The 72089-nt window shown below is 37.2% G+C and overlaps 1 pseudogene; it reads left to right on the top strand.

The window, feature by feature from the left end:
- The first annotated feature begins 38037 nt into the window (after positions 1–38037).
- On the top strand, positions 38038–38438 carry LOC142452391 (selenoprotein W pseudogene; annotated as a pseudogene).
- Positions 38439–72089: the final 33651 nt, after the last annotated feature.

Genomic DNA, 72089 nt, shown 5'->3' with positions numbered 1-72089 from the left:
TCCTGGCTATCAAAAGATATACCATCTGGGGTCTTAAAGGCTTGCAGGTAAACAAGTGGCCATCTAGCTCAGAAGCAACAAAGACCACATGGAAGAAGCACACCAGCCTGTGTGATCATGAGGTACATAAGAGATCAGCTATCAGGCATCAAAGAACAAAAAATCATATCATCGTGTGCTCATCTCCATGATATGATCTCTGAAGACAAATGGGTTCATAAGCAAATGTGGTAAAGAAAGCTGGTGGTGCCCGGCTATCAAAAGATATAGTATCTGGGGTCTTAGAGGCTTGAAGATAAACAAGCAGCCATCTAGCTCAGAAGCAATAAAGCACACATGGAAAAAGCATTCCAGCATGTGCGATCATGAGGTGTCAAAGGGATCAGATATCAGGCATCATCAGAAATAAAAATCTTACCATAGTGAATGAGGATGGGAGTGTGGAGTGGAGACCCATAGTTCATTTGTAGGCCACTCGATATCCGCTTACAGAAGGGTCTCAGAGAGGAGATCAGCCAGTTAGGGTACAATGTAGCAGCATTGACAAATACAACTTTCCTATTGTTCCTAAATGCTTCTTCCCCCCACCCCCTCCAGCATCATGATCCCAAGTCTACCTTACAAATCTGGCTAGTCCAGAGGATGTATACTGGTACAGATAGGAACTGGAAACAGGGAATCCAGGGCAGATGATCCCTTCAGGACTAGTGGTGTGAGTGGCGATACTGGGAGAGTAGAGGGAGGATGGGTTGGAAAGGGGGAACCGATTACAAGGAGTTTCATGCGACCTCCTCCCTGAGGATGGACAACAGAAAAGGTGGTTAAGGGAGATGTCAGACAGGTCAAGATATGACAAAATAATAATTTATAAATTATCAAGGGTTCATGAGGGAGGGGGAAGTGGGTAGGGAGGGGAAAAAATGAAGACCTGATGCCAGGGGCTTAAGTGGAGACAAATATTTTGAGAATGATGAGGGCAATGAATGTACAAATGTGCTTTACACAATTGATGTCTGTATGGATTGTGATAAGAGTTGTATGAGCCCCTAATAAAATGACTTAAAAAAACAAGACTTTCTCTTGCTTCTAATAGAACACATTGCTATCTTTAGTTCAACCAAAATAGAGAATTTCTAGTAATTTAAAATTCATAAGTCTTTTTTATTACTTATATTTAAGGGATAACTAAATATTTAAAATTCTATTTAACTCCCCTTGTCATCTCTTCTCAAGAACTGATGTCTGGCTAGGTGCCAACTATCATTCATGGTGATAATTGTTCCCTTACTTTGCAAGACATTGATATTTATATAAATCTCTTCAGTTCAATTTTTATGAATGTATCTATATGTATCTGTTTATATGTGTATAAGTGTTGTCTTTACTAAGATCACATCTATTGTCCTTAATCTTCTGTGTTTGGTAACTATAATAAGCAATAGATAGATTATATATATGATTGCCAACTTGTATTTCAGAGTTTTTCTCATGCTAACCAGTCTACATTATTTTAAATTATACATACAGGTCCATTGTATATATGTATATGCTATTGTATATATATACATATATATATAACAATTATACAATATATATAACAAAAATACCTTATAAATAAAAAAGACTTTTAAAAAGCTATCTTTTTTTTACATTTTATTAATTTTATTGTTGATGAGAACGTGTATAGCAAAAATATACCAATTCAAAAGTTTCTACATGTACAGTTTAGTCACACTGGTTACATTCATTAAGGTATGAAATCATCTGTATCTTCCCACTGTTATTAATTTTCTTATTTAATTTTTCCAGTTGTTGTGATCAATTTGATCCCATATAGATGAGTCTTAAAAAGCAGACCTTTTAAACGAATTAAGCTAAACTATTATTAGATTTTAAGCAGACTTCAGAGGATACTTTTTGCTTTACAGTTTAAATATTATCTCAGGGCAATAGTTTCAGAGGTCTCATCCAGCCTCCCTGGGTGCATAAAGTACAAAGTCCATTAGAATTTGAAATTTTGTTCGACATTTTCTTCCTTTTGTTCAGGATTCCCCTGTGGAATCTTTGATCAAAATATCCAGCAATAGCCTAGCACTACCCAGTTTGGCTACTTCCATTGCAAAGAGGACAGTAGTTCAGGAAGGCAATTTTAATATATTCTGTATCATATCTCCTCCTATTTCTGATTCCCTTTCTCCCTATCTTGCACTAGGTGAATAGAGACTAACTGTTTTGCCTTGGATGGCTTCTTTCAAGACCCCAAGGACCACTCAATGAACTAAGAGCAAGTATCATATGCATAATTAGTCTAATTAACCGGATATCCTATGAAAACATGGCCCTAAAGTTCCAAGAAACCAAATATCATTAGGTATTTGGTTGTTTGACAGTTGCCTTAGCAACTGTTTTTTCTTCTTGTTGTCATTGTTGTAAATACATATATATATATATCTCATAGCTTTATAACTTTTATCAATTCAATTTCTCAAGACATATAATTTATTGATGTCCTTAAAATAATCTGTGATGAAGCATTACCATCAATCAAAGAGATCTTCCTATCACTGGTAACTCTATTTTTTTCTCCTTTTCTTCCTGCTAATCACTGATAAACTTTGGTCAGTAAATATTTACTGTTTCTTATCTTAAAAAGCTATCTTAAATGTTTACTTGTTAGCTTCTATATATTATAACTGTTGATTAGTAAAATAAGATTAAAGTCAATTTTTGAAAGTAAACCATAGTTTTATCTCCTCCTCAGCCTTCTCCTTTTTTCCTTCTTTCTCTCCATTTCCCATCTCACTTTCTTCAAAGAGAAAGAAGTAATCATTTAAAAATCCGTGTGAATTTTGAAGCTAGAATATTTTTTTTTCTTTATGAGCTGATATTTGCATGTCTTTTGTATATGCATGTTTACAGAATAACTCTAGTTATCTTTTTCTATAATTTAGATTTGGTTTAAAAAGTTTGTTTCAAAATAATATAAGGGCTACAAAAGTTAGTGGGAATGCTCTGTTAGTAAGTGTCTCATTTACAAAGAGATTATTCCATCCCAGTAACAAAACATTCCATTGCACTTTAAATTTTGCCTTTCAATTTAACTTTACCCCATTGAAATATATGCCACTTCATGCTTTCCGATTGAAAGAGACAAATTCTCTTAATAATTCAGTTTCTTTTTGAGTTACTGCGAGTGGATAATTTTAATAATTAAGGATATATAATATATTTATATACATGACTGATTGGATATTGTGTGGAATGTTATTTCTGTATTTACAGGCCAGTACTGATTTACAGAAGAGTTATTTATATAGAAATTATATTAACATTGAATGACCCATACAAAGAATTGCTGTACTGAAATTTAACAAGATTTAGAAAATCTCATCTTAAAATATTGACGCACGTTCCCATATGCATTAGCAAGGGATTTTGCTTTTAAATTTCCACTTGCAAATTTTCTCACTTATTTATTTGCAAACTTATGTCACTTACTGAATCAATGAGTTTGAAGGTAAATCAATGCCAGTCCATTATATCAACATGATATACATTCATTAGAACACTAACTGCCAGAGCTGCCTATGAAATGTCCAAGTTTTATTTTTCAAATTTCTGATTATTTGTATTATCTACTAAACCATCAATAACTTTTTCATCACTAGTTTTAGAATATTTTGCACTATCAAGCAACTTAAATTTGACCTACACAGTATAAATACAAGTAAGCTATGATTCCCACTGAAATATCTTTATTAAATAATAAATTCAACACACTATGCTTCTAAGAAAATTAAAACGTGCCTATTTTTGGGATTGTTGAATTGAGAAAAACAAAGTTCTAAACTGTTCTTCTGAGAGAAAAGATTGTTAAGCATTAACAGTTTAAATTAAGATTTAGCTTTTTCAGTAGAATAAAAACTCAGAAGTTGAATGTAATCAGCCTCACAAACTTGAACTCCCTGCCACTCTCTGCAGCTTATGCTGCATCCTCACTAAGCCAATTATCATTTGTGAAATGTCCCTCATGACTCCTTATGCTACTTTTTCTTCCTAACCTTGTCTTTGCATCTACCCTTCGTCACCTGTCATCCTCATAATTCTCTTCCAAATTCTGCGAAAACTGTGACTTCCTCTCTGCACCCCATCCACCCTGACAGGAAACGCGTGTCATCTGTTTCCATAGCACTCTTTATAGGTGTCTTTTTAGCCTTTTCACAAATTTAAACTTAGTTGCTCATAAAACTGCGATTTCCCACTATGCTGTAAACCTCTTGAGGTTAGAAATTAAATTAGGCATCTTTACACCATCATTCTTTAACAATGTGTTAAGTAGATAGTTGTCTTTGCTCTGCCACCAGCATCACTTACTCCTGCTGCATCCAAATTGCAAAGTATAAGGCCTCTTCTGCCCACACCTCATTACTGACACCCCGAAAGTAGAAGTTATTTCAGGTGGCATTATTTATTTATCTGTTTGTTGTTTGTTTGTTTTATCCCCACCCTGCCCCAAGTGGCACGCTTCAGAATCTCTGTACTCTGGTGCATGGTAGTTTTATCTAGGAAGTATTGAAAATGTACTGATGCTCAGTCCTCACCCAGATCAATTAAATACCAAGAATAGTGTTGTCACTGGGTGCCATCAAGTCATTTCCAACCTATCGTGATCCATATGCGCAGTAGAACAAACACTGCCCAGCCCTGCACCATCCTCACAATTGTTTCTGTGCTCCAGCCCATTGCTGCCACCAGTGTCGGTCCATCTGGCTCAGGCCCTTTCTCTTTTGGCTGCTACTCTACCAGGCATGATGTCCTTCTCCAGGAACTGGTCTCTCTTCACAAGTCCAACGTATTTCAGATGAAGTCTCCTTATCCTTGCTTCTAAGGATCACTCTGGCTGTACTTTTCCTCAGACATATCTGTTTGTCCTTCTACACCAAATATGAAGTCTCAGCTCTAGGAAAAAATACACACCTGAGGCAGAGCCATACTGTTCTGTACTATCACCTAGCTTACAACTCACAGTAATCCCGTTGATGCAATAGAACAGCCCTGTAGCATTCCCTGGGCTGCAAGTCTTACAGGAGCAAAATGCCAACTCTTCTTGTCTATGGAAACCCTGGGTGGTTGTGAACACTCAGCTTTCAGTGTTGCAGCCTAGGGCTTAATCCTTGCGACACCAGCTTTCCTTGGGCAGGGTCATACAAAGGTATACTTGCCTCTGGAAGCCAATCCAGTGGTTAGACTTTAAAGGGATGGCATTTCAAAATGAAATGAGACGAATCTGAAATAAGGTTAGATGAGGTTGCGCTCACACTTATATTCAGTCTCCCAATGCCTAACTAAAAATGCCTTCACAAGACACGAGAATCAAGACCTGTCTGAAAATCACTGGACCTTGTAACCATGTACCTAAAAGATTACAGAGTCTAAATTCAGCATGTGTCTCAATACTGTTTGCTTTAGTATATTTAAAAATGTTCAATTTCTCCATATCTTTATTCACAGAAACTTCATTCCCTCATAATTGTCTCCATGTCTTGTACCATAACCCAGTTGCTCTCATTTTATAAATCCTTATAGGACATTAATTCTATCGAATAGTTGATTCATGTCAGATTGACGGTTAGTATAAGAAAACAGACTTTGTCAGTTTTAACATTTATTTGAACTGGATCGTGTAAAACATTACTTGGTCTTCATAAGCACGTTTTAAATGAGTGAGGCCTTGCTAAATAACAAAGTCATTTTGTAGATGTATAAATATTTAAAATATGAAATAGTAATTGTGTTAATTACAGCAAACATAGCAGAATATAAAATCCAAATAAACTCTGCTCCCTTCCAGTGTTGTCTCTCTGTATTTGTAAGACCTTAGCAAATAATTTGGGCTCTCTGGGTGTTTATTCCCTTATCTATAAAGTAAAGAATAAAATATTACCTACCACATAAGGTTGTTGTAGGATTAACTATGTTAATCAATGTAAAGCAAATTAATTAGTGTCAGCATGCGCACTCAATAAATATTTGCTATTAATATTGAGGGATCTGACTGGCTGCTTAGGCATCTATGTCACAGTTTCATTAACAATCGTCTGCCCTTTATCGTGAAACTGCACACTGCACTCAATACGCAGTCCACTGAGGACACTCTAATTTGCTATACTACAATATTTCCTATACTTAAAATGAGGCACTGTCTCTAAATTATTTTGAACTGCATGAAAACTTGTGACTTAAGATATTAGGATCGGTAGAAAGAACCCTGCACCTGTGTCTGCCTGTCTGTTAGCCTAGTTTACCATTCTAGCTACATCGGCTCTGAAATCAGTTAAAAACCCTCGAGTATAGTTTAATAGCTTAGACCCTGTATAATCCAGTATTTCAATTTATTCTCACAATGTGAACAAAAGAAAAGTGTGAATACAAAGGAACAAGTTCAGAAAGAGATGTGTATATTGAGTAGTAAGGTATGGTCCTACACTATATGTTTTAGAGAAGAATTTGGAATAAAAATATCAATTTATTTATTTTCCCATAAAATATAATAGGCTTTATGATTTGAAACTAATAAGTACTATATAAATAATGCCTTCACATATTCTAGTAGCTAATAAACTATAAAAACACCTTTAGAGAATAAAACATATTCTCTAGCCAGAAAATCCAATGAACGACATGTCAAGTATCAAAATCCCATCTACATTATCATCTTCGTCCTTACTCCTGAAATGACGATTACAGGCCAGCAAACCACAGAAATAGTTCTCTTTCTTCTGTAGGACTCTCTAGCTCCTCTATTTGGATATACTGCAGGTGGTATTTTAAAATAAAATAGAGTGATCTATTATTAAGAGCCATTAAGCCAAATTATAAGTGCACATCCAAGTTTATACTGCAATAAGAAATCCAAGAACAGCTTTGCATTCAATTTACACAACTCTTAACTAAAAAAAGGAGAGATTGAATCCCTTCCTAGAGTCAAACTATATAGCCCGGACGACTGCAGAGCGGAGACTGTCACTGCATTCTGCTTTCCTCGGCAACTCAACAGAAAGGTTCCCAAAGCACCCACAACACCGGGTGCTGCTCAACCTATCATTTAGCATGAGATTTAAAGCTGTCCCTGATGTCATCATACTAGGAGATGAGGCTTGATGCCGTGTGGACACTACACGCCATTTAAAAGCTTCAAGCACTATGTGCGGGAGCGTGTTCCGACTTGTACAACCTTCAGCACAATCATTCCCGAGTGGTCTTTTAAGTGAAAGTCAGTGAGTCTAGTTAGTTCTGAAATCCTGAAGAATTGAGGTCAAAAGTCTTTGTATCTTGATTTGTACTACCAAATGTAAAAGCTGAAAGCAATAGATGAGGTAGGCATACACCCACACTATGGCAAAGAAGTGTCGAGAGGCTCGGCTGACACTGTGTACACCGGGAAAAGTTATTGGAACGGGAGAAGTTGGGATTGGGAGGGATAAGGCAACTCTGCAACCTCTGGATCTCATTTGTTTTCATTTTAATAGTTTTACTAGCAAATGATTCATGTGCTATACGTTTCAATGGTTTAAATATATTTAGAAGTGTGTGCAGTCATCACCAAAATCAATCTTAGCACCATTTTTTCATTTTTGTATTCATTACCACTAGCTCCCCATTTTCCTCAGCCTTACCTGTCATGCTCTAAAGAAACTGCTAATCTACTTACTTTCTGTGTAGATTTACCGATCCCGGACAATATATAAGATAAAAATAACACCAAGACAAACCACAACGAAAACAAACAATTGAAGCACAGTAAAACATCAATCCATAAAAAAGTAATAAATGAAAATTAGAACAATTAAAATGGGTGAAAAAGGAAAACAAATGATAATGTATTAATTTTTAACCTAACTATATCTACATTAATTAGGTACTAATTTACTATCATGAAAGTGGGCTATTCCTGGTCAATGGTCTGGGGGAATTCAGTGGAGATTTCATTTACTTATGAACTCTGGAAATATAATTTGGGCTTTCCCAATCATCCATAGCCTTCCACAAACTGAGTGTTCAGAATTTAGGCTCTAAAACAATTCACATTTGATGTTGGATTTTATTATTTGAAATCTTTAGAATGAACAGAGTAGTTCTGTTAGTCTGGCTTGACTAGAGAAACAAATCTAGAGACACTCACATATGTGTAAGGGAATGTTATATGAAGAAGTAATTATACATCAGTAAAAAATCCCAGAACAGTCCAAATCAAGTCTATAGATTCAATATTAGCCCATCAGTCTGATATTAGCCCATGAATTCCTCTTCAGACTCACACAGTCACATACAATGGTGCTGAATGCAGGAAGATCACAGGAAAGTCTGTGGAAAGCCCTGTGGGTCCAGTGGTGGTGGAAGCATCCCTCCCCAGAACTCTGGCTGCCATCAGCGTGACTCTATCTGGTTTGTCCACAGGAAGGTGAAACAGAGAGTGTGTCCTCCCTTCAGCAAGCTATTTATCTCCATCATGCCTCTAAATGAGGTCATCAAGCTGCAACCTGATTGGCAGGCTAAACACCACCCCCTCACTCTATTCATCAAGTTGACATGAACTTATGTAACTGCCACACTAGTAGACTTCTATGTAGACTTAGCTTACATCTCACTTAATGGTTGCTTATTTTAAGACAAGCTTTTAACACCCCCGATGCCATTCTTTTGGATAGCTGGAAACCCTCTGATTTCTTCACCACATTTTGCTATAGCACTTATATTTTTAAGTGATTTTTTTCCTGAGGGCAAGTATCATGTAGAGCCACAACATAAGAACTGATTTTGCTTAGATTAAAGCTTATAATTAAATGCAAGCTCAAAATCCATTAATCTATGTAAAGTTTATATATATCCCCCATTCCAATTTAGTATCAGCATTATGTTTTTTGAATATTAATATATGTAAACTTCATGAGTCTTTGATAAGTGGTAATTCTAATAAACTAGCCAGTGGTATAAATTTTAAATATAAAACTTAAAATAATACCGAGATAAGAGTAAGGTTTCCACGAGAAAGTTTTTTAGACTAAACCACATGGGATGTTTTCCTATACATTTGAATAAACCTAATGACTGAATCCTGCTTAAGAAAACAATGTGGCACAGACATAGCACACAGCATTCTATAATACTCCTCCACTATGGCAGAATTTATGTGTATAGACCTAAGACATGTGATAAACTAAGAAATATGAAAGTTTCTTATTATTTGGCAACCTCAAAGAAAGAGGTAAGAACTGAGGTCCAGTGACTTTCAAATCCATGAACCTTGGTCCACCGTTTCGCTCCCTTGGGCGTTATTGCTTTAAGTCCAAAGAAGAGTAGCTGTTCTTTGATCTGCCACAGATGTATTGAAGGAAAAATCAAGTTCACTCCGTGAGCTTTCGAACTTGTATCCTTCTAATGTGGCCTATGTAGTATACTCAAGAAGACAAAATCTATAATCCAGGTAGCCTCTAGTATGGGGTCTGGGTAAACATAAGGCCTCTTTATTTTAAACCGAGTAGCTCACCATATAATTAATAACATATACTGATGGACTAGAGTTTTAAGATTACTGGCCTACCACATTTATGGGTGGCAAACAAGGTTAAAATACTAGACTAAAAATTAAAAATGTAGCAGAAACCAACCCTAGAAGTACTTAAATAAATCTGGCAACCTGCTCTCTGAAAGTCACAGCTGTAAGGCCCTATGGAGCATAGGACTCTGTGAAACACACGGGGTTTCCATGAGTTGCAATCATTTTGAAGGCAACTTACCCATCTTATTATGTTAAAAGACAAGCATTGCACCACCAATCCCAGGTCTGTAATGCTTTTCCTGAGCAAGCACCACCCTAACCATTAAGAGTCAATGCGATTGATTCATCCACACACCTTCTCTTTTGCCTCTGTTCTCTGGCACTGATGCATATAATTGAAATTGATCTTTTCTCTAATCAGAATAGCGAAAACACAAGCTTTGTTCACACATTTGGTTCAAAGTTCTTTTTTCTAGGGAAAACTGAATCCAACCTTTTTATTTGTGGACTTCATTGCATTTTTATAATAGCAAAACAGTACAAAGGAATCAACAAAAACAGCAATATCATCATTTGAGGGTCAGTGGATGGGCTGGGAATGACAAGGATAGTTTCCAAACTCTTTATGTTGAAGGACTGGTTATTGACTTCTAAAATTATCAAATGCAATGTGTACTGATGCAGAAAGTAGATAGAGAAAAGGGAAAGCACACTACACAGATGAAAAGGAAGAAAAGCGTAGCCATTAATTTTACTGTTATTATTATTATTACTATATTTTAACCAGCTGCCATCAATTCAGGCTCAGTGTGACTTCATATGCTCTTGGGTAGAGCATAGGACCCCTGGTGATGCAGTGGTTCCATGTTGAGCTGTGATCGGCATGGTTCACAATTTGAAACCACAGGCATCCATCGAAGAGAAAGACTGGACTTTCTACTCCAGTAACAGGTGTAGTCTTGGAAACTCACAGTAGGTCACTATGAGTCATGACGCGATGGCAGTGAGTTTGGATTGTTTTTTTTTTTTCTTTAGGGTAGATATGTTCCCTAGAGTAACGACTGGCTGTGTTTAGATTGCCAGGTCTTTCTTCTGAGGTGCCTGTAGGTAGGCTCGAACCACCAATCATTTAGATAACAATTAAGTATGATAGCTATTTATATCATCCAATATCTCCATTATTAAATTTAAAGTATTAAATTCTTATGTCATGGTTACATAACATTTTTATAATGCTTCTTGATTACTGTACTTAAGGTACACCAGTTGCAAGCAGTTCATATACCTGCTCCAGTGCCATCAAATTTTAGGACCTGAATCATTTTGGATAGCATCATATTTCAGGACCCGAAACAAAAGAAAGATTAAGAACAGCAATTCTGATAAGAGAAAAATATATTCGGAAAAAAAATTAAAATATTAAATACCATTGAATCACTTTACCCAAAACATAACCTAGGAGGGAAAAGCAGGTGTAGAAATTTCTCTGAAGCTTTTGATATCTAGAGTAGGTGGAACCAAAAATATGATGGAGGAAGATGGTAAGAATGGTTAAAAAATAGCTAGATTTCTGAACCGAAGACCTTGCATTTCAAGTCATATTTAGATCTCCATTCTAGTCAAGTTTTAAAGTGATACAAGTTGAAGTTCCCTGAAATAGGAGCTTTAGTTTATATATAAATTGTTACTTGCTCCTTTTTTTAGCCTGCTTTCTTGTTCTTTCCTGTTGCTGCTAGAAAGTTGTGTAAGAGCAAGTATCTTCTTGCTCTTCAGTTCAGAGTAGACCCTTCCTTAGATGCAGACATTCACAACAGTAACCAAGCAGCGTGGCAGAAAATTTCTATTTTCAGATGATACTATATGGAAGGAAAAATGACCTGCACAAAACATTTTGACTGCCACTCATTACTCATTATTACTCTTGTATTAAATATGTTGGAGCTGATGCCTTTTTTTGTTTGTTTGTTTTTTAATATTTTAGTAAAATTTTCCCCATTTTAGGCAAAAAAATGACTTTATTATTTTTTTAATGACAACTGAAATTGAACATTGAATTTTAAGGAATTTCAATCTTGACAGATATAATGATTTTGACAGCACATAATTCAAATGGAGTTTCAAGCACCTCTAGAGAATACAGAACAAAGAAATTAAAATTATCCCAGTGATGGAACAAGGTCTGAAAATAGAATAAGTGACATTTGTCTGACTTGCCAACCTTTGAAGCCCATCAGCGATTATTGAGGGGCCTTTCAGAGAGGTTCTTCTCAAACCATCATGACACATCCAGAGCCTGCGTGAGAAAGCCTCATGTGTCGCGGGTGACAGCCCAAGGGGCAGCATGTCTAATGGGGTTATTTTAGAATGATGATTTCCATGTTATCAGGAAAAAGAATCAACTCAGCACAGTGTTAAAACTTGTTAGTAGGTTTGACTCTAAGAATGGTGTGGAATATCTTTTGGATCTATTATACATAATTATATAAAAATATTAAAAATACATGTATATACAGAAAAGGACAGGAATATATATATATATATATATATATATATATATACTGTATATATATATATATATACTGTTTTCCTTGAAGAGTTTATTTATTCCTTCACATTAACTGAATCAAACAAAAATAGTTACATAACATTCAAAGTCATAGTAATAATAAATACTCTGGGTATACTTAGTATGTGAAGGACACTAAGCTAAAAGTTTTACATGGATTGTCCTGTCTTCTTCCCTCCATGAAAATTAGTTGTCCTGACTCATGGCGAAATGTATGTGTCAGAGGAAGAATGCACTTTATAGGGTTTCAACATCCTGGTGTGTTCAAAGTGACTCTGGGTAGAACTGAATCTTTAGCTTTTCTGTTAGCAGTCAAATATGCTAATTATCTTCAACACTTATGGGCTCACCTGCATTATTGGGTAGACATGATTGTTAACCTCCTTTTTTAACCACCGTCACTATTTTACAGGTAAAACAATGAGGAAAAGATGGGTTTACAGACACAGCCAGTGTCACATTGACCATAACCAACATATCAAAGATTGGACTGTAGATCCATGTGGTGCCAAAGCCAGTGTTTATTGCTTTAATACAATTTGATTTCTATAATTTAATCCTTAAATTATTAAAGAGATAAACAAACAACATTTTCAAATGACTTGTGTTACATAGCCCTGGGAGTCAGTGACTGGGGAAACTGGTTCTCGCTCTTCAGCTGGTGGCCTATATCATCTTAAATATATCACTAACTCTTTAAGACTTCCACTTTCCCTATGCACTAAAAGAGATGAGAGAAAAATAAAATAGAAGACAAAATGTTTTAGTGAAAAACAAACAAACAAAAATACCCTCTGGCATCAAGTTAATTCTTATAGCCTTACCTTACAGGGCAGAGTAGAATTGCTTCATGGGTTTTTCTGCACTGTAAAAATTTATAAGAGAATCTCACATTTCTTTCTAGAAGCAGCTAGTGAGTTTGAACTACTGACCTTGCAGTTAGCTGCCCAACTCATAACCCACTACACTACTGGATTAAAATTGATTCAAAAAATAATCATCTTATCTGTGCAATATATCCATATAGGGGGCCCTGGTGATTAAATCAAGATCCCTAGTGGGAGAGTGGGTTACAAGTCGTTCTCAACTACAAGTTCAGTAGTTCTAAACCACCATCGGCTCCAGGAAGGGCGGGGGGGTCGGTGGGGTTTGGGGGGAGGTGGGATTAACACTTTCTATTCCTGTAAAGATTTCCAGCCTCAGAAACCCAAAGGGGCAGTTCTACTCCGCCATGGATGGTTGCTGTACGTTGGAATCTACTTGACAGCAGAAATTTTTGTTTGTTTTGTTTCTCTGGTTAAAAGCTTAGCTTCTAACTGAAAGTTGAACGGTCCAATGTTCAGACTCACCAGTCCCTCCACAGGAGGGAACAATTGACAAGCTGCTCAGATGAACGTTAAAGCCTTTCTTCCTTTACTTTTCTTTCCCTTCTCTTTTTTTCACATTCATTTCCTTCTTGCTTTTCTTGGGTTTCTTTACTTTTTTCCTATTCCCCTCTTCTTTAGCTTGTAGCTTTCTCTTTATAATTTTCTTTATCCACCTCCCTTGGTTTGCTCCTTATACTTCCTTTTGTTCCCTTTTATGTCTTCATTTTTACATTTTTTTCAGCAGTTTCTAAATTATTTTTCCATGCTATATTTTGCCAATTTTATTTTGCCCCTGATCTCCTGCCACCACCACCCCCACTTTTTTTTTCTTTTTGGTGGTGGTTATGTTTTGTTTGTTTTTCCTTTTTTTCTTGTCCTCCCATAACGGGATGCCCCATGACCCACTCATACTCTAACTTTTTGGCGCACAACCTTTCTGGAAAGGGGCTCAGCCTATTCCTGATCGTCATAAGATAGCAGCAAACACAAGCACACATACCTTCAACTGGGCTAAAAAGGCATCAAACAAAGAACAATACACAAGTTCACATTCTGTATCACACTCACCAGAGGACAGGTCTTGATTGGAAAAGTCCATACCAACACGACTTATCAATTAGACACTAACACAAAAAAGCACTGCAATTTCTGGAAGCAAAAGGCAATGTCAGTTCACACACACACACAAATTAACTAAACACAGTCACTAAAACAATGACAAAGTCAGAGACTAAGGTCTCGCTGAGGAAAAATTGCAATGGAACTACCTAATAATGAATTTAAAAGAATGGTCTTATACTGTTTCAATTGATTGAGCGAAAAATGAAAAAGCTTGAGACAAAAGCAGTGGAATATAGAAAAGGTAGAAGATTTTTAAAAAATTCTTCAAGAACAAATGGGAAAAAAAAGAAAAGAGAAAGAAAACAGAAGTCACATGAAAAGAGCAACCAAAAATCCAGGAGAGTAACACACTAGATTTTAGGAATAGATCACGCATCTAAAGGCTGGAACTGAGACCATGGAAGGCAGCATTTTTGAGCTTGAATACATTTTCTCAATAGTAATTTGCTAGAGGAAAAAATCAGTAAAAACATGAAAAAGAAAGTCCACGGATTATGTAGAACACTATCCACAGGAGTAAACTATAATTTATATGACTAAACCAGGAAGAAACATCAAAAATCATACGGAATAGTTTTGAAGAGTTTTTAGAAGACTTCTGTAGCTTTATGAAAGTCAAGAAGACAATTTACAATGGTGAACCAAAGACAGCTCAAAAAGAAAACTACTAAGATATATTGTTATTAAATTTTCCAAGCCCAAAATAAGGAAAGAACACCGATAAAAGCTTAGAAAAAAATGAAAAGTTATGGTGTTCTGTCTCAAATAAAACTACTTGCTTTTCTTCATCTACCACACATAGTCCTCTCCACTTTCATTGCTAGGTCCTATAATTCATTAGTGAAAGGTACAAAGGATGAGAATTAGAAACCAAAATGGAAAAACACTCTCAGCAAACCTTAACTGAAAGAAGTCTAGACAAATTGAAGCATTGAGCTCTAATACTGAAAGACTCCATGGGCAAAATATTTAACAATGCAGGATACATAAGAATAATATATAAAGAATACCCAGAGTCACTAAGAGAAACTAGTACCAAGAAGAAAAAGTGGACACTCAATCATTTCCAGAAGCATCACCTGAGTAAGGACCAGTGATACTGGAGGAAGACGTTCAAACTTCACTGAGGGCATGGGTCAAATAGCTGATGCACTCACTCCTCCACTCCAGGAAATTTGGAAGACAGCTACTTGGCAAACTGAATGGAAAAGATCCACATCTGTATACATTCCAAAGAAAGGCCACACAACTCAACTTATAGAACAATATCATTGCTATCACATGCAAATAGATTTTGCTGAAGACCATCCAATACCAGCTACAGAGGACATGGACAGGAACTTCCAGAGTTTCAGGCCAGATTCAGAAGAGAACTTGGAACAAAGGACATCATTGCTGATGTCAGATGGACCCTGGCTGAAATCAGAGAATACCAGAAAGATGGTTGCTTGTGTCGTCTTGGCCATGGAAAGGTATTTGATTGTGTCGACCACAGTAAGCTGTGATAGTCTTGAGAAGAAGGAATTCTGGAATATCTCATTGTGCTCATGCAGAACCGCTAGCAAGAGGCAGTTGTGTGGAGAGGACAAGCCTCTTCTCCATGGTTTAAAATCACACAAGGTGCACATCAGGGTGGCATCCTCTCACCAGAATAATTCAAGGTGTATGCTGAGCAAATCATCTGAGAAGTTGGACCACATGAAGAAGAGTGTGGCATTAGGATTGGAGAAGGTTTTTAAACCAATTTTGGTTTGTACATGACAACGTTCTTGCTGAAAGTGAGGAACACATGAAGTATTTGCTGATGAAGATCAAAGATTGTAGCCTCCAGCATGGATTACAAGCTAATGTAAAGAAAACCCAAATCCTCACAGCTAGATTCATAGGTAACATCATGAAAAATGGAGAAAAACTTGAGTTGTCAAGGATTTTTGCCTTGCTCGGATCCACAATCAATGTAACATATAAAAGATGAAATATTTAAGAATAAATATAACCACCACAACAAAAGACAAAGAGAATTACAAAACAATACTATATAAAAAATACCTACCTAAATGGAAATATATACCATCCTCCTGAGTAGGAATGCTTAGCATTTTGAAAAGGCCAATAGTAATCAAGCAATCAGCAAAAATAATGCAAGTGGTGGCAGATAATCAAGAACCGATGTTTGGAAGGAAGAGGTCCCAGCTGCACTGAAGGCATTAGCAAAGGCGCGGGCTGCAGGAATTGATGGAACAGCACAGAAAATGTGTCCACAAGTTGATGCAGCATTAGAATAACTCACTAATTTAGGCCAACAAATTTGAGACTGTTTCCTAGCCAACCAACTGGAAAAAAATCATAGTTGGTGCTATTCCAAAGAAAGCCTATTCAACAGAATGTGTAAATTATCAAGCAATATCATTTATATAATAGGCAAATGACTTCTGACTGAAGATAATTCAAAAAGGACTTCTGTAGCGAATGAGAAAGAAGGTGCCAGACATTGAAGTTGGATTCAGAAGCAGACATGGCATCCTTTTCTCTCTATTAATTTTGAACTTCAATCAGAGAATATTAGACAGTTTGCTTGTGTCTTATAAATTATGCAAATAATTAAACTTTTTGAAGCATTATAAACAACGACTAACATTTCTAGGAAAGAGAATTTCAGGACACTTAGGTGCACCTCAAGTGGAATCCATAGATAAAAATAAAAGGCAGTCAGTCAGACATTAAAAAAAGGAATCATGCATGATTTAAAAGAAGGAAAATCATGTATACTTTCATCATGTTTATTTAATATATATGCTGAGAAAGAATTTTAGAAGATAGACTGAAGAAGAGTATGGCAGGAATTGGAGGTAGGCTTATTTATAATCTGCATTACACAAATGATACAATCTTGCTTATTGGCGGTGAGAGGGCTTCAAACATTTGCTGATTAAAATCAATGATTTCAGCCTTCAGTATAGATTGAAACCCAATATAAAGGAGACAAAAATCTTCAAAGCTGTACTCTCAGGTAATATGACACTGGAGAAAACATTGAGTCTGTAAAATATTTCATTTTACTTAGATCCACAATCAACACTCATGGAAGCAAGAGTTGAAAAATAAAATAATGTGTTATGTAGAAACACTCTGGTGTGCAAGAGATTTTAAAGATCAAATATATCACTTTCAGGATTAAGGATGCTTGATCCAAGTAGTATTATTTTCAATCACCTTATATGTACATGAATGTTGAATAATTAATAAAAAAGATGAAAGTTTCCAGTTGAATTATGATGTAAGAAAAGAATATTGAAAGTGATATGAATTTCCAGAAAAACAATATTTCTTTGAAGACGTATAGTCAGAATACCCTTAGAAACAAAGATTGAGAGTCTTCATCTCGCATAGAGTGGACACGTTACCAGGAGAGAACAATCCATAGAAAAGGGCTTCATACTTGGTAAAATAGGGGTAAGTAAAAAGGATGAAAATGCTCAATGAGATGAATTGACACAATGACTGCAATATTGGGCTCAGATGGGTATCAAAGCCTACTACAAGGTCATTTCAGTAAAAACAACCTGGTAAATAGGTCAGTGGAACAGAATTGAAACCTGAGGCATAAACTCAACTGCTTAAGGAAATCTTTGATGATGGCTCAAACACATTAATTGGGTATAATTTGTTTTTAGAAAATTATACTAGCAAAACTGCAGTTTCAGAAGAATAAAGCAAGAACCATATTTCATACTATATCCAAAAACTAACTCAAAGTGGATTAAAAACCTTTAACTTTCAAATAAAACCTAAATGAAGGCAGAACATGATGGTGGGACAAGAGGAAAGTACAAAGAAACAGAAGAAAGAACTAGGAGGCAAAAGGTAGTCATAGAGAATTAAATACAGACATATAAAGATGTAAATATATTTATATACGATGAGGGGTGAATAGATCTATATACATATCTTGATAGACTTAGTATTAAGGAAACAGATGAACAGTGGGCCCCTGCTCAAGTACTCCCTCAACACAAGAACACTTTGATCTAAGAATTCAGCAGTCTGAGATACTCATCTGCCTGCCATGATCGCTGATGATAACAGGTGCACAGGCAAATGTAGAGACGAAAGCTGATGGTGCCCAGCTACCAATGAGTGCACAAGCAAATGTGGTGAAGAAAGATGATAATGCCCAGCTACTAAAAGATAGAGCAACTGAAGTCTTAAAGACTGAAGATAAACAAGCACCCATCTAGCATGGAGACAACAAAACTCACATGGAAGGAGCACACTGGCCTGTCCTGATTTGATTGCTGAGGACAAAGTGGGTGCTTAAGCAAAAGTTGCAAACAAAGCTGATGATGCTTGGCTATCAAATGATATAGCATCAGGCATCTTAAAGACTTGAAGAAAATCAGGCAGCCATCTAGCTAAGAAACAACTAGGCCCACAAGGAAGAAGCACACCAGCCTACCCCAACATGAACGCTCAAGACAAAGTAGGTGCATGGGCAAGTGCGGTGAAGAGGGCTGATTGTGCCCAGTTGTCAAAATATATAGAACCTGGGGTCCCATAGGCTGGAAGATAAACAAGGGGCCATCTAACTGCAAAACAACAAAGCACACATGGAAAATGCACACCAGCCTGTGAGATGACATGGCATCGAAGGGATCAGGTGTCAGGCATCGATGACAAAAACAAAAAACAGAAAACCATAGCATTGTGAATGAGCGGGGAGTGCAGAGTGGGGACCCAGGGCTCATCTGGGGGGAATTGGATATCCCCTTGCAGAAGGGCTGTGGGGAGATGATGAACCAGTCAGAGTGCAATGTAGCAATGATGAAACATACAATTTTTCTCTATTTCTTGAATGCTTCCTCCCGCCCACTATCATGATCCCAATTTTACCTTACATAACCAGCTGGACCGGGAGATGTACACTGGCACGGATAGGAACTGAAAATACGGGGAATCTGAGACAGATGAGCCCCTCAGGGACAGTGGTGAGAGTGAGTGGCGATATCAGGAAGGTGGAGGGAGGGTAAGGGAGAAACGGGAAACAGATGACAAGGTCTACATGTAAGCTCCTCCCTGGAGGACAGATAGTGGAGAACTGGGTGAGGAAGACGTTGGATGGTGCAAGATATGATCAAATAATAATTAGTTATAAATTATCAAGGATTCAGGGGGAAGGATGGTGGGGAGGGAGGGGAAAATGACGAGCTGATACCAAGGGCTCAAGTAGAAAGCAAGTGTTTTGAGAATGATAATGGCAATATATGTACAAATGTGCTGGACACAGATGATGTATGTTTGGATTGTGAAAAGAGTTGTATGAGCCCCTAATAAAATGATTAAAACGGTGATAATAAAGATTATAACTACTGACAAAATAAATAAATAAAAATAAAACAAAAGAAATCATCAATGAAAAAATAAAGTATCTTATACATGGCATACATACATTACAAAATACAAATTAAAACACAAGCAGCAGAAGACAAATTAGATGCCAGGGATCTTCTAAAATTAAATATGCATATTCATGAAAAATATTTCACCAAAAATAGTAAACAGGTTGGTTTGCAATGTCATATAGAACAAGACCCTAATTTCTGACATGTATAGGACATGCCATATTTGTACAAGAAAAGCACAATCAAATTGAATAATTGGCAAGAACATTAGCAGACACTTAATCAAAGGGGACAGTCAGTGTGCCCACAAGCTTAGGAAGAAATACTCTTGAACATTAACCGTTGTTGTTAGGTGCCGTCACGTCAGTTCTGACCTCTAGCCCCACTTTGTACAACAGACCAAAGCACCGCCCACTCCTGCACTGGTCTCTCCATCGTTCTCACGGTTGAGCCAGTGCTTTCAGGCACTGGGCCAGCCGTCTTGTTGGGGGTTTCCTCTTCTTGACTGCCCCACGCAGGATGTCCTTCTCCAGGGACTACTCTCTCCTGGCAGCATGTCCAAAGTACATGAAGCACAGTCTGTCCATCCTTGTGTCCAAGGAACATTCTGACTGTATTTCTTCCAAGACAGATCTGTTTGTTCTTTTCACAGTCAGTGGCACTTTCAATATTCTTTGTCAGCACCGTAATTCAAAATGCACCAATTATTCTTTTGTCCTCTTTCCTCAGTGTCCAACTTTCACACGCCTATGAAGCAATTGAAATACCGTGGCTTGGGTCAGGCACATTTTAGATCTCAAAGTAATAACCTTGCTTTTCAACACTTTGAAGAGATGGTGCACAGCAGATTTGGCCAATGCAATGCATCATTTGATCTCTTGATTGAAGCTCCCATGAGCACAGCTTATGGATCTAGATAAAAGGAAATCCTGGACAATTTCAATTTTTCCATTTGCCAGGAAGTCTCCTATTGAGCTAGTTGTGAGGACTTTGGCCTTCTTTACGTTGACTTGCAATCCATCCTGAAGGCTGCGGACCGTGATCTTCATCAGCAAGTGCTTCAAGTCCTCCTCTCTTTCAGCAAGAAAGGTTGTGTCATCTGTATATGAAAGATGGTTAAACAAACACCTTCCTCCAATTCTGATGCGACATTCTTATAATATGATCCAGCTTCTCGTAAGACATTAGCAAGATGGGAATCAACATCTCATCTCAACATTAATTGCAAAGTTAAAAAAAATAAAACAAAACAAGCAAAAACTTGCTCTCCAGGGTGCTGAGAGACTGACACCCTTGTACACGGATGATGTGAAATGAGTGTGAAATGGTGCAAGCGCTGTGGATAGCAGGGTGAGTCCTCAAAATTTGAGAATGTAAATACCATAAGACCGGAAGTTCCTCAAGTTGGTCCACGTCCTGAAGAAATACAAGTGATATGACTAGATATATAAACACCCATGCTAATTGCAGCGTAATTCACAACAATAAAAAGATAGAAGCAATCGAAATGCCCTACAATGGAAGAAAAGAAAAATAAGCTATGGCACACATAAACAATTGAATACTAAGTAACATTCAATGATAATCATGATACTGTGTAATACCTCATAATGCGGATGAACTGGAGTACATTCTGTTGAGTGAATTAGTCAATTACAGAAGGACAAATATGGTACATAATTACTGTTGCAAAAATCAAGAAATTGTCTTCACACTAAGAGAAATGTGATTTTCTCATTGTTGGCTGTGGGGAGAGAGGAGAGGGTGAGGCAATGCTATAAGACAGACAGGTCTTAACTTGCACGAAGGGAAAGATAACCCACTGTAAGACCGAGATGGTCAAAAAGTACTGAGGCAGGGATGAGGCATGGAGGTTTGCAAGATCTAAGGCCCCAGTGATAATCATGTTAAATACACAATCCTGCAATAACTCTGATCTACGAGTAGAAGCATCCTGAGGCCTGCAGGAAGAACAAATTTGGGGATGAGATTGTGAGTATAAGCACACACATATGTATATATGTATTTGACAGAGTATAAACACACACACATATATATACATATTTGACAGAGTATAAACACACACACATATGTATATACATATTTGAATGTGTATATGTATTTACTTTCCTCCAAATATATCCATGAAAGCAGTGAAACATACAAGGTGCAAAGTGAGAAAACTTCATAGATATACCCAAGTACCTGAGGGGAATTCGTTATTGGCCTTGAGCATCAGGACTGCAGTTTTGGGGCACCTCAAAGTCAACTAGTACAGCATAGTTCAAAAGCCCATGTTGTACATCTTATTTTGATGAGTAGCCACTAGGCTGTTAAAAGTGCCCGATCTTGAAGGAAGAACTACAAATATCAAAGACAAATGAAAGCAATTAATCCTATGAACTAATAGACCGTACAGACCTCACGCTCCACAAAGGCCTTTCTAATCGAAGAACTATATGGTGAGAAGGTGCTATAAAATATGCAATTTTACAAAAAAGAGCTGCTGGTTTTATTAGTATGTTATTAAATGATCTAATAGCCTATATATATATATTAATGCATATATCATAGTTCAATATTTGTACTTGTTCTTAGTCAATTGTCTATCATAGGCTTATAAGCTACTCTTTACTTTCCAAAATACTAAAAACCAAACATGAAAATGCAAACAGCAGCATAGACACCTGGATTTCCACTTTCCTTAGAGAAAATATATACTAAGATTAATAATATTGGGAAATATATCATTTTAAATTTCAGAATACATTTCTCATCATAGAATTTGAATAGTAAAGACAGAAAGGCAAATATTTCCTTTAAATAATTTAATTTCACAAATACCTATGTATTATCAACTTCTGATAGTAGATAAAACATAGGTAGACAACAAAGAACATCTGATATTTGGCTTTTATGAAAAACTTCCTACTTTTTTCTTAATAAAGAAACTGATGAAATCAGTCTTATCAAACTATTCCTGATCTTTAGACTACTGTACTGCTAGGGAAATAAATTTTATAAGAAGCTAAATTAGATTAATTAGTATAATGTACTTTAAAGATAGAAGTATAAAGAAAGTCACATTAGTTAACAATTCATATATCAGAGGGTCTTATTCATTTAATAACAATATATTCTTTTAAACTGTTGACATAGATCATGAACATCTGGACAGAGAAAATTCCCATTACTGACTGGTAAAAGGATTTTCTTTTATCAAAATAAACTTTTCATAAAACAGGGAAAAATAGTTTTTAAAACGTGCAAAACTTTCTTTGTGTGGCCTATATTTCACAAATTACTTTTTTGTCATATTAAAACAAAATAACTGTGAACATTAAAAAATCATATTGAAATGCTTAGACCTGGATCTAGCCAATTTCTTAAATAGTAGGAAAAGAAACAACTAAAGCAATCCTCTTTCTGTACTTAAGAATATTTTTCAATTGAGTGCTCACATTTCTGTAATACTCTTTTGGGAAAAAATACAAACATTTTGAATTTAACTATGTACTAAGTATTGGATAAAGTTCCAGTAAAATGTTTTAATGGAAAAGGCTTTGCAATATGGAGTACCCAATGGAAAATTAATGATTATGAGAAATTTAGGAAGAAAGAGTAGTTCGGGGATTTTTATAAGCTTTCACTTAGGAAAAAAATTTTTAATTTTAATATAAATTGAGTTTTTTACATTAAAAATATTTAATTCATTTTTATTTCAACAATTTAAGAATGTATTGATTTTCATCCCTTAATTGCCACAAAAATCATCTTTTAATTTTCCATTTACAAATGTTATTACATATTTAAATAATCATAGTAACATGATATTAACACATTCTTTGCTGATATCAAAAGAAAATTTAAAACTGTAAAGTAAAAGAAAAAAACATGAGTTAAAATTACAATGCTAAAACTTCTTTTATTGCTTTTCAAATGCTGGCAATTTAATTTTGAAAGGTAATGAATTCCACAAATATGAGATCACATGACTTTGTAATTTGATGTAGATGGCTCATTAAGTGGAAAATGTTGCCCTTTCCTTTAAGTCATTCCACTTATACCTCTGACCAGATTGAATTTCCCCCAATACAATTACAATGATTACAGTGTATTGCTTTGCTTTCTTAATTCCTTCCTAGCAAAAATTTCGTTAGGGTGAAGAAACGGAGAGATCATTTTTTGACAATGTACTAAATGGAAAACATTGTATGATGGACAGGAAATTTGAATTAATTTGCAATATTACTTAATTAAGTCCTGAGTTCCTTTCACCTGGTGCAATCTAAAATTAATTATTGATGGAAAATGTTCTACTTTCCAAATAGGTTTTATTTTAGGGCATTGTGGAGCTGTTAATAAATGTATCGAATAGTCTACCTCGTGTTATTTTTGCTAGTTTACACAAAAGCGGAATGATTTCTGTTTGCCTCTTTGTTGGTTTTCATAAATATTTATGTACCATATCATTTTCGTTGTAAACAGGATTTTTTTCCCTGCCCAAAGGGAGGAAAAACAATTTGTGTGTTAATTTTATCTCACTGGTTTTGTTCAGCTTCGGTAGTTCTGTATATAAAAGAAGAGATTAGATAAAGGGGAATACAAGCAACCTCTGTTGCTAACGTAAAGAATTTTAATTAGCAATGATGATAATTTTGCAACAATTCAGCTATACTCCTCCCTTTACTCATTGTACAAACTAGTTGCTAAATGGGTCTGTCTGATGTTCTCCAAAATTTATTTTGTTTGATTTGCTGCCCCCTACAGAGGAACCAAGAGTGTTAATGCAGGTGCGGTGGACCTTTAGGTTCCAGAATAAGTCCTTCCTTTCTCCTTGAGGTTTGCATACAAATATATCTCATTGACATAGACACTGTCATCATTTTACCACTATTTGAAATCTTTTATTACTTTCGGCATGTGAGGTGGAATTGTTTTTAAAAATTAATATATGTGAAAATCATGCAGTATAGTAACCCATCTTCTCAACATGAAAGAAAAAGAAACCTATAAAGAGAGGATAGAAAGGTGTTCAATGCTTACCATTTTCATATAGTAAACTCAATGTATAATTATAGCTATTTTTGTGTGCATTTTATTCTACGTCTTTTATAGATATCATACATGGGACATTGATATTCCATTGCCCATCCAAAGTGCAATTTACACAAAATATATCCAAGTTACACGAAGAAAACTCCCAAAGTTTACTGTTAATATAAATGTTTTCTCTCTGAAGATTGCATTATCAGTTTATGTAGGTATATTCTATTTCCCAGATGAATTGTTTCTTTAGATTGTACAACCAACTTGTAATGGCTTTCATTTATTTCATTGGCTGGCTTGTCTTGCTGGAATTATATTTATTTAAGGAGAATTTATATATATATATTAGGATATATATCTATCCTCAAAAGAGTCATTAGTCATGTAGAAAGAAAATGTTGTCACCTACAAATGGTGGCTCCTAATTTTCAGACAAGGAGTCCTCCTGGTGGCACAATGCTCCACTGCTCTTCTGCTAACCAAGAGATGGGCCATTTCAACCCACTTTGATGAAAGCAAAGAATGGTGATCTTCTTCCATAAAGATGACAGCTTAGGAAATCCACAGGAGAATTTCTACTCTGTCATAAACAGTCCATAGTCAGAATCAGCTAGATATTTACAGTTTAGTAAATTATTCAATATGCTCTTTTAGCCACAATCTTTGTTAGTCCCGATAAATGGTCTTTTCCTGATGGGTTCAGGTGGGGAAAGACATTGATAGGATGCATTTGTGAGTAATTGTTGACAGGCTGAATTGTGATTGCCATCCTTACTCCAAAAAACAAACTCACTGTCAATCTTCCTCTTTTGCACACTGATTAGATATTAGATTAAAGTCGCAGACCTCATGATAGCAGTCAAACATATAACCCATTCCAACACTGGAGCCTCTTGATGGCCACCCTTCTGGGTAAGAAATGAGGCCTCTTGCAAGCAGGGAGAGGGGAGTTTTCCTTTCCTGTCAGAGAGAAGAGCTGGGAGCACAGCACACCCTTTGCAGCCCAGTCATGCTTTAATCCAGGAGACAGTTTTGACGCCAAAGGAGCCACAGCAGCAGAACCAAGAGCTGGAGCGTGAGACAAAGGATGAGAGTCCCCAGTTGAATGTCATTGGGCTATTGGAATGAATTTGGTACCTGAAGGAACTTAATTGATAGAGCTAGGTTTGTTGACCCAGGGAGTGAGAGCTGACTGCCTTTGCAGAGGCTTATGAAAGAGTGATGTGACCTTTAACATTTATTGGCTGCCCTAAAAGAGCATCAAAACATTGCACAAGCAGAAAAGAGGCCATTGAGCTGTGTACCAGAAAGGCCAAAAACGAGAGGGAGGCCTGCCTGCAGACATGGCTGAGAAGAGGTGATCATCTCTGAATAATTATAAGCTTTGCTTTTGTGACTTATGAACATTCTTAGTAAACCCCATTAACTTTCAGTATTGTCTCTGAGTTCTGTGTGACCATTGCAATGATTTAGCAAACCCCACTGAAAAGTAGAGTACTGCGGGAGCGAGAATTAGTAGGGTGGGGCTTGTCTGACCTCAGCTTCCTAGAAACCGGACTTTAACAATACTGATGGGGAGTTTCCTTTTCCTGCCCCTTTGCCTACGTGGAGGGGATCAGACACCACGGCCATGCCATTCCTTTTTGCAGCGGACATAGCAGTGGGCTCAATTCCATAGTTCCAGACTCATCGGAAGCATGGGACATTGTGTGAGAAATCATGAAATGGAAATGAAACTTTCTGATTCTTAGATGGTTATTTTAGTTGCTATAATGGTTGCAAGTAATGAAAGAATTGATAAGCTGCAGCTGTCGAGAGCGAAAAGCTGCTTCTGGAGTGTCCTATAGCAAAAGCCAATTGATTAAGAAATGGATGATGGATAGGGGCCAGGGCCTATTGGAGTCACCCTGCCGGAGGCACAGGCCACAGACACGTAAGTGTAGAGACAGTGCAAAGGTGGAGAAGAGAAGATTAAACTTGCATATTTTAAAAGGGGCAAAAGGTTGTGTGCTTATCTGACAGTACTGTGGAGATATTGACTTTGTCTCATACCAGGTATTGTAAACTGGATGGAAATCAACATGATGACTTTGATTACACATAGAGCTTGTAAGACTACCAAAAGCCTACTTTAATGGGATATGCTAAGAGAGGAGTTAGTAGTTGCTCAGAAGAAGCAGCATATTATAAGCCAGCAGCTTGAGCACAGAGTGGAGCCCTTGGGTAGAAAAGCCGAGCCCCACTCCTCAGTCAGGTCCTTTGTTTGTGAAAAGGCACTCTGTCCTAGGTCATACATGGAGGACATATTTGCCTGCCAAGTGAAGATCAGCAGCGGGGGAAAGAAACAAAAACCAGCTTGGCTTTTTAAATTTTGTCCATCAGAAAGCTCTCTCCCAGGAGCCCTGGTGGTGTACTAGTTCTGTTTTGATCTGCTTTGGAAGTGGTTGTGCAAGGGCAGCAGTGTGAAACCACCTAAGGAGAAAGACTGGGCTATCTACTCCTGTAAAGGTTATAGTCTCCGAGACTCCCAGGACCAGTTTGTTGGAATTGCAGAGAAGGATGTGTAGCCAACCAAGCATGCAGCTAGTGCCCATTTGATCTAGCTGGGATGGCTTGTGCTGAGTGACCAGACCTTGGCTACATGAAGAAAGCGATTTAACACATGAGCTGGTGTAGATTGCTGCAGTTCGATGTCTTGCTCTGAACTGGGTTTTCCTTATGACCAAAGTTCAAAGAGGAATAGAAAACTCTTCGGAGCAAGACACATCCTTGTCTTCTCAGAGTCCTGGGTGGACAGAGATTGACAATTTGACAATTAAAGGTGGAGATAAAGGTATGAAGAGACTGACATAAGCTGTGATGGGAGGGTACCCAGGAAAGTGATTGCAAGTGGGATTTCAACTCATCCTTCATGTAATAAACCAGCCACTGTGAGACAGTCTCTGGGTTGTCTACACAAACAGAAAGCACGAATGGTTACTAAGATTGGCTGTTAATACAAAGATTGAAAGTTTGAATCCATCCAGAAGTACCTGGGAAACATGGCTTGGTGATCTACAGCCGAAAGGTAGCTATTGAAAACCCTATGGAATAATTCTATTCTGACAAACATGGGCCAGAATCTACTTTATAGAATTTGATTAAACAGTGAAGCACTATCCCAACCATCTTCTTCCAGAGCCAACGATATTCTCAGCATTACTATCACATGTGGTGGGTGATCTTTAACTAAATCCATTGAATCAACTACTACAAGAAGATTTGTGTTATTTTTAAATGAACACAATGCCTTGTTAAATAAAATTTTTTAAGTAAAACTAAAAATTAGAAGAAATACTGTGTAATTTTGGTGAACCTAGTACGGTAAATGAAAGTTCTGTTAACAAAGGCTTTATGTCCAGAGTATAGTAGTAGGTGAGGTGTGAGGAAGTAAGGAGTGTATGACAAGAAGGATGTACATGTTTAAAAATTGATGCACAGAAAATTTTATATCTCTGTTTGAACTTTGAAATATACGATATATGAAATAGATGTCAATAAAAGTCTTAAGTATAAAAATAAGTTTTTTTCAAATATGTAATAATAAAAAGAATTTGTAATTTACCATAAGCAATGTATTCTTATTACTCACATAAGAATTAGATTTGTTTATTGAAGATAAACACACACAATGCTCATCTAAATGGTACTTTTTATCTCCTATATATATCAAACTGCATATTTACAAACCTTACAAAATATACATTTGACATCCAAAATAGGCGTATCCTTGCAAAAAAGCCTGTAAGCAAATCACTACTCTCTATTTTAATTTCAAATGACATTTTCATTATTGAGAAAAATAAGCTAAAATACAGATTACCTATGCCATGCATATCTAGAGAGGAAGGTATCCTTTTAAAACTGAAGTATTTGTTTTTATTCACAAAGAAGGAACATATTTATGGTGAAAACTTGTGTATCATTAAACTATGTTTGTACATAAAAGCATGTGCTTCATGTTGATTATAAACTGTTACATTTCTTTCTAAATAAAATATGAAAAAATATGAATCAAATTTTATTAAAGAATACAATGAAAATATTTTTGTGTAATTATAAAAAAGGAGTATAATGTAAAGTTGTAATTATTTTAAAATAGGAATCTTATAGTCATGTGTAAATGAGATATTGTATGAAACTATAACCTTTCAGCAGTTGAAATAAAAATTGGAAATGAAATGAAATAAAATTGGAAAATTTAAATTTAGTTATAGAATAGATAATTTTGTATTGGGCATCCCTTCATACATAAAATCCTTTAGGGTTCTATTCCAGAGTTTAACCTTTCTAGAGGAAAGTGGTTTCTTTAGGCTTTCAGATGACTCACAAGCTTCACTGCTCAATCTAAATCCCTTAACATCTTTCTATAATGAGTGAAAACGTACTTGGAAAACAAATCTTAGACAAGTTCTGATTTATATCTATTAATAAGAAAATTATCAAAATAATAAATAAACTGATGTAATTATTTTGCTGTTTTCTTATTTTAAAGGGTCAGATAATTTTTGAATAACAATCTTCCCATTCAGCAAAATTTATGTACATTAAAGTGTAAATCGTATACCTGTATCCAAATATATACCAATTAACACGAATGTCAACATACATTCCATTGCTGTTCATAGACTTTCACTCACCAATTTTTCCAAAATTAGACGTTCCTTCTCTAATGGTACTGCAGAAACCTTTCCACGATGGATGACACTGTTGGCATTTGAAATACTGCTCTCACAGCTTGTAGCCTTACAGAAACTTACCGACCATCACAGGACAATAAACTGACAGAGAAGATGAGTTGATGGAGGGGTGGCAATGTAAGTCTAGGCATGGCAGTTATTGGAAGGATGGTGAAAGACCAGGTGGTACTTTGGTTTGGTGTACTTGGTACTTTTATAATTTAGAAATGACTGGAGAGCAACAACTGCAAAATAAAATATAACTTCCACATGCTCAAAAATGTTCTTTGTATGTTTATTCACTTTCCATAGACAAAATATTTTCTTCACATTATTATAATTTTCCATAGTTGAAAACCATTCTGATTTTCCTGACTATGCATCCATTTTCAGTTCTAGAAGGTTATAGATATAATTCCACGATAGTTACTAAAGCCATTTCTAAGTAATGGTAATCTGATTTGTGTCAGAGTAAAACTGGGCTCCGTATATTTTACAGTTGCTGATGTCAATCGCCCACCTTTTACTCTGAGGTGCCTCTGGGAGGATTTCAACTTCAAACCTTGTGTAGCAGCCAAACACATTATTTGTCTGTTAGCTATTTATTCCATCCAGGAACTCCTGAACATAATGATATAAATGGTATTACATACACATTTTTCACTAGTTTTATTTACTTTAAAACATTGGTTTTGTCATATGCTAATCTATAATTACTTCTTTCTATGGCTGCATATTATTCCATCATATGAATATACCATACTGTATCCATTCTCCTTTTGAAAGACATTTCGGTGTTGTTGCTATAAAAACTCTAATCATGCTGCTATAGGCAATCTTATAAATATTTGTCATGAACATATTTTGATCATTTCTTCTGGGAGTTAAACTGAGAGTAGTGTTTGAGAGTCAGCTATTTTAAGTTTAAATATCTAAGAAAAAAGTTTTAATATATAAGAAAATAGCACATTACTTTCCAAATAGTTTATATTTTGTTACACCAGAAGTGATACTTGCTTTCATAATCTCAAACTTTAATATTTCATCTATTCCAAGGCATCTAAACTGGTATATCAAATATGTGTATTCCTGATGAGCACCTTACGTTTTTCACTAGAATGTCTCAAAAAATCCCTCCTCATATATTTACTGACATTTCCTACCAACCTCAACTATCCCTTTGCCACGTTGTGGTGGCTGGCCTTTCACTATGATACTGGAAGCTACATCACTGGTATCTTACATACCAGCAGGGATACCAATGGTGACGTTTCAGCAGTGTTTGCAGACTAAGGATAGACTACAGAGAAAGAAGGTGCTTTATATTTATGAGCGATGAGCTGCACCACCCCCACATACAGACTGACACAATTCCGCTAATGAAAATGCGTAGTAAGGGGAAGGGGAGAGTTAGAATTTCATGATGATAATATTGGGAGGCTGTAGAATAAAAGAAAATAAACCTTTTGATATTACAAGATCTTAAGCTATAATTCCTACTAATATATCTACAATTGAAAGATGCAATCAGTATGTTTAGCCTGATCATATTCAAAAGCAGGTTGACCAAATTGTAGATTTATCTTCTGAATCAGTATTGTTAGAGTTCTATAGATTTGATGGATCCTTTCAGGCTAATTTTTCCAATAGTTATGATATACTCATCTTCTTAAAGTCACAAGTTTTCAGTGAGACTGAAGCATTGGTGAGATAGAACGGCAAGCAGAGCAGCTCTGAATATTGTCTATGTCAGAGATGTCATCTATGAAGACAAGGGCAACCATGCTCCCAGAACCACAAGCAGTTATTCTTCAAGGAATCCGATAAGAACGTGACCCATTTTCTGCCATAGCTTTGTGACTCCCAGTCAGTGACGGAATGGAAGTATGCTACAGTATACTAATAAGTTTTAAGGGAGTCTCACTTGGGGATTAGTCAGTTTTGCCATTCTGTGGGGCATAAAACTATCCTATCTTAGGAACAGAGAAATCCCATGATCACCAAGAGTGAACAGTCACCTGAAAACTGTGTGTGGTATTGCTGTCTGAAGTGGTGGAGAGCGGAGGGACCAGAGGTCACAGAGCCAAGACCATGAGACAGAGCAGAGAAACTACTGAGACCAAGTACCATAGAGCCTGGCTTTGTGGTATAAGAAATGAGTAAAGCTGAAGGTCTTCAGGCAGGAAGCTTGCTTCCAGAGTGAGGGACCCTTGGGCATTTGAGCTCAATGGCAGTGAGTGAGAAATCTTTGTAAGAGTTACCTAGGCATGGCAGAGGAAAGGGGTCAGACATGGCCCCCATGGCACTTCCTCAAATACAAAATAAGATGAAAATTGATGTAACTTGGAAGTAAAAATTAATGAGTAGTCATATTGAGGAAAATAGATATGAGAAATATTTCCCAAGCAAAGGAGACTAAACATGGAACATATTTCACTGGGGAGAAGTTGTTCTTGTTAGTTGCTGTTGAGTCAATTCCAATTCATTGTGAACCCATGTGTGCATTGTGAACACGATGTGCATTGTGAACCCGCGTGTGCATTGTGAACACGTGTGTGCAGTGTACAACTGCTCCGTAGGGTTTTAATGACAAATTTTCAGAAGCAAGTTACCAAGTCTGATAATTTGCCCTCAATAGGTTTGAATCACCAAATTTCAGTTAGTAGTCGAATACTTAACCATCTGCCTATCCAGGATATTACAAAAGCAAATCTATACCGATTGACCAACAGATACATACCTGCTTATCAGATTTTCTCAGAGAAGTTGCTATGGTGGGTGCCATTAAGTCAGTTCTGACTCATTATAATCCTTTAAACAATGGATGAAAACACTACCTCTCCTGCACCCTTATCACGTTCACCTTCAGCAAAATGTCGCTTGCATTTCAAGTTGGTGATCTAGCTAACCTATTTTCCTATAATGTCAGACCAACTTTTCTGGAACGGGCACAAAGGTAAATCATTTCCATTTGCCTATCTTCCAAAATTTTTTGCATAAATGGTTGATTATTTCCAGTGTTTGAAACTTCCCCATAGTTTTGCCTCAATTCCTGTAACTTTGTTTAACATCCGTGGCTTAATAGTATCTTGGACTTCTTTTTATTCTTTTCTATTTTCTATTTTTTACTTTTTAGTGTGAAATGAGTGAAGGTTTACAGAGCAGAATGTCAGTGTTCCATTCAACAATTCAGACACCTCTTGTTTAATTTCATAGTTTGCAAACCCCTCAATGTAACATCACTTATCCACTTCCTTCTATATTTCCTATTTCCATTCCTCCTCCTTTTAAAAAAAATCATTTTATTGGGGGTTTGTACAAGTCTTATCACTCTCCATACATACATCCATTGTGTCAAGCACATTTGTACATTTGTTGCCATCATCATTCTCAAAACATTTGCTTTCTACTTGAGCTCTTAATATCAGCTCCTTGTTGTCCCTTTCCCTGCTCCCCCTCCCTCATGAACCATTGATACTTTATAAACTATTATAATTTTGTCATATCTTACACGGTCCAACGTCTCTCTTCACTCACTTTTCTGTTGGCCAGTGCCCTCTGCTCTTGCTCATATGGTACCTCCTGAGAAAATTGAACATTGACCAATTCTGCAGAGTACAGTGACTCTTTGCAGCCCTTTAACCTTCTTTTGGTACATCCTGTATTCTATATTTTCCCCATAGAATCCTTGAATATTTCAAATCTAAGTTTGACTTTTTCTTCACTCATTTGAGTTGGGGAAATATTGAACTCATTTTTCTCTTTTAGTTTTCCAACTCTTAAGTATTTATAGATAATATTATAATACTTAACTCTGTCTTCTCCAAATGCCCTTTGAAATTTCCTATTCAGCTCTTAATACTTCATAATTTCATCTATTTATTTAAGATATTTATATTCAAAAGCAAGTTTTGGTTGCAGAGTCTCTTCTGAAACCTATTTTTGTTCTTTCCTGTATTTTAAATGACTTTTTGCATCTTTTATGTATGATGTCCTGGATGTTGACCCACAATTCATCTTGTCTTCGGTCATTAAGGTTGAATGAATTAAATCATTCTATAATTGTGATATTCTATTCATTTAGGCAGGATGTTATGAAGTTCATACTTTGACTCTCATGGATTTTAAAAAATTTCCTTAAGCTTCAACTTGAATTATTACATTATTAATTGGTATGCTGTGCAGTCAGACTCTGGTCTTGTCCTGGACTGATAATATTGAGCTATTCCATCAATTCCTTTCAGAGATATGCTCATTTTAATTACTTTAATTTCTATTTGGTGTGGTCCATTGTGTATAGATATGGATTTAAAAATAAATAAGTTTTTAAAATATTAATGTAAAAATAATCTGGTATTATTATTTTCTATTATGCAATCCCTCTTATTTAATAGCCAAGGTCTTATTTTCCAACTATGGTTCCTTCTTCTACGTCTCCAACACTTACTTTCCAATACTCATGTAACTATCAATGCATTTTGATCAATTTCAAACTGTAGGAGCTGGTAACAATCCATGATTTCTCCATCCTTAGAATTAGTAGTTGGTGTGTAAATTTGAATTATGGTAGTGTTACCTTGTATTCCATGTAGGAATATGGATATTTTCCTATCAGTGATAAGATTTTATTTCAGGATGGATCTGAAATGTACATTTTCACAATGAATGTGATGGCATTCTTCTGATATTTTATTCCCAGCAAAATAAAACATGAATGCCAATTAAAAATGACCAATATCAATCTATTTCAGCAGACTAACACTTAGGATATTGAACTTTGTGTCTTCCATTTAATTTTGGACAACTTCTGATTTTCCTACATTCTTTATTTTTTTGGTGAGACTAAAATCTTTTAAAAAAAAATTTTAAATCATTTTATTGGGGATCATTATGTCAATGACTATTTATTACTATTTCTGTGCATTCTATATCCTGCCACATCAACAAATAAAGGTTTCAAAAATTTTACATCATCCATGGGATGGTCAGTTATTTTGAGAAATAGCTCTTACCTAGATGTATATTAAATGCCTTCAATCCTGAAGGACTCTTATTCCAGTACAATTTCAGAGAACACCCCACTTTTACTCAGAATGTCTTTATTCACCTTATTAATTTTTAAAAATAGATTTCTAGGTTCTTCCTCCTGGTTTTCCTTTTTTATGTTAGCACTGATGAACTTGTCTCCAATGGCTGGCAGGACTGGTACTTGACACAGCTGTGCCACAGCTCCTAGAACCTCAGCCACACATGGACTGCCGCACTATGATAACTTGACCGACAGTGTTGGAGCATTTCATTATTTAATAAAAATCTTATAGCAAAACATTTATAAAAGGAAAACCCCCACAAACAGCATCCATGTTAACACACACACACACACACACACACACATACACACAGAATATATATTTTCTGGGATGGAGAGACAGTGTCTGTTGGAGGCTGAGAAGTTGTGCATTGGACTGCTAACCCCACAGTCAGCAGTTTGAAACCACCAGCCAGTCACTACAAGGGAGAAAGGTAAGACTTCATGCTTCCGTAAAGAGTGGCAATCTCAGAAATGCACGAGGACAGCTACTCTGTCCTGCAGTGTTGCTAAGAGTCAACATTGACCTGATGGCAGTGAGTTTTCATTTTTTTTTAATTTTAGACAAATGCCCATGCAAATATTACATGGGAATTTGTTATGTGATCAGAAATTGAACTAGAAATACCAGTCATCCAATTATAAGTTTAATATTTCTGTTAGCCCTATAGAATCAATTCCAATTTACAGCAATGTGTTGTAGAAAACATAGCAATATTGCCAGCAGGTATCACAAGGAAGAAGTAGGATACGTAATGTCACATTGAGGAAACTGCAATCAATGACAGGAAATAAAGTGTATATGAATTATTGAATGGAATACTGACTTTCCCTATAAACCATCACCTAATTCACAGTAAGAAAATGTAAAAGGCGGTGAGGTAGGAATGAGTGCACTTGCTTCCTGCGGCAGTAAGGATTCTCTGTGCCTCGCACACACAGAAGAAACGAAATTGTAAAAGGAAAGAAGGAGCAGCTGGTCCTGCACCATCCTCACAAGAGCGGGCACTTGCTGCCATCTTTGCAGTTATTTTGGCAATGAATCTCCCTGAGGCTCTGCATGCTCCCTTTAGTCTTCTAATTTGCAGAGCTTGAGAGCCTCTTATACCAATCGATCCTTCCTGATCATATGAATTAGGCTTTATACTTATATACAACGGCAGCAGTGACCATAATAATTAAAATGTCTTTCTAAAATTTTGAAGAAAATATTTTAATTAACAAAATTTATTCTCAGTGTGATAGATGAGGCCCTAATTTTTTCCCGCACCTTCCTTAGGTATTAGATGTTGAACGTCTTCTTTGAAATTACTTGAATAAAAGTCAGTAAGATAAAGTATTTACATAGAATGCTAAAAGTAAGAGAGAGAAGTCAATAATAAGTGCAAAATCAAAGTCTTGTAAAAAACGTCTTTATGAAATTCTAAGTTTGTAAACAATGGTAAATTGAAAAATAATTTTGTTAAATCTGATTGATTTATGGTAAAAGCGAGGAACTTTGAAATCAAAGAGTAGATGAGTCGAGAGTAGTGAAAATTCAGATGCAGTTATCCAGAAAACTAAAAAAAAATATTTGATAGAGAAGTATAATCTTAAATAAGAATTTGAGTACTAGGCTAAAATCTACCATGCATAGCATTAATCATAGTGCTTAAGTTCAACATTTAAAAGTATATTATGTATTTAAAAGGATAAATGAACTCTCATGCAGAAAGGACTTAATTTGTCCATTTGTTCTATAGCTCAATTGAATTCCACACGTTTTTAATTAAGAACATGAAATGACTCATTAGCATTCAGCTCTAAAAATAAGTGACTAATTACAGTATGTTGACAAAAGCAAGTTAATTTAAACTAGGCATTGCCACCAGGTCTCTTCCAAAGGAACAAAAATGGGCTTACAGAATTTTTCTCCAAAACACTTATTGAGTGAAAACTTGACTTTCTTTTTATTGTTTAAAATTAACTGATGAAATATTAAATGTAATAAATTTAAGTCTGCTTACAGTATGCCAACACTCAAAGAAATTAAGGTTCAAACTAGCAAATTGCCCAAACATATTTGGTTAATGATTCTAAATAGTCTGCTTTTTCAAATGTTGGATACAAATAACCAACATTTTATACATAATTAATATTGTCAGAATCAGTTATGAATTGAATTGTGTCTCCTCAAAATATATGTTTGAATCCTATAAGTGTGGATGTAATCCTGCATAAAAAGTCCAGGTTTTAATTCCTAGACTAATGAAAACATGTTAATAGAGTTTAGATCCTATCCCCTTATCACTTCTGAGTTATAAATGAGATTCCACACAGATACAGAACATCCTGTGCCAGATAAATGTAATAGGAAGATCTCTGAGAAACAACAAATACCCAGAGCTACCAATAAATAAGGGATTCACAGGACCTGGTTTGGATTTTGAGCCTCCAGAAATGTGAGGAAAATAAATTCATATTCTATCATGCTAAGCACTCCCAGTATTTGTATCGCAGTACAACTGGGAAATTAAGATAATGTTCAATCACCTTTATTTATTTAAATAATAAAATCATGAGTCAAGTTATTCTTTCTCATTTTAAAACAAAAATTAAAAAAATAGACAACTCCTAGGCTATCTAAGAATGACACAGGATGTTAATGATAGGTTGGAAATATGAGCACAAAGTTATGCATCCACTGTGGCTCACCTTCGGAAAAAAAGTCTGCTTTTCTGAGCATTTTAAAAACCATAGAAATAACAGAAAATTGGACTGTAGTAGGAAGCAATGTATTTGCATCAATAAAGCAACTTCTTGTCTTGTTTCTCTCTAGACAGGCTACTTGTATGCACAAATGCCTTTGAACTTGCTCTTTTTGAAAAACTATTCAGTCTTTTCAAGTACTCATTGTCTCAAACACTCTATAGCAACAAATAAAAACTGAAAGCAAAGAAATACAGGCTAGAAATATGCAGAGCAATAATAATGAAATGCGTCTTTCTAAGTGTGGGTGTCCATAAACCAAAGATAAAACCAATCTCACTGCTATCAGGTGACTCCGACCCCTATCGAAGTTACAGGCCAGGGTGGAACTGCCCCGGTGGCTTGAGGACACTGTGACTCTTCTTTCGCCCCTGGATCCGCCTGTAGTTTTGAACGGCTAATCGTACAGTTAGCAGCCCAGCGCGTCACTGCTACCCTAAAAGGAACACACAAGTGCCACAAAATGAGCTCAGATCATTTTGTCATTCTGATTTGTTCTGATATGGACAGCTTTTGAGAAATGATTACTTTTAGGTTATCCTTTTGGGGCCCAATGTTCTAACGTTCTTAGAATGCATGTGCATTGAATGACTTAAAAGTTTATCTTTATTAATATACTGGGCTACAAAACTATGGTGTTTATATATTTCATTATGAGTTGTCAAGAAAATAAAAGGTAAACTAATGAGCTACATGTAGAGTCTGCCATATTGATAAGGAATGACCTGAGAGAGTACAAATAGCTGAACTCTGTTTGACTTAAGGTCCAGCATAAACAAGAAAAAAGAAAAGAACATTGTATAACAACGGAAGCGGCTCCTGGAACCTTCATTTTGCCCTTGGGGTTGAGGTTGGGCTGGCGCCGTGGGCGCTCCCCATCCGAGTGGTGTCCGCGGCAGGTGGATGTCTCTGTCCCGATCCATGGCTCTCGCAGTCTAAGTCGTTTATTTTGGAGCCTGAGGTTAAAAGTCTAAGTACCTTCAGCTCAAGAAGTTAGAAGATGAGTATCCTGGCCGCCTGGACATCAGCGGTGAGGGGACCCCCAAGGCCACCGGGTTCTTTGAAGTGATGGTGGCGGGAAGCTGGTCCCCTCCAAGAAGAACGGTGATGGCTACGTGGACACGGAAAGCAAGTTTCTGAAGTTGGTAGCCACCATCAAAGCCGCCTTGGTCAGGGGTCGTTTGCCCAGAAGGCAGAGGAGCTCCCAACCTGGACTTTCATCCTCTCCCGCCCCCCCACCCCACCCCCCACGAGCTGATGGCCCTCTTTCTCCTCACAGGCCAGGAACTTTGGCCCAGCCCCTCCTGGCAGACGCTTCATGACAGGAAGGACCGAAATGTCTTCTGGACGGGTGGTCGTTCCCAGAATCCCCCGCGGCTCCTGGGCTGGAGCCGAGGCTGACAACCCTGGTCTTTGCCTCTCTGCGTGTGTTTGTGTGGAGCTGCTTCAAGAATCTAGCGTTTCCCACTGACCCTGCTGCCTGCCCTCCCTCCCCTGACCCCACTTCCTCAAATTTCCCCTCGTGCATCGTCCCAGCCCTCCAGATCCCTCATTCTGTCCTTCAGAAATTGGGGGGAGGTCCAGCCTCTGGGCGTCTCTAGAGGAGCAAGAGAGGGATCACGGTGTGTAAGTGAGTGTGTGTTTCAACTCTCTGCAACGTCTGCAGTGGTCAATAAAGACTGGGCAAGTTGGCCAAGTGGGAAAAAAAAATGGATGCACTAAAACATGTGCATCCATTTGTCAACTCACAAACACATACACTCACAAAGATCACTCAAAAAAGGTGAGAAAACGTGCTGTTTAACACAGTAAGGGAAATTGACCAATCATTGTCTAACTGCTTAAGTTAATCATGTATAGACTATATAGCAACCATTATATAACATAAATAGACTATATAGTTACCACTATATGACAACCTGTGATCTGCAGACGACACAACCTTGCTTGCTGACAGTGAGAAGGACTTGAAGCACTTGTGGATGAAGATCAAGGATTTCAAAGGTGGATTACAACTCAATGCAAAAAAGACTAAAATCCGTATAATGGAACCAATAAGTAACATCATGATCAGTGGAAAAAATCTTGAAGTTGTCAAAGATTTTGTCCTACTTGGATCCCCAATCAGTGTTTATGAAAGTAGCACTCAAGAAATCAAAACTGTACTGCATTTGGTAAATGTTGTGCAGAAGACTTTGTATGGCATTGAAGGGCAAAGGCTGTGACTCTGAGGAACAAGGTGGTCCTGACCCTAGCCACAGTGTTCTCCATTGCCTTGTGTGCATGTGAGAGTTGGGCGTTGAATACAAAGACTGAAGGAGAATGGAGAGCTCTGCATTGTGGTGCTGGAGAAAATATGAAAGTTCCAGGGACAAACCAATCTGTGTAGAAAGCAGTAAGACCAGAGTGCTCTTTAGAGGCAAGGATGGTGAGACTTTATCTCACATACTTTGGACATATTGTCAGGAGAGACCAGTCCCTGGAGAAGGACATCATGTTTGGCAACGATGAGAGAAAGCAAGAAAGAGGGAGGGCCTCCGTGAGATGCACTGATACAGGGTCTGCATCCGGGGACTCAGGTACAGGTACAATTGTGGGGATGGCACAAGACCAAGCCGTGTTTCATTCTATTGTGCATCAGGTCACTATGTGTCAGAGAAAATTCAATGGCACTTAGCAATAACAACCTAGCGACCACACTACTGCGTGGAAGACAAACTGCAGAAATAGTCAATGACAATTGTGAAAGACTTATACAAGCTGTAGCAGGCACAACAGCAGAAAATACTGAAGGGAGAACTAATTTCCAATTACCCATTTATATTATCTATGATTTTACTTTTCATTCCCCAAATTCTGAGCTATGCAAAGAACAGAAAAGGAAAATCCGCATGAAGATGGGAAAGGGAAATAAGTAAAAATGATCACTAATAAGCCTCAAATATTAGACTTGCTGGCCAAAGGCCACAAAATAGCTCTTGTAAATATTTCCAAATAAATAAAAGAAATGATATCTGACAATAGTCTCTCTCTGAAGAGATGATAAAATTAAAATCCAACTAAAATGATGCAATATATACAAATGTCTTAAAATGTCATGAAAAAATGGAATTAAAGATGATAAAATCATCCATGAACTTTTTGAAGCCTCATCATAAGCCAGATATATAAATATAAGGATATTCGTTACAGCATTGCTTATAAAAGGACAATGTAGGGGCAGAAAAGAGTTTCATTACATTACTTCTGTAAGAGCAATGGAATCAAGAAATATAAATGTTTAGTGGATTTGTGCTTTATATACAGAGATGAGATGAGAACTCTACACAATTTTGTGTTGTGTTCACTAATCTAAAAGTTTATTTTAAAGTTGTGTGATTAATTTGTCATGAGGTTAGAGCAATTCAGATGTACGAACTAAGTTTTACAGTTGGCCTTACACAGCTTTCTTCATTAAGGATAAAAACAATTAAAAACTTAAAGGTAACATAAAATAGTACAATATTATAAATTCAGAAGAAAAATATATTTTCAAATTGGTTTAAAGTAAATTGGAGGGAAACGTTTGTATACCCCGTTTCAGGAATGTCAATGAAGTGATGCCAGGGATGATGCCAAAAAGACTGGCACCGAGAACAATCAGGAAGAGGATGTCACGTATTAAACTGGACACTCACCTCAAGCAGGTTTATGAAAGTCCCGACCCTTATACTAGTGAATGTGACCTTGTTTTCAAGTGGGGTGGATCTTAACTAGTTGTAAGCATTTCTGAGTGATGTCTCACAAAAGAAGACAGGGAAACAAGAGTCTCAGAAGGAGGAAGAAGGTGATAATTTTTCAATTAGTTAAGGAATTCAAAGGAATGCTGGTAGCCACCAGAAACAAAGAGACACAGTACCTTCTCAAAGCCCCCAGGGACAATCAATGAGGGAAAACTTTGCCTTGGATTTCTAACCTCAAAATACTGTGAGAATATAAATTCTGCTCAGTCAAACCACTCACTTTTTGTTGTTTTACCAGTGCAGCCCCAGGAAACTCAGGCAAGGGTCAACTGAATGAATATGAATTTTCCAAACACAGTGTGCATATACAGATGTATCAAAACTATTATTCCATATCCCTGTCAGAAACAATTTTACCAAGCAAATTAAAATATGTACAGTTATTTGTATCTCTGTCTTTGCAAACATCACTCAGTTTACAGCACCCTTTCCTTTAATAAGTCTTCGAAGAGTATTTAATAGGGGCCCTGATATTGTAGTGGGTTACATATAATTATATACCAAGAAAGTTGCAGTTTTCTACTCCAGTAAAAAGTGACAATTTCCAAAACTAACAGGAGAGTTTTACTTTGTTCTAAAGCAGTGGTTCTCAACCTGTGGGTCGTGACCCCCTTCATAGGGTCACCAAATTCATAATAAAAGCAAAATTACAGTTATAAAGTAGCAACAAAAATAAATTTTATGGTGGGAGGTCACGATAACATGAGGAGCTATATTAAAATGTCACAGCAGTAGGAAGATTGAGAACTACTGTTCTTTTGTTTTGTTTTTATAAATCATTTTATTGGGGCTCAAACAACTCTTATCACAATTCACACATACATCAATTGAATAAAGCACATTTGTACATTCATTGCCCTCATTATTCTCAAAATTCGCCTTCCACTTGGGTTTCTGGAATCAGCTTATTTTCCTTTTTTTCCCTCCCCCTCCTTATCCCCTCCCCCCTCCCTCACGAACCCTAAATAACTTATAAATTATTACTCTAGCCTATATTGCATTGCCCGGCGTCTCCCCTCACCCACTTTCCTGTTGCCCATCCCCCAGAGAGGAGGTTACATGTAGATCCCTGAGATAGGTTCTCCCTTTCTACACCCCCTCCCGGGTTTCGCCACTCCCACCGCTGGTCCTGAGGGGTTCATCCGTCCTAGATTCCCTGTGTTTCCAGATCCCTACTGCACCGCTGTACATCCTCTGGTCTAACCAGGTCCGCAAGGTAGAATTGGGGTCATGATAATTAGGAGGGGAGAAAGCGTTTAAGAACTAAAGGAAGGTTTTGAGTTTCATTGTTGCCACACTGAACCTTGAGTGACTCATCTCCTCCCCACTACCCCTCTGCAAGGGGCTGTGAGTCAGAATCTACTCAATGGTCATATATATATTTAATAGCATCTAATTTTTAGTACAACAAAGCACTTTCATCAGAGTCAGCATTCCTTCCTGAGATTTTCAAAACTCCTAAATATTATTTAAATTTGAGTAAATTAAGTTTAATTCATTGTGTTGTAAAGTTCAATAATATTTTGGAATTTTCATAAATTTTGCATACAGAGGAATTATTCCTTATATCATGCTTGGTGTGTTAAGCCAGGTTGACACAAGAAACAAATACAGGGACACTCCTATATAATTAAGAAAGAGTTTTATATCAAGAAGTAATTATATACTGAGTAAACAGCCCAACCCAGTCCAGATCAAGTACCTAAGTTCCATGCTAGTCCATAAGTCCCTCCTCAGACGCATGCAGCCACACGCAATGATGCAGACTGCAGGAATATCCCAAGCTGGTGGTTGCAGTCTTGTGGATCCAATGGCAATGGACGCGTCACTGGGTTCGGGCAGTCATTAAGGTCAGCCAGAAAAGAGATGAAGGCAGAGAGAATGGGAGGTACCCAGGGTCCTCCTAATGAGAAAGCCATGCCCACAAGGAGTTGCCATCAGGCTGTGACCACTCTACCCTACAATGTTATATATCTTCAAATTGACATGAAATTATGTAACTGCCACACTTGGTAAAATAGGATGTTGTTGTTAAATGCTGTTGAGTTGGTTCTGACTCATAGCGGCCCTATGTAAAATAGAAGGAAATACTACCTGGCCCTGCACCATTCTCACAAGTTCAGGCCCACCAGTGCACCCATTGTGTCAGCCCATGCTGTCGAGGCTATTCCTGATTTCACTGCCCCTCTACTCTCCCACGCATGATGTCCTTTCCAGGGGTCGGTCTCTTCCTGACATGTACAAAATACTGAATGTCAAATTTCACCATCCTTGCCTCTAAGGAGCATTCTGGCCATACTTCTTCCATGATAGATTTGTTTTTACTTTTAGAAGTTTATGGTGATTTCATTGTTTTTCAACAGAATCATAATTTAAATGTATAGATTCTTCTTAGGTCTTCCTTAGTCAATGTTCAACTTTCACATGCGTATGAGGTGATTGAATACACCATGACTTGGATCAGACACACTTTAGTAATAAAAGTATCATCCTTACTTTTCAACACATTAAAGAGGTCTTGTGAAGCAAATTTACCCAAAGAAATGTATCTTTTGATTTCTCACTGCTGCTTCCATGAGCATTGATTGTGGATCGAAGCAAGATCAATCTATTCTTATTTATCATAATGTTATTTTTCATCCAGTTGTGAGGATTTTTTTAGCATAAATTACAGTCTGAATTGAAAGTTGTAATCCTTGATCTTCATCAGCAAATGCTTCAAGTCCTCTTCACTTTCAGCAAACAAGATCATGTCATCTGCACATCACATGTTGCTATCTTCCTTCCTTCCTTTTATCTTGATGCCTCCTCCTTCTTCATATAATCTAATTTCTGTAATTATGTGCTTAGCATACAGATTGAACAATGCGGTTACCAGATATAACCATGATGCACCTTTTCCTGATTTTAAACCATGCAGGATTCCTTAGCTCGGTTTGCACAGCTGACTTTGATCCACGTGCATGCATGTCTCCCTGAGTAAAATGAACACCTGGAATTCCCATCTATTTTCAAGGCTGTCCATAGTTTGTTATTCTCCATGGGGCTGAATGCCTTTACATAGTCAATAAAACACAAGTAAACATCTCTCTGGTATCCTTTGCTTTCTGCCATGAACCATCTGGCATCAGCAATAATATATCTCCTTCCAGGTCCTCACCTGAATCTGGCCTCAACCTCTGACAGCTTCTTGTCAATGTACCTGCTGTAACTATTATGAAATGATTTCCAGAACTATTTTACTTTTGTAAGATATTGTTCTATAATTTGGAAATTCTGTTGGCTCTCCTTTCTCAGAAGTGTTTACAGCTATAGGTCTCTTCCAATCAGTTGGACAGGTAACTGTCTTTCTGGTTTCTTGGTGCGTACGTGCTTTCAATGCTTCATCATCTAATTGAATCATTTCAGTTGGCGTCCCTTTATTTCCTGGAGCTTTGCTTTCAGTAAAGCCCTCAGTGCAGCTTGAATTCTTCCTTCAGTGCCTTAGCTCTTCTTGATCATAGGCTACCTTTTTAAATGGGTGAATATAAACCAATTATTTTTAGTACAGTGATTCTGTATATTATTTCCATCTCCTTTTGCTATTGCCTGCATTATTCAAATTTTTCCCATAGAAATGATCAATACTGCAATTGGAGGCTTGAATTGTTTGGGCTTCTTTTAGTTGAAGATATTTTTAGCTTGTTCTCCCTTTCTGGTTTTCTAACTCTAGGATTTGGCAGATTTCAAGACACTGCCTCGTCTTCTCAAGCAGTACGTTAACATTTTCTTTTTTTTTTTTTAATTCTTTATTGATCCTGCCCTCCCCGCCCCTACTTTAACATTTTCTGTTGGGCTTTTGCTTCATCAATTTTTTCTCATTTGACTTAGCTTTTCAATAATTAAGAGCAAGTTTCAGAGTCTCTTCTGACATGCACTTGATCTATTCTTTCCTGTCTTTTTAATGACCTTTTGCTATCTTCATGAATGATATACTTGAGGTCTTTGCACAACTCACCAAGTCTCTTATCATTTAAGCTCAATAATTCAAACCTGTTTTTGAGATATTCTCAAAATTCAAGTGAAATATACCCAAGGTCATATTTTAGCTCTCATGGACTTGTTTAATTTTTCTTCAGATTTCATGTGACATTATAAATGAACAATTGATGGTCTCCACAATTGGCCCCTGACTTCATTTCATGTGCTTAGATTGCGTTTCTTCATTGTCTCTTCGCAAGATGTAGTCAATTTTATTTGTGCATGATTCCATCTGGAGAAATGCACTTGTGAAGTTGTCATTGGTACTGTTGAAAAAGCTATTTGAGAAAAAAAAGTTGGTCTTTCAAAATTATGTCATGTGATCTCCAGCTTTGGTTTTGTCCTGTAGGCCATATTTTCCAAGTACCTTTCCTTCTTCTTTCTTTCAAATATTGGATTCTAATAGTCAATAATTATCAATACATCTTCAACTTTAGATTTAAGATGTTGGTAAAATTCTGCAATTTTTCTTCACTAAAGTAGTGCTTGTTGCATAAATTTTAATAATAGTTGTATTGACTCTATTTCCATGTATGCTTATATTATTTTACCACAGACAGCATTGCACTTCAAAACAGATCTTGAAATAACATTTTTGAAGTCAATGCAACACAGCACCATTCACTTGAATTTGTTTTTCCAGGCAAAGTAAACCACATACTGTGTGATTCACAATGGCCAATACCTATCCATTTCAGCTCACTAACATCCTGGATATTGACCTCCATGTGGTCCATTTCATTTTGAATGACTTCCAATTTTCTTATTTCATACTTTTATATTCTAAACTCTACATATTAATACTTTGTAGTTATTTATTTTGATTTGTCAGGTTGTCTTACCATGGTGGCTTGTACATTGCTCTGAGTCAGGAAGCTTTATCTCTGATATTCCTATTAGCAGAAGGGTCACTGTAAGTGAGCTGGTTTCAGCAGAGCTTCCAGACTACAAAGAGACAACAAAAAAGGAACAGGCTGTCTACTTCTGTGGAAATCGCCACTGAAAGTCTTATGAATACGAGAGCGCATAGTGAAATACAGAAAACCTCCGGGATAACAGCAGCACATTGCCAGATACAGCACCAGCAGATGACTTGCTCAGGTCAGAAAGCACCCAAAGCATGATTGAGGAATCACTGCCTTCTCAAAGCCACAATGATGTGAATGGAGTATCAGCACCTTCCTGTGCTGATGAGGCACACTTCAAATGCTACATTAGAGAGTCAGCAAAAAAGAGGAAGATCATCAACAGGATCGATTGGCATCATATTTGCAATGATTACTGAAATATATCAATGATTTTGAATATGGTGCAGGGCCAGCCTTTTTCTTTCTGCCGGGCATAGGGTCTGCTCTGGGTCTGACTCAAGTACAAGATAAGAGACAAATACAATGTGGCTGTGCAGCAGTTGTTTATTAATTCACCTATTAAGGAGGATCTAGGGAATTTCTAAATGTTTTTGACAATGAATAAAGATGCTATAATATTTGCATATATTGTTGTGTGCATGTCAACACTTGCGTGCACTTTTCAGCAGGGGACAGTGAGCGAAAAGCAGATTGAATGGAAAAGTCACTTATTAAGAGGTTAATTGATCATAACTTCTTCTTTTAGTTTTCCTATTAAAAATGATACTTTCATACTTCTATTCTGAGCAAGTTTTCTTATTAAATTTACTGGCGATACAGAAAGCATGTTGATGATGTTCACTTTGTATTTGCCTCTATTTTGGCATTAGGATCATCATAGATAATTAATTTAGGATCCATTTGCCATATTACTTATTTTATTTATATCTTGGTTGAGTTAACTCTTGTCATTGATTTGAGGACAGCATAGAACATGAATATGTACTTTTGCAATGGTAATTAATCTTTTTTATTTTTTAACAGAGATTGGTTTCATACAGCTAATTATATACACAACGACAGAGTTTCTGCTCCAAATCCGATGATCTCATAGAACTTGAGAAGGGACTAAAAATTATCACACTCCAAAACTGGTGTAAAAATAATGATAATAATGAATTATATGACACTTGTATAGCAGATAGTTTAACAACAAATGTAATTCATAATATCAATAGATCAATGTTTGAATTTATTGTAAAAATAATAGATAACACTATGCTTTGAAGGACAGACATGGCAAACAAAACATGGTTGACTTATAGAGTTGCTTCTCAAAATCTATGGGTAATCTGTTCAAAGACCTTCAGAATACTAAAATCCATGAATGTTCAAGTCCCCTTATATAAAATGGTGTCATATTTGCAAATAACCTTCACATTTTCTTACTAAATACACTTTAATAATCTCTAAATAATTTTTAATGTGCAATACAATGCAAAATCTCTATAAAAATCACCTTTCACTCCATTTTAGTTGTGGAGGGATTGCATTGAACCCTTAATGACTTTCTCCTCACCCCTAATATTTTCCATCCACTCTTGGTTAAATATAGGGATGGGGATTACTTACATGCAGATGGCCAACTGTGTTTCATTATAAAGTGTTTTCCATATGCATATATAGCAAGTAATTTTTAATCTAATAAGATTAAAACTTTGTGCACTTTTGCCTTGAAAATGAACAGCATTTTATTAAACATCACATAATATTCATTTTCTTAATCTGTTTACTCTTAAAAGCTGTATCACAATCCTAAATTTTAGAATTCTTGTTATTGTTCCAAGAGGTGACTAGTGTGGATTGAAATAGGCAAGAAGATAAACCTTCTCATATCCAGTATTTACCTAATATCTGAATGTAAACAGAGAGTATGAAATATACCAGAATAAGTAAAAATATTGCCACAAATTATAGAAACATCTATTAAATAAATATCAAAATGTAAAGCTATTATGTTTAACATATTCTGTACTCTTCTGAAGGTGGTGTTTCCATCTCTCCTGGAGTCCCCCCTTCTGCCACACCAGGCCGTCCAACAAATCTCACTCTCTGCAGAGACTCAAAGTTTGCTTCTGTGTGATCTTGGTAGACTTTGGAGAACAAAGGGGAACTTGTAGGAGCATGGTTGTAGGGTGAAAGGGGTAAGACTTTTAAATGAAATTATCCTAAGACAACCATTTCAACCTACAAAGAATAAGAATACACATTATCTTGGCTAGAAAGGGGGGGGAAATTCCATGACACAACTCTTCTGGCCTTTTCCTCGTTTGTTTGAAGGACTTTTTAGGAGACTGAGAGAAATGTATTACTGAGAGACGTGTCTCCACCCATTCACTGATTGTGGAAACATGTTTCCTTTGAAATAAACTCTTGCATGTATTGATTGGACCCTTTTTAAACTTGCCCTCATATTCATTAGCATCTAATTTTATCTTGGTATCCTTTGCCTTTTGGCACTTGGTGGGACTTAAGCCTGGTTGTAGGTCTAGAAGCAATAATAGGTATTCAAGGTAAGCAATAATCCTGGGAACATTCAGCCAAGTCTTGTAAGTCATCTGTGTCAGGTGATATTCCAATGACATAGGTGCTGTATTAGCACACACACACGCACACTTACTGCCATCAAATCAAATCTGATTCATAGAGACCCTACAGGACGGAGTAGAGTTGCTCTTTAGGGTTTCTGAATCTATATGCCTTTACAAGAGCCGATAGCCACACATGCTTCAGTGGAGCAGCTGGTAGATTCAAACTGCTGACCTTGTGGTAGTACCCAAATGCATAACCAACTACATCAGCGGCAGGCAGGATTGTATTAATCTTCAAGGAAGGTGTGGTGGTTTTAATGATAACAGATTTGCTTAGAAAGGTACAGCAATCTCTTCAGATGGGATAGGTGGTGATGTTTGATTTAGGGTCCCATTTCTTCCCAATCAAGTCCCTCACTTTATTATCTGATATTAGAGGTTGGGGAGACAGTTGGCATCATCATTCAGCCATTCCTAAAATGAGACTCAGGGTTTGGTTTTCAGCAATATCAGCCCTGTCACTATAAGATATAAAGTTTTCTTGCATGGCACAAGTGGAAACTCTGAGATCTTCTATGCACCACTTGAGCTATGACATCAAAGCCCTGAGCTCAGGTCTTCCCTTTATCACTTTGTCTCTTGTAAGTAGTACCAACCAACCAGCTTCCCTATATTTCTCAAACTGACAGAATTATGGAAATTATCCGAAGCGTAATCACACAGAATCTCACTTCTAACCAATTCTTTATCTATTGGGGGTGATAATTTGCATATTAACACTGCCACCTCCCACCATGAATTATCAGTCTCTTCTTTACTAATAAAGCCGGAGTTAAGAATACTCAATTTTATCATTACAAATGGAGTAAGAGTTATCAGTGCCTTGAAAACTAACCAGACATGAGAAACCATTTGGAATTTTATCCTTATGATTTTGTTTCTCTACAGGCACTGTTAATAGGGTGGTCCCTCAGGAGCAGCAAACCAGTGAAGCTTATATATGTATATATGAGAAAATTACTCACACCAAGGCCATGGTTCAGAAATTAGGCTGGAGGCTTCTCCTGAATCACATAGCTGTAGGGGTTGATAAACACAAGATAGATAAGATGATGGCAAGCTGGGGACCGCAAGGTCAGTAGGTCAGATGGCATGCTGTTGACAGCTCCTTGGTTCAGAAGGCCCTTGGCTCAAGTCAAAAGAACCAGAAGTCGATGAGTCCGACATAGGATCCAAAAATGCAAGAAAACTTTTCACAGTATATGAGTGTATGCTTATGTTGGAAGTAGGCCCTATCCCTGAAAAAAAGGTCTTTTTTCATTAATTTCTATTAATTAATGTCCATTCATTAAATCTGCGAAAGGGTATTACACCACCCTAATCTTACAACTGATTGGCTGCTTATAGAAGACCCTTTTATAGAGAGGATAAAACATTTTGCTGGATAACATCATGGGGGATTACTAGGTCTTAATTGCCAAACCACTGAAATATTGGCCCAGCTAAATTAAAACAAAATGAATCACAGTTGACTTCAGAGGCTGTTCATATTCTTGGTGGTATCTGAAAATATGAGCAAAATTAAGAACTGCCCTACTAAATTTTCATAATTCTGATCCAAATGGTTTGGAGAGTAGAGTATTTGCGTGGACCCACCACCCTCAATCCCCAATCCCAAAAGAATTCATTTCAGAGATAGCATTGAAACTGCAGCTCAGGGAGAGGGACATGGCTGATCAGAGCACACAGAGGCAAACAAAGGGGGCGGGAGAGAGAGTGGAGTGCATCTGGCCCACTAAGCCCTGAGGATGATATTCCTTCTCAGAGCAGTCAATGAACAGAGCAGACCACAGGGCCGGCCCCATCATGAGACAGGATGTCCCTCACTGACCCATAGCACTACTAGGGACAACACCAGAGACACAGTGAGGGGATTGTGCCCCATCTGATCCTACCACACCCAGGCAAAACACTAAGGACTTGCAATAATAAGACAAGGGGGGCAGAGCAACGAAGTCCCCATGGAACACCAAAAATATACTGTGGGATCAGAGCATGGCACCCCATCAGACTTGAGCAGAAAACATCCCTAAAGGTAAACAAACAGACCTTGAACTATTTATAGGCTTTTATTTTTTGACATTGGTTTTTGTTGTTGTTGTAGCTTTGTTTTCTTTTGTTGCTTCATTTTTCTCTGTCTTGTTTTTTGTGCTTATTATTGTTTCTGCGTGTCTATCTAAATAAGATAGGTGGGATAAACAATCTGTAGGAGAAAACTATTGGACCGATGGTTCTGAGGGGCATGGGAGAAGGGGAGGTGGGGGAAAGAAAGTAGGTGTTAACAAACCCAGGGGCGAGGGAACAAGTGATCTAAAAATCGATGGTGAAGAGGGTGTAAGAGGCCTGGTAGGGCTTGATCAAGGACAGTGTAACCGAGAGGAATTCCTGAAATCCAACTGAAGGCTGAACATGATAGTGGGACAAGAGGAAAGCAAAAGAAAATAGAGGAAAGAACTAGCAGGCAAAGGGCACTTATAGAAATCTAAATACAGGCATGTACAAATGTAAATATAATTTATATGATGATAGGAAAATAGATCTATGTACATATGTTTATAGGTTTAGTATTAAGATAGCAGATGGACATTGGCCTCTACTCAAGTACTCCCTCAATGCAAGCACACTGTGTTCTATTAAACTGGCATTCCATGATGCTCATCTTCCAGACATGAACACTGAAGACAAAGCGGGTGCATAATCAAATGTAGTAAAGAAAGCTGATGGTGCCCACCTATCAAAAGATATAATGTCTGGGGTCTTAAAGGCTTGAAGATAAACAAGCAGTCATCTAGCTCAGAAGCAACAAAGCCCACATGGAAGAAGCACACCAGCCTGTGTGATCACGAGGTGTCGATAGAATCAGGTCTCAGGCAATAAAGGACCAGAACAAAAAATCATATCATTGTGAATGAGGGGGAGTGTGGAGTAGAGACCCAAAGCCCATCTATAGGCAATTGGACATCCCCTTAAAGGATGGTCAAGGGGTGGAGATAAGCTAGTCAGAATTCAGTATAGCACAAATGAAACATACAACTTTCCTCTAGTTCCTTAATGATTCTTTCCCACAATATCGTTAGCCCAATTCTACCTTATAAATTCCCTAGAACTGAGCATGTACATGCATACAGATAAGAGCTGGAAACACAGGGAATCCAGGACAGATAAACCCCTCAGGACCACTAATGAGAGTAGCGATACCAGGAGGGAAAGGGAAAGATGGGGGTTAGAAAGGGGGAACTGATCACAATGATCTGCAGATAACTCCCTCCCATGGGGAGGGACAACAGAAAAGTGAATGAAGGAAAACATCAGTCAGTGTAAGACATGAACAAGTAATAATAATTTATAAATTATCAAGGGTTCATGAGGGAGTGAGAGTGGGGGAGGGAGGGGAAAATGAGAAGCTGATATCAAGGGCTCAAGTAGAAAGGTAATGTTTTGAAAACGATGATGGCAACATATGTACAAATGTGCTTGACACAATGGATGGATCGATGAATTGTGATAAGAGTTGTATGAGCCCCCAATAAAATGATTTTAAAAAAAGAATAGAGTATTTGTCTTCTGTAGCTTGGCATACTATCTTGTCATTCATATTGCTTATATAAATCTCAGAACAAAAGCTAGCGATAATTTTACTTTTGGTTGAGAACATATTAGCAAACCAAAAACATTCATTTCTACTAGAACTTGAATTTGCTCTTTAAAATACATGAAGTCAAAGTGATCACCACTTGCATGCAACATGTAAATAAATCCACATTAATAAAAATTTAAAAGCAAAACAAAATTGTGTTCCTGAATATTCAAAGCTTAAGAAAATGTATAACAATGAAATCTGCATAAGTGATCATGAGTAGGCTTCATACCTTGATTCTAATGGTGCATTTGAGAGAGTGGTGTCAAAAATTCCACTTTTGAAGAATTGTTTACTGTGTTTTCTCTACTTAATCCTTGAATCTGCTATTCTAAAATATCACGCTGCCTGAAAGAATACACATTGTTGTCTTTCAGCATCTTTTCGGGAGCAGCAGTCTGCTGTGATAAGGACCTGATATTATTTAGTAACCAAGTAAGGAGAGAGGCTCAGGATAACTGCACCTGCTACGTGAAAAATAAACAAACAGGAAGACAAGTGTGTATCCATTCAGACTCAGGCTAACCTCGGGTCCGTGATTAAGAGTTATCCCGCTGGCTGAGTATTCTTTCCATGTTCTGGTTTATTTTATTTTCACTATGTTCCCCAAGTTCTCATTTCCTCTCCACTAAGTTATCATTGGAAATTACTTTAAAACGTTATTGGTTCTCTATGTATTTAATTATAATTGACTTTATTGGAAAAATTTAAAAAGCAATCACAGTTAAAATTTTTATTTGGATTACAACTCAGCATACAATGGGTTCATACCATTTGGTTCTTAGAAGTCTTACTGTCATACATTCGAACGGATCCACAAGAAACATTAAGATAATTCAAAATATGTTAAGCTTATCTGTCTCTTTGATGTAGTCCATTAACGCTGCATTAAATCTTTCTGAGAACTTACTGAAACATCTCATACACTTATGACCAGGACACAATATTTCCCTGGCAGTACCCATATTTGATCTCTGCCCTAAAGTCATTTATTATATAGTCTTTTTCTGGGAGACATTGTAAATGAGACATATCTTTATTTTCCAGTCAAGGAAGCCTGGCTGCTTTATATTTCCTCTATATTCTACATAAAAACCAAATGTTTTCATTTTAGTTTATCTCCCATCTGCCCCCTCACCTCCACCCACCTCCACCACACACACACACACACACACACACACACACACACACACACAATCCGTGGTATCTAAAATAAACTACTGGACACTCAATAATTTCCTGAAATAATTTTATTGGAAATATGTTTAGCCATGTATACTTTTTAATGAAATATCCATGCTATTTCCTAAGACCGCGTAACTTATTTATATAACTTGCACCTCCATTTCTCCGGGCTCTGATAGCAATTTTCTCACTTGCTTGTCAGCTGTTACAGATAGTCTGATTTGAATATCTTATATTAACAGGCTTTTGTTAACAGTTTGAGGCCAACATTAAAACCACATTTTTGCAGTACCCAAAAAACCTATTTCTATCAAGTTGATTCATAGCAAGCCTTATAATTGAGTTGCCAAGGTTTTATAAGAACCAGTAGCCTCAACTTTCTACCAGAGAGCAGATGGAGGATTTGAACCACCGCATTAATAGTAAGCAAGCCACTGCTTAGTAGTCATTGACAAAGTCATTCTTTTGGTAGCAATTCCTATTATATTTATTTTATTTAATAATTGCTGTGAAAACTTAATGGGTTAAAGAAACATTTTTTAATATCTCAGAATCCTTTGATCAGATTGAGTAGTGTGATTAGTTTAGCCCAGATATTCACATAACTAGATTGATTTTTCACTCCAATTAATTCTGAGATACCTTTGCTTCTCTATTGTGTCTTCACATAGTTTTCCACATGAAAATGCCAGCAGGGTAGTTGCATTGAATAAGCATAATCAAGAAACTTGTCTGGATGTCTTCAGGCTTAGGCCCAGTACTGGCAATGCGAATTCTGCTGCATTGAATTTGTTAAAATAAGTCACAGAATGTTATAAATGTTGTGTATCTTGGATCATTTGTGCTACAGCGAGTTAAATGAGCTGGTCACCCACTAGTGCTCAGTGGAATAGCTATGGAGCTATTCCTGTCCAGATCCCATCTTGAAAACCGTATAGAGCAGCTACACTCTGCCCTACAGGATCATCAAGCTTCCGTTCACTTGATTGCAGTAAGTTTGCTTTTATTGTCTGTTGGGTTTTTTGCTGTGGTTCATTAGTGGTAATATAACTAAAATAATTGAGGGAAGAGCATAATAAGGTTTAATATAATTTCAGAAAATAAATTCTTCAGTGTTCATTCTATTTTATTTTTAGTTAAGTTTGGATTTGAGAGATAAACAAGAACAATGATGGAATAAAATATCTAGTATGAATTATTTACTGTTAGTGAAGGTATTTCTTTATAATGTAAAAGGTTTTGCTAATATAGTATTTTATGTAATAGACATTCTAACTTGAACTGTTTGAATCATATTTAGAGCTAGCTATTGGTTTTATAACTTTAGTGAACACTAATTTTAATAAATTTGTTTCTTGTTTTAGAGATCTTAGGGGGAAAGTTGCTATCTAAAATAAAGAAAAAGTATATTAAAACAAATTAAATTACTATCAGTAGGTGTAGGAAAGGGACATTTACTATATGGGAATGCAGAGGGAGAAGTTGTCATGTATTTGACCTCTAAAATGTCAGTTGACAATTATTAAATCAAAACAAACTGTGAATCATATAAGTAAATACATTAACAGTTTGTTCAGAGTCAAAAGGAACATTAAAGATGAATGGAAATACCTGATGATTCTAAAATAGAAAACTCCAATTCATGGTTTGTTGGATAAAACATTGTGTTACTCCAATTTTCACAAATATTTTCTTTAAAGGAGTCATACTGTGTTTCCAATGATTTCATAATTTTCTAGATCAGTTGCATGCTGTGACATAAATATAAGTGTGGGCTATGGGAAAAATGGAGTAAATCCACCACATTATAACTAATATCCACAGAGGTACAAAAATATAATTTTACACGCTATTCCTGGTTATCTTTAAAGTATTATATAACAAAATGTTGAAAATAATTGTAATAATGAATTGGTATATAGAGAGTCTCATTTCTAGTTCCAGGAAGAATAATTTCAGAAGTTAGACAAATTAATTCCCAGGAACTTGACAAAACAAGGAGAAATTTAGTGTGACCCACAGGACACATAATACCCAGACCCTCCCTCTATACCAAGATCCAAGAAACCATGTGAAAAAGATATTGCTGCTTCGATGAAATTCTGAGTTTCAATAGGGAAAAATCAAGTAGAAGCCGAACGAGAACCATGCATAAGGGAACATAAGGAATGGTGCATTGCCCATTCCTTGGCTCGGCATGATCACTTTGAATTACTGTAAGCAGCGTCTCAATTGGGGAAGACAACATATAATAAGACAACTTGCCCAGGACAGTACTGGTGTCCACATCACTGGTCAGTTAGAGAGGTGTGATCTCACCCCTTGACCCAGTACCCTCTTGATGACCAATGTGGCCACCACTCATGTCTATGCATCTGGCGAATGAGGATCACCTCTTTATCTTCTGTATCCTGCTGCGTGGTTTGCCCAGTCCATCATCTCTCCCCAGTTCTTCTTTGCTTTGCTTCCCTAGAAGTTTAAGGCATGCGTTCTTAAAACAAGCAGTCTGCACCTACTGCCTCTCACAAATTAGACATGACTCATCTGCCAACCCCATGTGTGGAGGTGTACACACCCATGCCCGAGAGCGGAACACCACTGTCTCCATGCTCAGCAATACAAGCATGTACAGGCCATGCATCACAAACCTGCCACCTCCACGGGTTCACCTATAGACTGGGAACTTTGTTTCCATATCAATTACACTTATGATCCTAGCCAAATGGGATGTATGGGAATAGAACCCTCTACATCTGTGGAAAGGAGAAAGGAAGCCCTCTATGCCATCAACCAAAGCATGACCAGATGGCTACTGCAAAGAGGCGACTAACTGCTGATGCACACATTCTGGATGGGGCTGAACAAAATTAAAACAAGAGATCGCGGTGCGACATTGGGAATAGTCACTTGAATTTAGAGGCCATCTCCAGAATAGATTTTATATATACAACAATAATGACCAAAGACCAGTGAGATATGGAATATAATAAATAATATTATATATGAAGAAAGCAGGGATCATTAAAAGAGGAGGATAGAAAAAACCAAAGTAGGAGCCATATGATGCTCTGAAACTTGCTCTGTGACATAGAGCAGTTAAAGGAAATGGAAGAAATGAAGCAGGAGAGGTGAACATTTCAAAATGCCTCCTGGTACAATAAAGTATTATAATGAAATAGGGAAAGGTGTGGATTTAAAAAGTCAAAGGGAAGAATACATTCATTATAACTCAGTCTGAAAGAACTAGGGAAAATTCAAACTTTGAATTGCAGTATGTAAATGTTCTACAAATTATCGAATGATTCAGGAAACACACAAAATAGAAGGGATACATAAAGTCACTGTAAATAATTGGTTGACAGTTAATCATCTCAAGAGGCAGCAATGGTATTCAAGGAAGAAGTCCAGGCTGCACTGACGGCATCAGTGAAAACAATGTTCCAGGAATTGAAGGAATACCAATTGAAATGTTTTAACAAACTGATATCACACTGGAATCTCTCAGTCTGTTCTAGGAAGTTTGGAAGAAACCTATTTGGCCAATATAGAAAGAGCTATATTTGTGCCTATTCAAAAGAAAGACAACTCAATAGAATGCAGAAATTATTGAACAATATGATTAATAATACAAATAAAAACTTGATAAAGTTAATTTTAAAATGCATACAGCAGTATATTGACATGTAGTTCCAGAAATTCTAGCTGGATTCAGAGAAAGGGAAGGAGCAAGGAATGTAATTGTGAATGCCAAAAATATGTTGGCTGAAAGAGATTGCCAGAAAGATTTGTATTACATAATCCACATTTGACTATGCAGATCATAACAAACTATAGACAACATTTAAAGGAGCAAGAATGGCAGAACCTGTACAAAGACTAAGAGCCAGATATTTCAACCGAACAAAGGAATATCATATGGCTTAATATTAGGAAAAGTGTACATGAGGGTTGTATCATTTGACCACATTTATTGAAACTCTTTACTGATCAGGTAATTTGAGAAGCTAGACTTGGTGAAGAAGAACGCAGCATCCCAATTGGAGGATGTGTTATTAAAAACACTACAATATGTAACTGGCACAGCACTGCAGCCCACAGTGTAAGCAGTGGCAGGAAGGATTTTTCTACCCCATGAGAAAAGTCAAGGTGAATCATGCCTTTGGACCTGAGTCCCCTGAACCTTGAACCTCCTTGATTCAGGAGACAGCAGCCAGAGTATGAGGCAAAGTGTTGGACTTCTTAGGCCACAGAAAGAGTAAAGCCAAGGACTTTGATGCAGGTCTGACCTTAGCTTCATAGGAGTTGGCCTTCGATCGGTTGTTTTGATGATGGTGATTTCCCTTTCCCCTCTGTACAGAGGAAGTGAGATCCCATCCACATGCCATCATCCCAATTGATAAGTTATCTTTAAATGACTGACTTAATCTTTTAAAATGGTTTTCCTATGGCAGATGCTGTATTTCCAGTATGCATCTTCATTCTGACTCAGAAAACATACCCTGTATGGACATCAGATCTTTCACAGGACCACATTAGAATGACACTGGAAGGACCAAATATTTAGATTGCTAAAATATATTCCTCATCCTTTATTTTTCTATTTTATAATTGGACATGTTAGAATGTGCTATTAATTGAATCTAGGTACATTGGATTAGGTCCTTGGCTGCTAGCTACAAGGCCAGCAGTTCAAACTTATTAGCCACTCTGAGGGGAAAAGATGAGGTTTATTGCGCTTGTAAAGATTTACAGCCTCAAGAAGCACACCAGACTTTGTGATGATGAGGTGTCGATGGGATCAAGTCTCAAGCATCAAAGACCCAGAACAAAAGAATCATATCAATGTGAATGAGGGGAAGGGCAGAGTGGAGACCCAATGCCCATCTGTAGACATTTGGACATTCCCTTACAAGGGTCCCAAGGAAGAGAGGAGCCAGTCAGGGTGCAGTGTAGCACCAAAGAAACAAACAACTTTCTTCTAGTTATTTGATGGTTACTCCCCCCACCCCCTATCATGACCCCAATTCTTTTTTTTAACATTTATTAGGGACTCATACAACTCTTATCACAATCCATGCATACATCAGTTATATAAAGCACATCTGTAAATTCTTTGTCCTAATCATTTTCAAAGCATTTGCTCTCCACATAAGCCCTTTGTATCAATTCCTCTTTTTTCTCCTCTGTCCCCACTCCCCACTCCCTCATGAGCACTTGATAATTTATAAATAATTATTTTGTCATATCTTTCCCTATCCGGCATCTCTCTTCACCCCTTTTCTGCTGTCCGTCCCCCAGGAAGGAAGTCACATGTACATCCTTGTAATCGGTTCCCTCCTTCCAACCCACTCACCCTCTACCCTCCCAGTATCGCCCCTCACAGCCCTGGCCCTGAAGGTATCATCCACCCTGGATTCCCTGTGCCTCCAGCTCCTATACTCACCATTGTACAACCTCTGTTCTATCCAGACTTGGAGACAAGCTGAATTCATTGGTGCTACATCGCACCCTGACTGACTCATCTCTCCTAGACCCCTCTGTGAGGGAATCTCCAGTGGCTGACAAATGGGCTTTGGGTCTCCACTCTGCACTTCCTGCTTCATTCACTATGGTAAGATTTTTTTTTTATGATGATGCCTCATACCTGATCCCTTTGACACTTCATGATCACACAGCCTGGTGTGCTTCTTCCATGTGGGCTTCTGAGCTAGATGGCCACTTGTTCACCTTCAAGCAATTAAGACCCCAGACACTATCTCTTTTGATAGCCTTTTGATAGCCTAGCACCATCAGTTTTCTTCGTCACATTTTCTTATTCACCCGTTTGTCCTCAGCGATCCTATCAAGGAGGTGTGCACTCAATGATATGATTTTTGTTCTTGGATGCCTGATAACTGATCCCTTCGGAACCACATGATCACACAGACTGGTGTGTTCTTCCATGTGGGCTCTGTTGCTTCTGAGTTAGATGGTCGCTTGTTTATCTTCAAGCCGTTAAGACCCCAGGCACTATCTTTTTGATAGCCGGGCACCATCAGCTTTCTTCACCACATTTGCTTGTTCCCCTGCTTTGGCTTCAGCGGTTGTATCATAGAGTGCAAATTTAATAGAATAAAGTATTCATGCATTGAGGGAGTGCTTGAGTAGAGGCCCAAGGTCCTTCCACCACCTTAATACTAAACCTATAAATATAGGCACATAGATCTATTTCCCCATTCATATATATATACACACATTTGCATGTTCATGTCTTTGTCTAGACCTCTATAAATGCCCTTTGCCTCCTAGTTTTTCCTCTATTTCCCTTGACTTTCCTCCTGACCCACTATCATGCTCTGTCCCCACCTGTGTTACAACTATACCACTTCGTTTCATTACCTTACCCTTGATCACTCCCTAACAGGCCTGCCACTCTCACCTCACCACCAGTTTTTATCCCATGTTGTTCCCTTGTCCCTGGGTTTATTAACACCACTTCCTTACCCTCCACCTCCCCCTATCCCAAGTCCCTCCGGAACTGTTGGTCCCATTGTTTTTCCTCCAGATAGTTCATCTAGCCTATCTTATTTAGACCTACCTGTGGAGATAATAACATGCACAAAAACAAGACAGAGGAAAACAAAGCAACAGTATACAACAAAACAACAACAACAAACCACTGACAAATAACAAAACACATCAAGAAAGAAAATCTTGTAGTTAGTTCAAGGATCGTTTGTTGGCCTTTAGGAGTGTTTTCCAGTCCAGTATTTTGGGGTACCATGCCCTGGCCCCAAAGTCCACTTTCAGCAATTCCTTGGGGACCTTGCCACTCCATTCACTTGCTGTTCCGCTGCACTCCCCCAGTGCTTTGCTTCAGTGTGGTGGGATCAGGTCATGTGCAATTTTTACACTGTGTCTCTGGTGCTGTCCCCCGTAGTGCCATGGGTCACTGAGGGGCATCATGTCTCATAGTGGGGCCAGCCATATTGTCCTCTCTGTGTACTGGCTGCTCTAATCAGGAACATCATTCTCATGGCCTGATGGGCCAGGCTGTGCTCCATTCTCTCCTCCTCCCACTTCATGTGCTCCCGTGTGCTCTGATCAGATATGTCCCTCTCCCGGAGCTGCAGAATCAATGTCCTTTGAAACAAATTCTTCTGGGGGGAGGGGCAGTCATCTACTTAATATTTGGTACTGAGGCCAGCCTCCCAGACCTCTCCACTGGTTCCCTACTCCAAGGCAGAATGTTGCATTCACACCTTGAGGCACTGGGTTGAAGTCTGGTCCCTCTTTCCCTGTGGATATATAAACAATGCCCTCCCCTTGGGTGGGTTAGTGCCCCATGTCCCCGCTCCCCTTTTCTTCCTTATAGTCATCCTTTTTTTCCCCCCACCTCCTCCCCAGGTGTCTACCATGTGCATCCCTGGATTTGATCTAGTTTCTGCCATACTACACAGTCCTGACCCCAAAAATGTTTGTATACAGTAGCTTTTTCCCTATGCCCCTTTTGCATTTTTTTAATAGCTCAGCGGGCTCATGTTGTACTTGTCCTTTTGTGCCTGACTTACTTCACTTAGCATGATTTCCTCCAGTTCTTCCCATGCCGCTATGTGCCTCATACGTTCATCACTTTTTAATGATGTGTAGTACTCCATTGTATGTATATACCACAGTTTTTTAAGCCAATTGTCAGTTGATGTAAATTTGGGTTGCTCCCAACTTCTTGCAATTGTGAACTGTGCCTCAATGAACATTGGAGCACAGATGTCTGGCCTTGGTTTGTTTCTTGCCTCTTCTGGGTATATGCCCAGTAGGGGAATTGCTGGGTCATATGGTAACTCTATTTCCTTCTGTTTTAGATATCGCCAGATTGATTTCCATAGTGGCTGTACATACTTACAGGCCCACCAGCAGTGGATGAGAGTTCCTGTCTCCCCACAACCTCTCCAACAGTTTTTGCTTTCTGATTTTTTAAATTGGGCTACCTTTGAAGGTGTTGGGTGGTGCCCCACTGTTGTTTTAATTTGAATTTCTCTTATGGCTAAAGATTGGGAACACTTTCTCATGTTTGTTGGCCATTCGGATTTCTGCCCCTGTGAAATTTCTGTTCAATTCCTTTGCCCACCTCTCAAGTGGGCTATGAGTTTTTTTTCTTTTTGAAAGCTAGCAGAGTATTGTAGATTTTAGTAATAAGGTCTTTGTCTGATGTGTCATTGCTAAAGATGTTTTCCCAGTCCGTGGACTCTCTTATTACTCTCTTGGTGAATTCTTTCAATGTACACAAGTGTTTTATCTTCATTATATCCTGTTTGTCAATTTGTGCCTCCTCTGTGTGTGTCCTTCCCTATTTCTGATAGCCTATGTATTCCCTGTGCCAAAGTTCTCAAGTTGGTCCCAACTCCCGAATTGATGGCCCTAATAGTTTGGGGTTTAACTTCAAGGTCTGTGATCCACCTTGAATTTATTCTTGTGCATGGAGTGAGATAAGGTTCTTGCTTCATTTTTCTGCAGGTAAATATCCATTTTTTCCAACACCACTTGTTAAAGAGGTCATCTGCTTCCCATTTGATATTCTTGGGGCCCTTATCAAAGATCAGCTGCATGACCCCAATTCTACCTTACAAGTCCAGCTAGAACAGAGCATGTAAACTGGTACAGATAAGAGCTCACGGAAATCCAGGACAGATAAACACCTCAGGACCAATAATGAGAGTAGCAATACCAGGAGGAGAAGGGAAAGGTAGGGGGAGAAAGGGGGAACCGATCACAATGATCAACATACAACCACCTCCAAGGGGGACAGACAACAGAAAAGTGGGTAAAGGGAAACAGTAGTTGGTATAAGACATGAATATATAATCAAGGGTTCATGAGAGAAGGGAGGAGTAGGGGGAGAATTGAGATGGTACCAAGAGTTCATGTAGAAAAGAAACATTTCAGAGAAAATGATGATGGCAACTTATGTGCAAATGTGCTTGACAAAATGATGGATGGATTATGATAAGAGCAATAAGAACCCCCAGTAAAAAGAAATTTTAAAAGATTAAAAAAAAAGATTGACAGCCTCAGGAACCCAAAGGGCCTCTTCTACTTAGTCCTATAGGGTCACTGTAAGTTAGAATTTACTCAGTGGCAGTGAGTTTGAGTTCTAGATCCCCTTGGGCTTCCAAGGCCATAGTTTTTATGAATGTAGACTACCACATCATTTTGGATGCGGCTGATAGATTTAAACCACCAACCTTTGCGCTAGCAACTGGTGCTTAACAAGTGCAAAAACAAGTCTCTTTCTACAATCATTTAATTCCACCAAGTATCTCTTCTGAGAATTTAAGTAGTTAAATAATAATATTTAATCAGTTCTTTATTAACTAAATTCTTCCTCAAAAAGTAGTGAAGTTTCTACTTTCCAAATATTTCATTAGGTGCTGTGGTAACAAATGAGGGTGTTAAGTTTTGAGACAAAGAAACTCTTAGCAAATTGCTGTCAATACAAACAAACTAAACAGATCTTAAGATATTGATCATCTATTCAACCCTTAAAATTCTCTAGGACTCATATGCCGTGGTCCAGCCGCAGCGGGTTCGGGGCCCCCGCTAGGTGGGTAAGGCTTCGATGAGTGGGAGACAGAAATCACACAACTCAAAGGTTGCGGTGACTGTTCCAATTTTATTCATGTAAAGCTTCAACTTATATATTCTTTTTCTTGGATTAAAGCTTATGGTCTGAGATCATACATTAGGAAATTCTCAGGCCACAAGACCATAACAAGTTACACCAATCACATTATGATTCTTGGTTAAAAATTAGTACATCTTGAAACTAAAACATTTTCATACAAGGGTGATAGACATAAACCTTCTAACAACAACTGAGCATACTTCATCCAACTAGGGCACATTGTTCTAACTATGAAATCAATAAAGCATTAACACATTTCATTATCAAAAATTACTTGACAGGCTTTGGCTCTTCTTTCTTAGGCTGTTCCTCTAGGGCTTTCATTTCTTCTTCTTACTTTTCCACTAAGTTCTCATAAATTAAACTCCCAAAAGTCTTTCTGTACTAAGGTATGAGTTGTCTCACAATAGGTAGCTTTGCTTCAGTGGACTTCAAACATCACGGAGGCCCTCTTCTTGCCAACCGTTCAATAAAACTTAAATTACTAAAAGGAACTTGTATACCTTTCTTTGTTAACTATTCTTATGCCATTTTCATTGTAAGCCCTCATATAAGGTAAATCAGGGCCAGGAACTCTATTTCTCTTTGGGTTATTTCCTGGAGGGGGATGCCATATTCTGCCCCCTATGTGGTAACCAAAATAAGGAAATGGAAAAACTGGATGATAAACTTTTTTAGAATCTTGCACAAAAGCACTCCAAATAATTATGGCAAGGCCAATCAAACAAGTTCAAATACATGTCAAGAGCGGGTTTGGGCAGCCAACTCCCACCATCCAGCTTCACTGAAGCCAGGCCAGGCGTCGTTCGACTCTGTCTTCGATGTCACGCGGCAGGACTGGTCCCCTCACTCATATATGCCATTTAATTTAAGTCTCAAGAATATATAAATTGACTTAGGAAAACATTCCATAAGTTAATTGGGAGGACCAATAAGCACAGTTATTGTACTTATCTAATGTCAATATTTTTCAGGGTTATTGAGCTTACAGTGACCACATGTAACAGAGCAGAACTTGCTCACAGACTTTCTTAGGTAGTACTTAGGAGAACTTCACCATATCTTTCTGTCCAGGAGCCACAGATGTGTTCAAACCAACCACTGGGTTAGAAGTCATGTGCTTCAACTTTGCAACACCAGCTTCTTTTAGTTAAGATTCTTCAAATATAAATAATAAGCAAAAACCAACAGGCCCATATTTCACTTTAGACCCATATTTTTATTTTATACCATTAGTTAAAAAACTGTTCAACACCTCTGAAGTATTCCATGAACAGCAATTTAAAAGCACTCTATTTTTATGTCAAGGTAGTTCACCCCCACACTGCTAATAGGTTGGCAAATGATAATAAAGTAATAACAATGTTTTTTATATAATGTCTAGTCTTATGATGAGGATTACTATGTGCTACTTTTAATGTGAAATAAATTTCTTATGAAACATGTAGCTAAAGTTATAAGAATCTCCAAATTGTAACAAAAATGTGAGTCTAAGGGGTTTATTCTTCTTCTCAGTTAAGTAAGCTAATTATGTATGTAACTGTAACAGAAAAATGAAATTTTAAACAGAACCGCATCTTTAATTTTCATGCATAACCAAAGACTTCTTAAACGAAGAAAGAAAACCACAACTTTTAGGTTTTACAAAGAGTGAGCGCTAAGATGTAATAATATTGGAATAGCCTGATTCATAAGCACCTGAATTCTAAAAATGTACCCAAATCCAAACTAAAGTCATTCCCATGGAGTTGATTCCAATTCATAGTGACCCTATATGAGGTTCCTGAGACCAAAAATCTTTATAGAAAGAAACATTCTTCTCTCTCTCCTGAGGAGGAAATGGTGGGTGTGAACCAAACCCTTGCAGCTAGGAGCCCAATGTTTAACCCCAGCAGCCAGAATTGCTACTTATTCTATTATAATAGGAGGTTAAGCAAAAAGGTATTGCTCCTCGCCTTCCAGTCCATGGATGATAGGCTTTATGCCAAACAAACCCTGTCTCTGGGATCAGTGGGTGGCTGAAGACAAGTCCTCTCCATGATTCACTTGTTTGGGTGCGAAGAAGGAGGAAGAGGAGGAGGTGGAAGAAGAAGAAGATATTTATTCTGCTAAGGGGAAATATTTTTAGGCCAGGGTGAGCATCGGAATTTAACAAACCTCAAGTAGATCTTCCTAAATCAATGAAAATCTATAACATTTTTATAGGATTATTGTGCCATATAAAACCAAAGCTTTCAGTTGCCACCTGGATCAAGAGTGTTAAAGATTGGGAAGACATAAAAGATAAATTCAAGGTACAATAGTCAGCTCTGAAGGCTATGACAATTTTTGGAATTCCATGGACACAATCTTAGTATTTTTTCTCATAGAACATATAATGATCTCAGGAGATTGATTATTAGGTAGAATTTTTTTCAAGATAATAGAAAGCTGTAATTATTAGAAAAAGGCCAGGAAGTTATGCCAAGGAATAATATTCCATCTTAACAATCCCCTTACTTGTTTTTCAAGTGTAGTAAGGGCTGTTTGATAATAATTTCTTTTGAAGCCTTACCTTATCAACTCAGCAGTTCTAATCTTGCACCTTCAGTTTCCTTTTTTATTCCTCAAACTCAAAGTAACATTTAAAAGGACAAATTTGAGTTCCTCAATAATGGCAAATGTTCCATTTTGATGTTTTGAAGGTTGAAGAGCAGAGAATAATTCTAGGAAGTAACAGAGACATGAAAACATTGCCTTCAGACATGTGCAGACCCATATGCAAAAGCTGCTTCAATACAGTTAAATTAAATAGTCATAATTGAACAATTATTAGTTTTTTCATGGATTTTGCACATTTATTTCATAAATCACATATAATATGAACAGAAATTTTAACACATTTAAAAATAGAGTTCTGCCTCATAAAATATCACTGTATGAGGTGTTTTTTTCAATTTTCCAAAGTGAAAAATCAAATCTTATAAAAATCACTACCCAATAATTTAATGTTGCACATTTTATTGAAACAAGATATTGTTGACATAGAAATGTTGGAATGACATTTGATTACATTTTATATGATAGCAAAACTAAACATGACAGGATATACTTTCCAGTTTGTTTTCCATATTTGAAGTCATTTAAATCTATGTGGTATACTAAAAAAAGTGTAATGTGCAATTTTGGGTAGAAAATAAACTTTGCAAAAATAAATCTCATAGTAAAAATAAATATTTCATTTAATAAATGTCATGCCACTTATCTTGTTGTTTTGAAAGCATATTTGCTCCTTAGATTGTTTAACTGTCACCACTATCTCTTTCCAAAGATTGCCATTATTCCTAACAGAAGTGTGGTGTTTTCTAAGCAGTGAATTTTCCCTCAGCTTCCAACCTGCCTGTACCCAGTAGCCACTAATAAACTTTGATCTCTATATACTTACCTATTTTACATATTTCATGAATGTAGGATATTCTATGACTTTAATTGTATGAAATATCGAGAATAGGCAAGTGTTTCCAGAGTAGAGAATATTAGGGTTAATATTTCATAACTATATTATAATACCAAGCAGGATGTATTGTAACATTTAATTAAGTGCACATATTAATATATATACTGATAACTATGAAAGTAAAGGATAAACAGTCATCCTAATCCGAATTTTAGTGACTTCACTCCATGGGCATGCTCCCAGGACAGCACACACACACACAAAAGTAAAGAATAAAAACAATTTTTCCCTGAAATTAAAAATTCAGGTGCTATAGGGTTAAAAGTGTTGCATAGACTGATGGGTTTGAACTGCCAGCCTTGTGGCAAGCAGCCCAATGCTTAACCCACATCACCACCTGGGCCCCTTTATATGAATATATGCATATAGATAGCCATAGGAATACATAGATATCCACTTTAAATGATGACTCCCGGTCCATTCACTTAATTCTATTCACAGCCACCTTCTAGGTCAGGGTAGAATTGTCCCACAAGGTTTCTAAGTATCTAATCTTCATGAAAGCAGACTGTTTCATCTTTCTCCCAGTGGGCAATTTGAGGGTTAAACCTTCACTCTTTCAGTAAATGGCCTACTTCTTAACCTCTCTGCAAGGATCCTAAAGAGGTAACCATATCTCCTAATAAAATGTAACAGATACATACAGGCTAACTTTTCTAAAATATAAAGGATAATTATTAAGAATTCACTCTGGTCTCATATTTTACTTTCATTTCTAAATTTATAATTAAATGCACTCATAAAACTGTATTTTTCATCATCTGGAATAAGGTGTAATATCTGCCCAAATAATTCAGATTGTAATCATCTAAATAAAGCTATATATATATATATAAAAACATGATGTTGATTAGAAGTGGGGACGAGTAATAATTGTCTGGTCCCCTTTTTCAGTAGGATTGTTTACATCTTTTCTCCATTGACTATGATATTGGACACTGATTTTTTGTAAGTAGATTTGATTAACTTGAGGAATTCCCCTTCCATTCCTATCTTTTGAGTTTCTTAATTAGGAATGGGTATTGGATGTTGTCAAATGTTATTTATGCTTCTATTGATAGTATCATGGGATTCTTACCCTTTTTCTTATCAATGTAGTTAATACTATTGATGGACTTTTGAATGTTCACCTGTCTCTGCATCCCTGGAATGAATTCTACATGATAATGATGGATGATATGTTTCCTATACTATTATATTCTATTGGCCAATGTTTTGTCAAGGATTTTGACATCTAGGTTCATTAGAGATATCGGTCTGTACGTCTCTGTTCCTCAGGGATCCTTGCCTGGTTTGGGTACCAAAGTTATACTGGCTTTGAAGAATGAATTTGGGAGTTTGTCATATTTTTTTATGCTTTGGAATACTTTATATAGGATCAGTGTCACCTCTTCCCTGGAGGCTTGGGAGAATTCTTCTGGGAAGCTGTCTAGTACAGGAGCTTGTTTCATTGGTAGTTTCTGGATAACCATATCTATTTCTTCTTTAGCTATGGGTCGGTTTCTGTACTTGATCTCCATCTGGAAGAATCTAGTAAGGAATTGTGTTCCAAGTATTTGTCCATGTCTTTCACATTGTTGAATTCATTCAAATACAAACTTCACGGTACTTTGTGATTATCCTTTTAATCTTGTTGAGGTCCATTGTGATTCCCCCTGCTTCATCCCTCTTACTGGCTATTGATGTTTATACTTTACTTTCCTTGGTTGCCTGTGGTTGTCGATTCTGCTGATCATTTCAAAAGCCAGCTTTTTGCTGCTTTGATTTTTTTGCATTGTTTGCTTGCCTTCCCACTCATTTAACTCTGCCCTGATTTTAATTATTTGTTTCCTTTTGCTATTGGATTGGTAGTTCTGCTGACTCTTCTATTTGCTGGAAATTTTGTGATAATGTATCAGATATAAGTCTCATCTCCTTTTTCATATGTGCATTAATCACTATCAAATTTCCTCTGATAACAGCTTTTGCTGTTTCCCATAGGTTTTGGTACATTGTATTCTCTTTCTCATTAGTTTCTAGAAACTTCCTAATTTCATCTTTATTCTGGGCCAGTATCCATTTGTGTTTCAGAAGATCTTTACTGATTCTCCAGTTTGTGCCATTGTTTTTCTGTTCGTCCTTTTGTTGATCTCCATTTTATTGTGTGGTGGTCCGAGAGGGATGTTTGAGTGATCTCTATGCTTTTTAATTTACTCAGGCTTTCCTTGTGTCCCAGAAAATGGTATATTTTCAAAAATGAGCCATGTGAGTTGAAAAGAATGTGAATTTTCTGACTTTTGGATGGAAAGCTCAATAAAGGTCTATTAGGTCCAGTTGCCTAATTGTGGAGTTTAGCTCTATGGCCTTCTTGTTGAGCTTCTTTCCTGGTGATCTCTTTCCCTGATAGCAGTGAACTGAAGTCACCTACTATGATTGTTTCTTTTTCTTTTGAATAGTTTGATGAATTACATGGGTTTTTCTTTAAGTGCACATATATTTATTATGCTTCCTGGTTCCTGGTCTGTGGATCCTTTGTACATTATATAGTGCCCATGGTTGGCACCTTAAGGTCATTTTGTCAGAAATTAGGATTGTAACCCCTGTTTTTTGAAGTGGTCATTGCCTGGTATATTTTCCTCTAGCTTTTTATTCTTAGCCTATTTTTGTCTGTGAGCTTAAGATGTGTCCTTTCAGGCAAAAGATTGATGAATTAGGTTTTCTGAGCCAATCTGCCAACCTTTGTCTTTGCATGGGGAAGTTGAGCTTTGAAATTTAGCGTTATTTCCATCATCTGTGGATTCATTGCAGTCCTGTAACATCTTTTGTATGGGTGTTTTCCTATCTCCATTCATATCAGTGTGCTGTGTTTATGTGGGGGGCTTTTTCCTTGCCTTCTTTTCCCTCTGAGGCAATGTTACCTTGGTAATTGTTTACGATGCATTGGCTTCTGGATGGGATTGCTCTATGTGGCAGACTCCTAACTGTACTTAGTGAAAGTTGGTCTGTGGCCACAGTGAGTTGGCAAGGATTTTCTGCAGGGTTGGGTGTCTTATGACATACATTTGAGTTTTTCCTTGTCCAGGAATCTCTTACATCACTGTCTATTTTAATAGATAATTTAGCAGGGTAGGGGATTCTTGGGTTGGTGCTTTTGCTTTTGGAAGCTGTTACTCTGCTCTCTCCTCTTCACGTTGTATGCTGACAGGTCAGCCCTATTCTTATCTGAGCACCATTGTATGTGACCACCTTGTTTTTCACTTGCTGCTCTTAAAGTTTTTGATTTTTCTACAAAGTTGAATAATTTAATTATTAAGTGCCTCGGTGAGTTTTGCCTTCTATACTTCCTGTATGAATGTCTGTTTCTCATTCATTAAGGTGGGGAAGGTTGCTTCCAAGAATCACCTCGCTAACTTAGTTGTGGACTTCATCCTTGTGTCTTGTTCTGGTAGACCAGGGGTGTCAAACTGGCAGACCGCAGGCCATATGCGGCACCTGAGGTAATTTTTTGTGGCCCACGAGGCTCTGAAATAAAATGAAAATAGAAAAAAAATTGTTATGAAGAAAATAGCACTTTGGAGTGATTGAGACAATACCATACACACAATTCCCTCGTTAACTCTTTAACTACTTTAACTACTGAAGCTGAGTGTAAACGTGGCCCAGTGCCTTTCCTGGGGGTCTCAGGATGTGTAAACCAACCCACAGGTGTCAGTGGCCAAACAACCCATCCATTTATTGCTGCATTCTCCCACTTCCACTCAATAAGTAGATCCAGGTGGTCACCTAGCAAGCATCTCAGCCTGCCCAAAGGCTACCTTTTACTTTCAGTCCCAGAGAGCAGTTTTCTTCATGGTTCCGGATTTTTTCAAACTTCTGATAAAGACCACTGGAGTTCAAACTTCAAATCCAGAGTTCCTTTCTTAAGAACTCTTCAATCTGTGAGCTTTCCCCTAGGCAAGTCTCTTGGAATGCAAATGTCCTGAGTACTCCAAAGCACTGGGTGGGGGGTACCTTTTCAGAGCTCTCTTTGGAGGCAGAGCCTAAACCATCTAGACATCAAATTTATGGCTCCAGGCAAGTGGATTTACAAGCTGTCTATTTTCCCACTTCCCCAAATCATTTCTATCACTCTTCATAGCAATAATAATAAAAGGAGGAAATCAGTACATCATAGAATCAGACACTCAACTCAATTCTTAAAACAGTCAAGTTCAATCTTTATTTAGCTTATCTAAATCCTTATCTAAATTATTCTATTTATACAAAAATATGTGATTAGGCTTCTTGAGAATATCAAGCCAGAGTCAGACTTTCTGTCAGCCATTTTGACCTTCTGTCAACCATTTTCTCTAACCAACATGGTGTCTAAGAAATTCAAATGGTGTTTTCCACCCCTAAGCTCAAATTATACATTAATCACATTTATTCTCACCATTTCAAACAGGAATAGCCAAACACTACAATGAAACATAATAATCAAAATTTAAATTCCCGTATTCTTTCCATAAAACAACACAGTAAACTGCAAGAACATATCTGACTTCTAGCTAGCCAAAGAAGAAACACTACCGTGGGGCAGAAATCAAACAAACATCTACTTTCCATCTTTATGATTTGTTTCTCCAGTAACCTACTCCCAAGGTACCAGAATGTGTTAGTCTGGGTAGACTAGAGAAACAAATCCATGGATACACATATGTGTATAAGAAAGAGATTAATATACAACAGCAATTGGTTGAACATTGAGAAAACATCCCAACCTGGTCCAGATCAAGTCCATAAATCTGATATTAGCCCATATGTTCAATATCAATTCATGAAGTCCTCTTCAGGCTCAAGAAACATATGTAATGATGCCGAATGTAGAAGACCACAGACCAGTGGGTAGAAAGTCTTTGGTCCAGTGTCATTGGAAGCATATCAGTGCTGGCAGGGGTCTCTAAGGCAGGGTGGGTCCATGTGTCTTGTCAACTGCTATGTCTCCCAGGGTGTGGCAGAGAGTCTCTCACCTCCAAGGAGGAAATCGCAGATTTTCCAGAATTCTCAGAAGTCCAGGCCCACACAGAAGCCTCATTGACTATGATCCAATTGACAGACTTGACTCTACCCCTTCACTCATAATCCTCTAAAATTGACAATTATATAACTAACAAAAATAGTGTAAATAGAATCAATAGAATGAAGAATACCATATCAGGATTGGAGTGCCCATTCCTTCTTCCAAGTCTGTTCTACAAAAATCCCAAAAATGCAAAATAAAAGTTTTATTGGCATATGGTTCATATGCTATAAAATTCAATGATTTAAATATATTAAAATTGTTGTGCAATCATCACCAAATTCCATTTTAAAACATGATTTTAATTCTTCTACACATTATTATTAGCTGCCAATTTCCCTCTACCCTCCCGTTACACAACTCTAAGGAAATATGAATCTAGTTATTCTCTCTATAGATTTACCTATCCTGGATTTAATGTAAATAAAATCATACAAAGACTCCAACAACAACAACAACAAGATAAACAAATGCCCTAAAAGCAAAAGAAAGCAGAAGATAATAGAAACAAAAACACATTATAATAACTCAAAGGGGAAAAGGACTGAAAATATGTTAAATTTTATCTTATCTATGTCTATGGTAATCTACTCTCCAATACCCTCTTTCCAGAGTAAGACTATTCCTGTCCCTTGCCAGCAGTCTGAGAGAGTTA

This window comes from Tenrec ecaudatus, chromosome 7, assembly GCF_050624435.1.
Source record: "Tenrec ecaudatus isolate mTenEca1 chromosome 7, mTenEca1.hap1, whole genome shotgun sequence".
Lineage (NCBI taxonomy): Eukaryota > Metazoa > Chordata > Mammalia > Afrosoricida > Tenrecidae > Tenrec > Tenrec ecaudatus.
The sequence above is the reverse complement of the archived record's forward strand: the minus strand, read 5'-3'. Positions and strand labels throughout refer to the sequence as shown.